The 72,089-nt window shown below is 25.3% G+C and overlaps 2 protein-coding genes across 2 annotated transcripts in view; both read left to right on the forward strand.

Moving 5' to 3' along the window:
* The window catches only part of LOC145837009 (ATP synthase F(0) complex subunit g, mitochondrial-like), a 2,101-nt gene extending 1,743 nt beyond the window's left edge, over positions 1-358 (forward strand). Inside the window, exon 2 of the mRNA XM_082944775.1 lies at positions 198-358. Within this exon, the coding sequence (XP_082800901.1) occupies positions 198-343 (146 nt within the window). The 3' untranslated portion in view covers positions 344-358. The remainder of the gene's footprint in view (positions 1-197) is intronic.
* A 28,741-nt stretch (positions 359-29,099) lies between these two features.
* On the forward strand, positions 29,100-30,530 carry LOC145836355 (ectoderm-neural cortex protein 1-like). The gene has a single exon (XM_082944165.1). It carries the CDS (start codon positions 29,100-29,102, stop codon positions 30,528-30,530), a length of 1,431 nt encoding a protein of 476 aa, XP_082800291.1.
* The last annotated feature ends 41,559 nt before the right edge of the window (positions 30,531-72,089 follow it).

Consider the following 72,089-nt stretch of genomic DNA (forward strand, 5'->3'; position numbering starts at 1 on the left):
TTATATCAGTTTCATATAAGAAAAAGTAAAATAATTAAAAAATAAATAATCTACTAATCGATAATTACCATGCACATTAAAATACAGTTTTTTGTAAACAACTAAATTTTAAACAGGAATAAGCAATGTAACTTCAAATCAACAAAAAAGAAAATAAATAAAATACACTTATTTATAAACAAATCATTTTAACACAGGAATTTCAAACGTGACTTCAATGCAGTTCACACAGCTTCCAGTGAAACAAGCGCTTTTGAACGCCATGGTCTTCACTGAAGTTTGCTGCTGGTTCTTTGTTGGTGAGGTCATTGGAAGGGGCAGCCTTGTCGGATATGACGTTTAATTGTTTAGATAATTCTTTCTTCTGTTTAATGTTATGTAGTAAAAAGTTTTTAAGTTTTTATATAAAGTTTTTAAGTCTTGTTAATATTCATGCATATTATCAATAACAAATAAGCTTCAAATTTATTATCAAGTTTCAAAACATCTCTAAAATAAGAGTTTCAACATTTTTAGTGTATAAAGTGTTATAAATAAAACATTATGTATTCAAACTTTTTATGGCGGTTGTTTTATGTATGGTGCTAATAAAAAAGTACAAGCTTTTTTGATAAGTAATAACGTAGTTAAAAAAAGTAAGTTTACTTACCGTTTTGTATCTGTTTATCAGTGAGAATGAGTTATAGTATTGCGTTTTGTCTCAACTTAAAAAAACTTCACTTACAAATGTTTTATAATATTGCTGTTTAATGGCAGACAAAAAAAGTTATTAAATCTAAAATGTGACATAAGATAGAAGTATTAGCTGTTTTAAAAGTATTTCTGCCAATTATTGACTTAATATTTGCTTTCCTTAAAGGTACATATTTTTTAGTTTTCTTTTAGCAAAAAAAAAAGTTTTTTATTTAAAGTTTGATGTACTTAATTAGTTTCTCTATTATATAAGTATGTCAACTAAAGTTTTTATAAAAAATGCATTCTTCGAGTCTGTAGCTTTTTTTTTTGGCAATTACAAAACAGCTTTTGAAAATTTTTAGCTGACTTAAAAAAAAATTAATGGTACAACTTTTCAATTTTTTGAAAAAAATCCCAATGCAAACTGTATGGGACTTAAAAAGTGTGACCTTAAAGTTTTTAGCTGGAAGTTATTTTACATGTGGAAATTATTACAAAAACACATTGTGAAAAATTTAAAACTATTTAAAGATTTTCTTGATTTTATAGTATTTTTGTTACTTATTGTAAACTATCTTTTTTTTTTTAATCAAGAAATGTGTTTATTAAACTTTTTTTCATAACTTAAGTTGTCCACAATGTGCTTCTGTGATATTTGCCAGTAATATGTAAATTTATTACCAGCTAAAAACTTTTGCTGTCGCATTTTGTGGTCCCATGCACTTTGCATAGGGATTGTTTTTATAAAATTGAAAATTTCTACCATGAAAAACTAAAAAGTCAGCTAAAATTTTTCTAAAGTTTTTTTGATATAATTTGTTGCTGTTATATTTGCCACATGTAAAAATGTTTTTAGCTGAAAACTCAAATATTGCTTTTTTGTAAGCACCCTAATATACATTAAGACTGTTGTATCTTTTTAATTATAGTATATTTTGAAATCAAGTTTATCAACTTAAGTTGACTTACATTTGTTTTCTTTGAGTATATCATTAAATTTTAAGGCTATAATATTTTTTTACTCAGCTAAGAACATTTTTTAACTTTTATTGAAGAAACTAACATTTTGACCTGAGGTTACCATAACTAAAATAACGATAACGTGTTTTTAAAGTTATTTATAACCTTGGTCATACGTTGCACCAACCATTATTATTTTTTGCCTAAAACCTCCTGAAGGTGTGAATAATACCAATCAAATTTAATTAAACAGTAAACTTACTAATATTAAAAACATTAAGTTGCTTCTTTTTATTAGCAAAATGTTAAGAAATTTTTTGCTTAAACCGTATTCATAAGACAAAATTTATTCAAGAACTTTTTTTTACATTCATGAGTTGTTAATCAAGTTTTCTTATGTCGCATTAATATTAAATCTTATGATTAAGCAAGACATTTGGATGCTATTTTATGTAGCATTTGAAAAGAGTTCACAAGCAGAATTATTACGAAGCTTTGGGTGAACTAATAAACTTAATCTAACCTAGACAGCATTGTTGTAAAGTAAAATAATTAAACTGCTACCATCTAAAAAATGGTGTTAAACTTATAATAATAAAACTTGAGATGTTTTATTAATATAATTTCGAATATTTCTAATTCAGTGGAAACTTTATTATTTACCTTGTAAAATATACATAAATGACTTTTGTAATTCATTGGCTAAAAATTTCCAAACTGCGGCTGGCAATGTACTTTCAGTCATAAGTTGCAATTTATCAAATACGAAAATTAGTATCTCATTTTGAAACAACGATCTAAATCCATAAAGGCATAAATAAAAGGCACTGTTCGGGTGGATCCAGTAGGCCATATACAGGGTTGCCAAATGGTTTTGGCAACCTTCCTCCAGGTTTTAAGTATTTCCTCTAGGTTATTAAAAGAACACATTTTTGGGGTCTAATTTTTTATAAAAGTTAATAAACTGTGTTATATAGTGTGAAAGTATTGTAAAGTTACTTTAAATTTGTATTTTTAATAAATTATTTTTTGATGATGACAACTTTATCTATACTGCAGATTTTTTATGTCAAATCTAAAATTTACTATTTAACATGTTGAAATTTCTGTTTTTTTTAGTGATTTTTGTTCAAAATTCCAGGTTTTTTGGGCAACCCTGCATACATTTTAAATCATTGAAAAACGTGTTTGTTGTAATAATTTTAGCTCTGTACTCAATGATTAGTGACTGATTGGCATTTTTATAACATTTTCGGTCATAAATGAGATTTTCAAATGATTAATGCAACTATTCATCAAGCCCGCGGAAATTTCTATTCGGGACTTGTAAGCTGCTGACCGCTATATTAAAAATAGGTCACTGATGTTTTTCGGAGTACAGTTGAGAACTTCGGGGCTAACCTTGAGTGCAAAAAATGTATACGGTGAGGTGAAGTATTTTGTACGAATTTCTATCAGGTCTTGAAAAGCTTAAATCCAGATCACTTAATATTATTGATACATGTTGAGCTAAAATTAAATGCATTTTTGTTATATTTTACTCCTTTTTGGAATGTATTTAACAAATTTACCCCAAATATACAAAATATTGTTTAAGTAAATAAATGTATTTTTAGCTTGTTCAATAAAAAAATGTTAAATATAATGGGTTTATTTACCTTTAAAATGTTACAGTTAAATACTAATTTATAAAGATTTTCAAACAATTTGTAATAAATAAATTTACCTCTAAAAGAAGCAAATTTACCATAGATTAAGTATCGCTCTAAATGAGGTTGAAATTTGTAACAACTTTTAGAAAAATTACAAAACTTCAATTAAATAAGCTCTTTACAGTCAAGTAAATTGAGCAATCTTTTTTGGTTAAGACAAATAACTATGGTGTAAATAAATTAAAATGTGATATTTTAAGTACAGCACATTAATAAATCTATCCAAATAAAGTATTTAAATCAATTATGCTGTAAAAACAGCTCAGAGTTATTATATCTGTGATATTTAAGCATCTTTTGCACATTTAGCTCATTAACAGCGTTTCTCAAGTATATTTTCTAGGTTTTAAAATTACAAGCTCCTAATCCTTTTGCGCATGTAAATAAATTTAATACTTAACTGTTTTAAATAGTATATGTACATCTCAAAAAGATATCTTAATGATGTAACAAATGTTTTATATATTTAACTTCAAATACTAAACTAACACTTTATAACTTCAAATATTACAAAAAATCTATATCATAGATTTCTTGTATCTCATCTAATTTCGTTATTTATATTTAAGAATTCTAGGTATACTTTTTGACTTTAATTATATTATAGGTTTCTTTGACACTCTGCACCAATTAAAATAGTTGCCTACCCCACCTTTCGGCTACTTTTAACACATCGGTTGTAGTAATATTGCTTGAAATCTGAGCAGCATTAAATATTTGCTTAATAAAACGTAATGTAGAGCGAAAATTGGACAAATTTAACAGCATTAACTGTAACATTTTAAGGTGAAAAATATTTAATCTTTGTAAGTAAAATAATTTTTACCTAAACAAATTCCTACTTGGACCAAATATGTATAACAGGCAGTATACAACCTTACAAAAAATTTAAGGTGAAGTATTAAAAAACTAGTTAAATGCTATTATTACCTTTTTAAACTTTTACTTGTGCTTTATATGATGCTGTTATTAACTCGCAAATATTCTTTACAATATATCGCTTGCATTAAAAATCCTTTAAAATTAACAAAAGAGCAATTAAATTGGTTGCAAAGTTAGATAAATGTTACAGGAGACTCAGAGAGAATATAACACTTATGCTACCATAAAGAGCCTACTTATACCTGTGAGGAGTATAAGCTCGTTCACAAATGAGGGGTTAGTAAGTGTCATTTCATATTTAAAATAAAAATAACACTGGGTTGATTTGTCATTCGTGCTTTAATGAATACCAATGCAGGGAAGTTTATTTGATGATAAAAACCAAACAATGACATTCTTTTGAGAGTACTTGGGTAAAAGATAAGAGGTAGGGGTTAAGAGAAATTTCGAAAGAAATATTAGCACATGAGTAAACGAAAATACTTTGTTGAAGCGAAATTCATTAAACAAAGGAATAATTTCTAACTTACTGCTTACAAATTTGGGTTAGATACTAACGATATACTGTAAAGAAAAGAGTTGCGATTTATTTCGTATAACTTTGATTTAATGGTGATTTTATGATTCGTAAAGGATTAAATATTAAAACTTATTTCGAATTAAGGATAGAAACTTAAATCACTTGGCAATTCCAACTTAAAATTGGCTGCTAAAAATTACCAGTACTGGAGCAGTACTGGTAATAAGCACTGTGTTAAGTGTTAAAAAATCTCTGGCAATAGGATTAACATAACTATTATAACAGATTTTAATTTTACTACCGAGATTTTTTTAACATTAAACACAGTGCTTTTTACCAAGTCTGCCTACAAGTTACTAACTCTTAACACTGACTATAGTTAATTAGATTAATTATATAAAACAAATTCAGGCGGATAAACAAAACAAGAAGAGCGAACACAAAACAAAAAATGAGTGATAAAAGTTTGTTATTTACAGCAAGAAGCTAGACACTTTTAATGAATTTTTTAATTTTTAAATATATTAAAAATTAACGTCAGAATATATCTATTAAAATAAAAACTTTTATAAGGTAGAATTAGACATTTAATATTTATAAAACTTAAAATTATATAAAAAAAAGTAATAAACTACAATTAACTGTATTATAAAAAGAGTAGAAAAAATAAGGAATTTTAAAATTTCAACTTTTTAATTGAATGAAATTTTATAAATTAGAAATTGGAGCAAATCCGTCTACAAATAAAGGTATTTTACTATATACTATATTCTAATTGTAAAAATAAATATTAGTTTCTTAAGTTCAGCAAAAAAAATACATGGAATTAAGTTTAAGTTTAATAAATTATATTTATTTATTTTGAATTACTTTATTCACGTCTCTTTCAAAGAAACTTATATTTATAATTTATTTCATTTAGACTTTTTTTTTAATCTTTTTGTGGATCATTATTTATAATAGAATAATAATATTAGAATTAATCTGGATAATATATTTATTATGGATAATATTACAATTAATAATTTTATATTAATTTTGTTTGTTATGATTATCAATACTACTCAGTTTTAGCTTAATTTTAGTAAGGTTAATTAATATAATCTATTTTGGATGGCAGATTGCAAATATTAATTTATTTTTATACACTTAATTTTAGAATATTTAAAAATGACAAGTTTAGATAACTTTCAAGTTTCAGTTATGTTGAAAACATCTAAAATATTGTACAAAGAAACGTTTAATATTTTAAGACGAATGTTGTCTACCTTGTTTTTACAAGTTTATCATAAAACATAAGAGGCATACCTTAAAAACTTTATCACTAATATACTGGAAGTGTTTCTAGATATTATGTATGAAAAGCAATCTAAATCATATATCTACACATTAAGACTTGTATAAAAAAGTATGAACCTCAGTATTTTAATTTTGTTCACTTGACATTCAAGGTACACCGTAATTAAACCATGAGATTCTTTATTATTAGTTACCCCAAAACTATGGTTATACGGCAGTTCAAATTCCAACAATTTAAATTCTTAAAATACATTTGAGAGGCTACAACTCAAAAGGTAATATGTTTTTAAAAAAAACGCTCATGCAGGACAAAATAATACAATTATGATAATAACTTTTTTATTTGATTTTTAAAGGAGATAATAAACAATATATCAAAATTAATAAAAATTGAATTGTTCTAATTTGAATAGTCGTGCAACCTAAAGTTATACCTAAGAACAAGTTGTGTTAAAACCAACACAATTTATATATGTTTGTGAATTTTTAAAGAAGAAAAATATTTAAAAAGATGAAAACAGTATTTAAATAAACATCGATTATTTTACAACATTATAAACTAAGCTTAATTAAATATCATTAGTAGAATTGATAAGATAGTAAACCATTATTACATAAAAATAATTTTTGTCAAAAAATTAACACCAAGCAGATAATTTTTCAACATTAAGTAAACAATATCATACTAGGCAATAAGATAACATTATAAACAAGCTTATAGCTTCTTGCTGTAAAATCAAAACAAACAACTTAAATACTAATTTGAAGTGATTTCACAACTCGCACACATCCTTGCTGAAGATTGTCACCCCTCCAATTAAATAGCTCCACACACCAATGAAAAAGCATGAAGATATTTGATGATTATCATTTGATGAGCTCAGATATTTGATGAGCTCAGATATCCACAAAGGTCTTCTGTACAAAATCTACCAGCCCATGAAGAAGTTTCTGTTAATCGGTTTGTGTATGATTTCTCATACATTGCGCTCGATTGTAATTAATATAAATAGTTAAGTAAGTGGGAGGTGAAATTTAAAAGTTTGTAGTTACTTTCAAATATATCAAGTTTTTGTTCAATAACTTTGTTACTGCTTCGATGTCAAAGTCAGTTATGCATGGCTATTTAAATATAAAAAAGTAAAACGTTTCTGCTTACAACAGTACTAACAATTAGTTTATAGTAAATTGCAGTTAAACCTACAAATCTAAAAATAAAAGCTATAAATTAAATCTTGTTTTACCTGAAGACCTTTGTTTTTTAAAAGAATTTCTTCAAGTTTATTTTTTTACATTTTTAACGAACTTGAAAACATAAATTGATAAATAATTGAAAAACTACTCTATAATTTTAAACACTACTCACACAAATTAGTATTTTTACAAGTTTTTAGAATAATTTTTGATGTATACAAGTTTAAAATTTATTCAATTTTTTTTCTAAACTACCCTTGGTCTTAAAAAAAAGTAGTACTATTGAAACAACTGTTATCCATAAATCTATACACAATTAACTGTATATGTATCCAGGTAATCATAAATCTAGCCATTGTATCCTGTTAATGCAATAAAACAAAATCCAATTAAAAATTAATTTAATTAAAAGAAAGAACGGTAATTGTTCATACTATCTAATTAAATTATAATATACAATCCAATGGTTGTGCAAATCTTACATTATAAAACTACAAAAATATTTTAGTAAGTTGTTTTAGATTTATCAAGTAATCAAATTTATTGTGTTTAAATATATTGTGTTATTATAAAAAAAAAGTTTTTCTGCTGTAAGCAATATTTTTATTCATAATTTTATAAGAGCTCTATTTTTTCATAGAGCAACATAATAAACAAACCTAGTAAAAAGGTGAAGTAATGGAACCAGATTCTTTTCCACACAAGTCAAGCTATGTATTTAGGCAACCAATGGTTTACATGGATCTGTAATATTACATTTATTTACTTTTTTAATATGTGTACCAAGCAAGTTTACTTACAAAGTAGAAGTTAAGACAGTTAGTTTATTTTAAAAGTAGTTTTATTATTTAAGATAACAGCTGGTTAAAACAAAAATTTACTGAAACTTTCTTTCATTTTAAACTATGAGGTTTTTTGGAATTATACATTTTTCTTTTAGATTTAGATGCTTTAAACATCAACTATTATGAGACTTAAAACATTAAATTTAAAGGACTAACCATTAAAGTAGTTACTTAAAGATGGTTTTGAACCATGAAATGTTTTAGATTAAATTTAATATGCATTATTCAAATTCATATCAAGATTGATTTATCCATATAAATTTTAAATTACTATACTATTTTACAATTACAAAAAACATACTATTTTTTTTACAAATTGTAGGCACCATCAAAAATTCCAAAAACAAGAACATAAATATAAAATGTAAGTTTTCTATTGATTTATTTAGTTATTGTTATAACATGCTGAAATATGAAAGTATTGAGCAATCTATTTGAAAAACTTTTAAACTATAGAGAAAATAAAAAGTAATTATATTACACTTATATAGAATTCAAGCTTATGCTACAAAAAAGCTAATTGGAGGCATGAAAAGATAACTGGCTCTTACAAGAATCTTCAACCATAAAAATAAGCTAGATTTGTGAGTTAAATAATATATCACAACTATATAAAGTTTAAATACCAACGTATAGACCACAATTTTTTTTTACAAAAGTAAAAATTTACTGTAAATATATTTTTTAACTTTTGAGATAGAGACCTCAAGTTTTTAGGAAATATTCTTTTCATAGTTTTAAAAGTTCTAGAAGAAGAAAATTTTGAATATTGTAAAGATTTTTAGATAAATAAATGAAAATTTGTTCCCTTGAAAAATTTAATTAAATGTTCGTAATGGATATAAATGAATTTTAAGAAGAAGTCATTGTAGTGTTTTCAAAAAGATTATTTCAAAAATTAAGATAATATTAAGTAAAATAGACTATTTTTGTCTCTTAATTATAAGGTTCCAGTAGGTAACTTTGATTTAATTTACTTTGATCCTTTATGTCTCATAAGCTACTTTAAATTTTGTTATGCAGCTAAATGTGTCTGATAAGACTGTACAAAATAAGATCAATTGTAAAAAACAAGGTAGACCCTATAATACTTTAAATCAGTATGTTAAATTTGTCTAAAAAATAGGATACATATTAAAAAAAAGCTTGTTACACTTTTAGTAATAAATTACACGGTAATAATATTACAATATTAAGTTTATTTAAGTGTCCTTCTGGTATGTCAACCATTCTGTGTTTTTTTTGTCTTATCACTAAATACATAAACAATAAACTTGATAAAAACAACCAAAGTTTTATTTTGAACTCATTAATGTTCATTTCAAAAACTAAATCTAATATTTTACTTGTTGCTAACAAAGTTTTTGAAAGTACTTTAAGCAATAACAATGAGTTTAATGATAAACCTTTACAACTTTTGAACTATAGTTCTTTATATGTTTAGTATTAAAATATAAATATATATCTTAAGTTTTAAATATAACTGCACACAACGTTTAATTTTTAAATAGAAAATATAAAACCAATTCAAAACCACTACAAAAACTGTGCAGTCTGTATTGCTTAATACAGCTGGGTTTGCCACTAGCCAAATAGTTATAAAACTTCTTTTCTACATAGACTTATATAATTCTAAAGACATAAGTTAAAAACAGAGATAGGAGAACTACAGATAGCAGAACAAATGTGGCCTGCTAAACAAAAAAGTATCTGTTTTTGATACCCACAGTAGCTAAAAATAAACTTAGCAGTAGACGGGAAGTCAAAGCTTTTTTAAGTGAAGATTAACAGCTAAGTTATGTTTTTAATTATCTGTTTTTGTTTATTTTATTAAAAATTATTTATGTATATATTCATACTTTTGTTAAGTAAAGTTAAAAAGACCTGACAAATACAGGGTTTCCAGCTGCTGGGTTTAGATCACAAATGCTGTACTTTATAGATTAAAGTAAGTTCTAAAACACTATCTTTGTGCAATCACCCCATGTAAATTATAAATTTTTGTGTTACTTTAACTATTACTTCTCCAATTAGTTAAGATAAAAATTATGCATATTTTCAATTTTAGTACTTTGTTAAGTTTGACAAAATATAAAATACTCTACATCTGGACAAAACTTTATAAATGCTTGTTTTAATTAAGACTTAACATAAAAAAAATTGCTTGCTAATTCTTTTTTGTAGCTTTTCAGTGGTTGCAGTAAGCTTAAACAGAATCTATAGTAGTTTTGTTTATTTCACTTACATGGTACAAGATTTTTATAACGTGTATTATATATAATATAGTATATTAGAATTAATTAGATATAGTATAATAGATTTTTAGAATGTTTTATGTATTTCAAATTAAAACCCAAGTAATCGAATTTGCTTTGTCTTTTTTTACTAGTTTTTATAGTAAGTGAGTTCTAATTTGTTATAAAAAAGATTTTAAAGTAAATTAGAACTCACTAACTATATAAAATATGAAAAACGACAAAACTCATTCAATTACTTGGGTTCTAAGTAGTAACACAATTTCAAAGATATAATATATAAATATTTAAGAATTTCAAAAACAAACTCTGATTTGCTACAAAATACAAATAATTTGAATTATATTTTATTTATGTAGCTTATGCTACATGTTAACATCACCAGATTACTAAGTTGATCATTTGCTTTTATATATGGGATAAAGAAAGTATTTTCTCTTAAAAAAGTAGATAATAGATTATATAGTACCATGGTTGCAAAAAGTTTTTTGAATTTTTTTTAAGGGTTTCTAAACTTCTTTCAGGTTTTTAAAAGTAAATGTTTTTTAGTCTATTTTTAGTATAAAATTAAATTTAAGGTCTTAAATGGTATTGAAGTATTGAAAAGATACTGTAAGGCTACTTTAAATGTCTATAAAATATAACTAATACAAAAACAAAATATTTTATGCGAGATATTTTCAGTATCTTTTCTAAGCTCTGTTAATTTACATGTAAAAATTACTTTCCAGGTTTTTTAGTGATACCTGTTCAAAATTCTAAGTTTCCCAGGGTTCCAGGTTTTTTAAGCAAACGTTATCACTAGATAACATCTGATTAATTTTATCTTATTCAAGTTTTTTTTAAATATTTTTAATTGCAAAGAATAAATTGCCTATTTTATGTAGAATTGTCTCTAAGGTAAATAGTGTGCTTGTAAAAAACAAAGTTAAAAACAAATTATTGTGTACTTCTAGCCTTTGATTGTGGGCTTACTTTGGTAACAGTGATTTTTAGTTTTACTGTATAATCACTTGCTTTCATACTCTAGAAACAAATTTGAGCTGTAAGCTTTTACCTATATTTGTTGTTTCAAACTAAAGAGTCAAATCATTTTAGTAGTTTTAAATCATGTTGTCAGTAAAATTTCTTTAAAAAATTATATTTTTCTTGAAAACTAATTTAAACCACTAAAGGAAAAATTAAGACTAATAATGATTAAATAATTTTTTTGGCTAGAAAATTTTTATTGGTGTAAATAGAAATAAGAATACTGACTTTTATATAATTTCTTAAAGTAGAAAATCAACAGTCTTATTCTTCCCTCTACAACAATAAATGTTTTTTGAAGGACATGATGTTATCATGTTTTAATCTACCTGCTACACAGCAAAATACTTAATATAAAAGTATTTTCATAAAAAAAAATTTTCAAAATTGAAAACCACAATGTGTGGGAAAATCATTCAGAAACTTATTTTTACTTTGATATTTCTTCTAAACTATAAAATAGTTTAATACATATTTACTTATAAGTAACTTAATTAAAAGATATTTCTAAAGCTTGTAAAGTAAAGCTTTTGAAATAAAAAAAATGAAAAGTTTAAATAAAACTCAAGGTTATAAAATTTATGAAATAGTTATTTACATATATTTACATATATTTACAGTTCAACTTACTTAATCCTTGTGGCCGTTCATTCCATCAAATTTGAATCACAAAAATTACTGCTTTACAAATTAAAAAAGCAAACTTAGTGTATAACTGACATCACAGATTGAAAAAGCAAGTTTTTGATTAATTTGAAAATTTAAAATGGCCAATCAAAACTGAGTATTCAAGCAAATGTTGCTACAAGAAATTTTAAAAGTTTTTGTATCAGGTCCTTCAAGTAGCGATTTCAATAAGATTTTTGATTCCTTTGAAGGTCATAAACTTTTGAAACTCAAACGAAAACGTGTTGTTTGTAAAATTTAAATTTTGTCAAAATTTAAACTTTGTTTAAATTTTGTATTTAAACTATTATTTCATTTTAATAACGTTTTTTTTAACAATAAAGCAAGATTTTTTATTACTCAAAAAAAAATTGAGATAATTAAAATTCAAATATCTAATAAACCTTATATAAAAAATCAGCGTGTAGAATTATTACTTTGTAAAAAATAAGCTTTATAGCAGTTAAAACGTATCAAAAGATATTCAGTTTAACTAATGCCTATACTTATTTAATAAAATTTTATTTTAAGTTAAAAAAATTTGAAATAAATAAATTAAAATTTTTTACTAATATAGACTTTATAACCTGCTTAAAGACTTTTTAAACCAACATATTTGGTATTTTCTAACAGAAAAACTTACCAAATTTTCTATTTGTACTATTAGTTATTAAGAAGTGTGTACAACAATCTGAATAATAAAGAAATTAAGTTATTTTGTAATACTTTTATAAACGATAAAAAACATCTCAAACTCTTCTTTTGTAATCATTAAGGTTTTTAGGGTCATGCAAGAACTAAATATCATGTTTAACCTTACCTAATTTTTAACATTTAGCTCTTAGTTAGCTAATGTTAACAAAATACAATCGCTTAAAAGAAGAAATATATAATTAGCTATAATAAAAATAATTAAATAATCAGCTCTTAGTTAGCCTATAATAAACAGAAAATAGTCTCTTTTGAAAAAAAAATGGTAGCACGTTATTTTGAGAACGCTCACAAAGTTAAAGCCTTAGTTTTAAAGACCACAAAGTGTGGGAAAATCTTTAAGCTAAAACCCCCGAGCATGTGTTATCCGGGGCAAAAACCGTAAAAATAGTTGATGTTATTATTTTTGCTTTTAAACTCTGCGTTCATTTCTGGCAATCTGGTGAAACCATTTAAACTTTTATCTCAAAATAACAGCTTACCGGTCAACGTACCAACTTGAAGTTATTTGCAAGTATAAAGTTATTTAGGTAAATTTTTTTTACAAAAGTTTCTTGCGCTTTCTAAGTTTTGACAAGTTTTTAGAATTGATCATAATTTAACTTTAAAACATGCTAATAAATGTGTAAACTAGATAATAATCTATTTAGATTTATTGATATTTTTTATTTAACATAGTAGGTATTTAATATAGACCTTCGAATATTAAGATTAAAACAAAAATTCACGTTTTTAAATTTTTGGTGAAATTCTAAAATGTTTTATGCTAAATTATACTGGCCCTAATTACAAAAAAGAAACAATATGAAAGTTTGTACATGAAATATGAAATTTCTAGAAAAAAATTTTAAACTCGTTTTTTTTGTTCAATAAACATACGAAAGCATTAACTAGATAAATTAAAGCTTTACTGTATAATACTTAGAGTCTAAGCTGTTTTAAAAGATTTAGATTCATTATAAAAAAAACTTTAAGTTCAAATTGAAAAAAACAAACCCTGGAGAAAATAACTTCTTTTAAAAGTTTTTCAAGCGCTAAAAATGTTTTTGTAAAGTTGTTTTTAACCTAAAGGCAAAATCAGTTGTGTTCGAATTTTTTGAAACGTTAAATTCAGAAAAAAAAAACTACCTTTGGAAGGCATAAGTCGCCCGTGAACTTTTATTTCTTTGTAATTATTTATTTGCTTTTCTAAAAATGGTACGCATTTAAGATTAAGTAAAAGTTAACCCAAATTGAACTTTTAACAAACAACTTTTTATAGTTTCAGGTAGCTGTATATCTCTTTAAAATGCCTAACAATATGCTATGAAAGCGTTAATAAAATATTTAAATATACTGTTTATAATATTTAATATGTAATATATATATTTATATATATTTATTTATACAAATACTTAACAAAATTTATACTAATGGTACTTAAAACCGAAAAGTACCTTATAATTATCTTGTAAAAAAATAAGTCGAACGTAATGAATGGAAACTTATATAAAATGGGAACGGGTCTAAATTGTGCGAAGACAAAATTGCACGAAGTTACTAAATTGCACGTGGGGACTAAATTACACGAGAACAAAACTGCACGACTGTACAAAATTGCACGAAGATACTTTTGCACGAAGACTAGTTTGCACGCGGGCACAATGCACGAGGGGACGAAATTGCACGAAGACTATTTTGCACGGAAGCTCAATTTTGCACGAGTTACAATTTTGCACGGAAGGTCAATTTTGCACAGAGGGTCAATTTTGCACAAAAATAATAACTTGAAATAACTAAAGAAAAAACATATTGAAACTTTAATATTTTATATAAAAGAATAATAAGCACGTATTAATGTAATTAACTTTGAGTTAATAAGGTTTTTAATGATTTTATTAATATATTTATTAATTTTTTATTAATTTAGTTTTTTTTTATAATTGAAAGTAAATTATTGTGTTTGAAAACTTATTTAAGTTTAAAAAATTTTAATAAAAATTAAACATATTCTAATATATTAAATATATTAAATTATACTTAACGAAAAACGTATATCTGTTTTCTCTTAAATTTGCTACAAGATGATTGAAACCCCTCAAGGTAATGAATTACTACGTAAAATGACAAGTAATTTAATCAAAAACCGATATTCTCATACATACTTTTAATAGTTTTATTAAAAAACTAAGCAGCTAAAACTAAAGGTAATCAAAATGTTTGAGTTAAAATATTATTGTTCTAATGTTCAAATTTTTTTCTCATTTTATTTTTACGTAAGTAAATAAGTTGTAAAATTTATTTTATAATTTATTTGGTTTTAAAGCTTTAATTCAATAAAAAAAGTAGTTACTACTACTAAACAAATTGTTAATGATATTTCAACAGTTTTTTCACTATTTTAAACAATTTTTGATTTTTTTTTTGATTGCATAAACAAACCCGGCTTTTGTTTGTACCTAAAAGTTTCAATTAAAACTTGAATGTATTTTAAATATCTAAAGTGTAAAATAATGTTGTTAGATACTTTTTTATAAAAAGCTAACGTTCATCTTTAGATTGCTTTAAAGTTTCGTAATTTTATGATTTTTTTTATTGGTTTTAGTAAAAGTGTGTAACAAGTCAATGTAATAAGACTATCTTTATTTTTTGCTAGACATTTTAGTTAAAGCAATAATAAAAGAAAGAGAACCAAAGTTAGTAACAAAAATAAAAACATAAAAACAATAAAGAGTTTGTCTAAAAGTTTTTGAAAAATATTAAGAGCTTGTTTTATTCTTTTACTACTATACCATTAAAGTTAACAAACGTTTATATTGTTTTTTATCTTTAAATTTTTTCTTTTTCCGTTATTATTTTTGTAATAATTGTAATAAAATACTTTAAAACTATTTTTTATAAATAAAAAAGCAAAAATCAGTATATAAATATATAAAATAATTAAAATTTAGAAAGTAAAGTAAAGTATTTTACATATTTTTTGTTTGTTTTCACTTTGGTTTTGATCACTATAAATAAACTTTACTAAAAATTTAGCCTTAACCTTGAAATGAAATTTAATTTTTTTTTCAGTAAAAATTTGTTTCTATCTAATTGTTTAAATACTGTTTTCCATAACTATTATATATATATTAAGACTTTTTTGTTAAGCACTGGCGAGGTCTTTAAAGTTTGCGTAATAAAGTTTTGAAAGAATAAACATTGTTTAAGTAATATTAAAACTAATAAGACTTCTACACTTTATGGCTTTATTTAACAAAAAAATACTTTTAAAAATATAATTTAAAAGCAATATTAGTCTGTCTTAACTTTAATTTAATAGCAAAACATACAGTTTTGTGTTTATAAAACAGTAAAATAAATAAAACAGTAGCTTCGACAACTTGATTTAATTGGCAATTTATAAAAAATAAAAAAACAGTTGACGTAGATAAGAATTAACTTAATTAAACAAATCACATGCTGCAATTAAAATAATCAGCTAAATATATAGTTTTAAAATTTATTTTATTAGTAAAGATTGCTGCTTACATTCTGCACCAACGAATATGAATGTTTTTTTTTAATTGAAATTTACTATAAATCTTAAACGGTATGAATCGATAACATATTATTAAATCAAACATATTAACTAAAATAATTTATGTTTTGTTTACAGTTATAACTAACTAGTGTACAATAAAGAAGTTCTATTTAAAAATTTCAGACTCAATCTTTACAAATTAAAATAATTTATTTTCAATTTTGTTGAATATAAAAAAAAAAACATTAAAAAAGAATAAATTTAAAAGTTACAATTTTTCGCAAGCTCTTGAATGTACATAGTTATGATCAAAGTGAAAAGAAAAATTATTTATATCAAATAAATAGATATTAAAAAGTTCTTAAATTAATTAATTTTAGTATTTAGTTGTTGTGTTTTATATGACATAGTTTTGTGTTAGAAAAACAATAAAAGATAGCACGTAAGTAATTTGTTTTTTTTATTTAAAGTAAAACAACTTTTAATACAACAGTTTGAGTGACAAACAAAAAGTTAACGCAAAAAAAAATGTTTTATAAAACAAAGTATTCATTTTATTATACAAAAACAAAACTTTCATTTTTGCTGGTTAATTCCTTTACTTTGGTGATTCAATAGAATCTCTATAATTTTATACTTAGTTTTTTTAATTTATTTAGCTGTTTAAAAACTGCACAATATATTAAATTTGTATACTAAAATCATAAATAAAAAAAAGTGATACAGTTATTTTCTTTTATTGTACAAACATATGTTTCTCTGTGTTAAAAATCAACAAACTTCAACTGGGTTCTGTAAAAAAATAAAAACTGTAATGAAAGCACAGAAGCTAAAGTGTTCATCAAAATTAAGATAAAATAATTCTACATATTTTTTGAGGATAATAGTTAATAATAGGTAAAATACTTTATGCTAAATCTGACTATTATAAAACTATATAATAATTCGTTAACACACAGAAACATATGTTGGTACAATAAAGGAAGATTACTGTATAATTTGTTTTTAATTGTAATCAGTGAACTTGTTTCCCTAGGATAATTTGTTAGCAAATACTCAAATCTATAATTAGAACAGTTTAACTAAAAGTATTTATAATTTTGAAAACTTGCAGTGTACATGTGCGCTAGAAAAAATCCAGTCATAAAATTAATTTTTCCAAAAAAAAAAAAGCGTACTAAAATATTAACTTATTAATAAATGCAGTACACTTTTATTAAACTAAAACAAAACTTACTTTGTTTTTTTAACTTCTCAATTTTAAAATGAATAATAATTGCATAGTAAAACCATTATTGAATTTAAAACAAAGAAAATTTTAAAAGTATATGTAATGTTTTAATAAGTAATATTAACTATCTGTTCGGTTCTAGTTCAAAATGCAGTAACATCTCGCATCTTTACGCACTCGTGACGTTACACACTCTCGTTTAGTTATGCATTTTAAAATTCTAAAAACTTCAAATTTTTTTTTTTTTATACTGCACAAATTAGGTTTATTGAATATGTTTAATTCAAATTGTATTTTTAAATGCTAACTCACCTCTCTATACCTTTAGAAGGAACTTTGTATACTTATGTTTCTTGACTAATTGATAAACATTTAGTGATACCTCAGTATATCAGAAATTTTGTTGACATAAGATATTAAATAATTAAAACTCTGAAAGAAATATGACTGTGTTAGATAACGAAAGTATATTGAGTAAAGAGAGTTTAAAACACAAATAAATAATACAGCACTCTTGCCTTATATATGAATAAACACCATTTTATAATTGTAAACAAATGCTTAATTATAAATTGAACTTGCTAAGTAGAATAGAATATAAATGTCAAATAAGTCACATATAACTAAAGATAAAGAAAAGATCTACTTATTAATAAATTAGTAAAATTTTTCGACTCGTATTACTATTGTGCATAAATTTAAATCCTTTTTTTTTACTATATGTATAGTTTTATCTTTTGTTTTAATATTTATAAATAAAACAAACAAATTGTTAAAAGTGGGAAAGTCCCCAGTCTGCTTTTAACAAGAAGCAATATTTAAAAACAGTCAATATAATAAGTATATTTGGTACCTCTCGTATCTTTGAGATTTCTCATATCTTTACGCGTTTTTTCTGTGGACACAATGTGCGTAAATAAGCAAGAGGTTACTGTACAGGGAACACAACTTAAAAAATCGTTTAGTGACGAGGTTATATTTAAGGAAACAATTAGGAAAAATAATTTGTACAAGTGGTTGGTGCAGCTTTATTTTCGTTTCTTAAGATTTCATTCAAGTGTGGTACTTTTTAAAAATAATTTAAGAATTAACAATCAGTGCATAAAAATATGCTTCAAATTTACGTAAAGGTTGTAATTTGCAAAGTAATTCTTAGGAACTAAATATAAAAGGTCAGTTTGAATTTATATGACCTATATCACATACTTTGTTTAAAAAATGCATGTTAATAGAATATTCTTCAGTTTTGTTTTTAGTTTAACTTTTAGGTTTTCCTTGTTTTAATTTTTAGTTTTTTTAATCTTAATTTTGATTTTACGATAAATGTCACTGTGCTACGATGAAAAGCATTTTAATTAAATTAATAATGCATTTTTTTTTTGTTTAATGTAATTATTCAACTTTTACTTAATATTTATACCCTTCCAGCTCATTTGAAAATTATCTAATATTTAATTTTGTTTAATGTAAGTGAACGGTGGTAAAATTTATAAAAATTATTTACAAACAAAAATTAATAATATCAATTAACCTACTTTTAAAGGTAGATAGTTTGCATTTAATTTTATAGTTGAAGTTTATATATTATACTTTTATGTACTTAAAACTATATTTATCCAGAAAATAACGTAAAATAAGTTATTGTTTTAGAATGTTTTTATATAGTTTACAACTTTCTATACTATAATTCTAAATAATTTGTTTTAAATGTATTACTTAAAAACTACTTAATAAATTTATGGAAAACAAATGAGTTTTTATTTAGTGTTTAGCTATGTTTAATTCCAAAACATAATACTTTTACGATATTTGTTTTGTTTTTATTTTGACACAACAAACACATATAGCCTTTTTAAGAAAACAACAAAAAATTTCTTAGTCATCGATGATTCAAGTTAAAATGCTAGTTTCAGTAAAACAACATATATGTTTTGTTCATCAGATGAATTTCTACATATTTTACACCACTTAAATTTTACTGGTTACATTACTTCTACTTTAAGTATTTAATTTGTATTATTTTTTTTAAAGAAACAATTATAATTAATTGATATGGCTAAAAAAAAAGTTTAATTAAAATTTAAAAGAACCTGCTAAATTGATTTAAAAATTCAAAAACAACATTGAGAAAGCGAAATTCCTACCAGATAAAAACAATTAAAACAATTTGGAACTTAAAAATTTATTAAATGTAGTTTTGTTTTCTTAAATGCACAAAAATTTTATTTCGTTTATTAATTTTGTTGTAATTTACAAAACAATGCTTTTGAAAATATTCTCAAATATAAGTTGAGACAACCAATTTGAATTTACTGTCTTATGACATTTTAGCTACCAAACCAAATAGCATGTTTTACCAAAGTACGATATAGTTTTTATATCATTTATAAAAGTGAAAATCCATTGTAAACTGATATCTTAATAGAAGTATTCTAAATAATAGGTTAGAGCTCTTAGTTTTAGTTTCGTTTATGTTACAAGAAAACTAAGTAAAATATAATTATCAAAACAGTTATAGATTGATTAAATTCTAAATTGATTATATCTGTAGCAATTTTTTAATTGCTTTTTATTTGTGCGTTTGTTGAAATTATATTTTATTAAGTATGACATAATTTATGTATGTTTTATAAAATTTAATTCGATTTTTCAAGTTTCCCCACATTTTCGAAACCATTTTTGTTTTTAGTTTTTTTGACTAGCTATCTTAAAAAGTAAACAGTTTTCAAATTTTATAGTTGCGTTCATATAAATGTTTATCTACTTCAAATGTTTTGTTCTTTGGTACACTAAGTTTTCATTTTGTACAAGTGCAAGAGTGGTTTTAATGAAATGAAGTGTGAACTGTGTTTTGTAAGTTTTCCAGTGTTTTTCAAGGTTATATTTTATTACCTGTACTTGTTAATGTATAAAACTGTTAATTTAAAAACTAAATCCCAACTGCTACCGGGTTGTTTTGCAAACTTTGATCTGATCACATATAAACATAAATTCAATAGAGATATTGCATAGAAAAAGAATAATATATAAAAACTGTTTTAGAAAGAAAAGGAAAAAAAAAAATTGAAACTAATAAATTTTACAACATTCTTTTAGTATTGCAGTATATAAAAAAAGCGCATATTAGGCCTAAATAAAAAAAAACATTAGGTTGTTATTGAACACTTATGCGACTCCTGCTACATAAACAAATATATTTCATTAAAGTTAAACCTTTAAAATAAAAGTCAATTACTACTCGTAAATGCATGTCTTATTAAAGGTTTGCAGAGCAGGGGAAATCTCAAGTAATGTGACCAGAAGCTAAATAATTTTTGAAATTTCTTTGAAAAAAATTTGTTATAGTGGTAGAAATAATGTACACTTATATAAACAAGTCACTATTGTTACAAAACTATATTTTAAAGCTTGTGTTATGGTTTTGTTATCCGATCTAAATTAAACATGTATGGTTGCTTACAGTCTCAAATAAACTTTTGTTTGATGTTTTTGTGTTAATGAACATTTTTTAACAAATGTTTTCTGTCATTAACATAAAATTTTTGTGATATTTAAATAACATTTTATGTTTTATTTTCAAAGTTTCAAATGCAATTTTAATCCTGTCAAAAAAATATATGTCGACTTTTATGTGAAATTACATGATTTTCATGTGCTAACTTCTAAGCATTTATAAAACTAACTTTATTTAAAAACTTCTAGCAAAGTAAATCATAACAAATAAAGTGTAATACTTTCTTGTTTGTAGAATAAGAAAATTAAAACGTACTAATAGATTAAATATGACAAAATTTCTCATTGAGGTACAACTTAAAAGTTGTAATAATATAATAATTAATGTAACGTAATAATATAACAATTATGTGTTATTTAAACAAGTCAGATACGTAATCAACTTATATCAAAAACTTTATATTTGAATTTAAGTTATAAAGTATTGGAAATGATTTCATTTTTCTTGTATGGTTATTTGACACTAAAACTATCGTTTTTAATAAACGAAAAGTTTAAAACATGCTTTTCTATTTAAATTTAAAAAAATACTCATTTAGGTAAAAATTACAAAGTTCAAATATTTTAGGAATTTGAAAACAAATTTTTTACGTAATCAAATTAGATTAAACTCTAATTAAATAAATACGCATTTTAAGTAAGTAAAATAGCATGAAAATAGAAATTGCTTTAAAAACTTTATTAATTTTTAAAATTTTTCATATGTTTCAATCTCGTATTTTACGAATAAGTTTTTTAAACTTTAATAATTTATTAGCTAAAACTTAAGTTTTACGATTGAATAGTAAACATTAGTTTTACTCAGTATTGTATACATTAAAAATAACTATATTGTAGTTTCAAAATCTGCTTTCTAGTAGCTTTGTTGAATAAAGATACTAATTGTTTTTTTATAAAATATGTATAAGAAAGTATAAAGTAGAACAAAAATATGTGTAAAGTAGGTTATAGTTAGTAGAACACGTTTTAAATATGTTTATTAAACTAGTGATATTAACAAAAAATCATTATAAATGCTATGACAAAATATACAATGTTCATGAATTTTTATATAGTAATAAAATCAACTGATGAAAAAAAAAACATTCATACAAATCAAAAAGTTAAAGACAAAAATAAATTCGTAAAAGTTTAACAAAAAAGTTTTAAACAGTTTTAAAAAATCAGCTTCAGTATTTTTTTTTAAACTTTGAAAATGACCAATTAGAATAAATGTTGTCAAAGTTAGCTTTATTCTTTTGATAAGTTTTAGTTACTACATTAAAGTGACTTCAATTAGAAAGTTATAGAATATTTTTACTTGAATTCAGTTTAAAAATTATTTTTAAGTTATTAAGATAGTTTATTTAGAAGTATTTCCTTACCAATAAATAAAGTTTTTTAATTTAAATTAAAGAATACAAAGCTTAAGCCATCTAGCTCTCTATTTTATTTTAGCTATTTAAGCATTGTATACTTTTGAAGTTTACTTTTTATAAAAATACATATCAAATACCTATAATTTTGCAAGGAAAAGTCTTATGCTTTTTAGTTTTTCAAATTAAAAAACATTATATTTAACTTTTAAAGTGCAAAAAGCTATAAGTTTTACTAACGTAGTGTTGAGTTTTTGAACTAGCTGTAAAATTTTTGTACCAATGTTTTGCATTGTATATTTTAACACAAAAAAAAATTGATACACATCATTAAAAAGCCACACTATTTTTTTTTTCATTTTACTAAAATTACTAAAGTTTACTAACAATTTCTTCATTTGTAACATTTGAAAACAAAATGTAATAGATAACATGTCACTTAAAGTTTTAAATAATCGAAAACTAAAATAACGTTTATCTTCTGTAAATTATTTTACTTAAATAGTGTAAAAATTCATCTAGAATTTTAAGAACATTATTGGTTTTTTTTCAACAATTTTGTAAAGAAAAGAATGTTGTTTAGCAGAAGAACAAGAATGTTAAAACATTTCAGAATACTTTATATAACTTTTGTTTGTTATAACTTAAAACTTCATGCTCAAGTAGCTTTGACTATACGCTACAGTGGCAACTGGGTTGTGTGAATCTTGATTAAGGTTAATAAAGGTTGAATAATGTCTGAAAAACACAACTGCATCAATAGCATAATTTTAAAACATACAAAACAGCAATGAAAAGTGCAGCTAAAAAAAATAAACTAAAAGTAAAGTTATCTATTATCTATGTGCTGTCCATTTTATATGAATAAAAGCAAGTTGCTTTCTCTGGTTACATCAACCAGTTTTTTTTTAATTTATATTTAAGAGTGATTTCTTAAAAGAGATATCTTAAAATCGTTTAGATAAATTATAATGAGAGTGAGACCGTTTTGCTTTGAAATAAACTACTGAAATTAAGTTAGGCTACAAAAGAGAACTCAAAAACTTACAACAATACCAATTTAATCTTTTTTTCAAATAAATTATTTTTCAACTAAGTTGTTTTTTTAATTGTAGTTTTTCTTAGGTTTTTTAACTGTTTAAAAATTATAATTTTGTTTGAAAGAAAATATACAAAATTCTGATAGCTCAAATAGTTTTATACAATGCTAATACCAAGATTTATGTAATCATTTTATTATAAAATTGCTAAATTATTAAGCAAAACGTGTTAATTTATTTTCTTATGGTTTATTAGTAGATTATTAGTATTAACTTAAAGTATATAGAAATTTGATGCTTTGTTTTCACAAAAATGTATGCTCTACATAAATCTTTTATATTTAGAAAGTTTATTACTTATTTTTAATCAAAGTATTGTTTTACTAAAAAATCTTCTTTTCCTATACATTTATTCATGTTTTAAAAACTATTTAACTTTTTTGTCTGCTATTAAACTAATTTTTTACTTGTACATAATATTCTTTATAAATTTGAAAATTATATTTTAGTAAACAGCCATTTTAGTAAAACTTGTCAATATCTAACTCTAACATCAATTTGGCTTCTTGGTTTTCAAACTCAAAGTAGAAACTTTGTTCATTTATTTTATAATATAAAAGAATTGTTTTAAATTTTACATGAACTGCTTTTTAGCAACCAGCTTGTAATTTGTTTGAAATAAGAGTAAAACCACATAGTTTTTCATTTCATAACTTAAAATGTTATTTAAAGTGATAATTTTACTGCATAGCTTTTTATCTTTAAAAGAGCTAATAACAGTACTACTATTTGAAACTGTATTTATTATAAAACAATTTTTTTTTGACATATATGATAGTTTTATAGTTTAGTGCAACATAGTTTTTTAGATTGTTATAAAAGAATTAAAAGGTTAAGTTTAAGTATTGATTAACTCATTTATGATTGAAGTTATTACAATTATGAAAAAAAAGTAAATTAATAGTTAGAGTTATTCATTTTGTTTACTTTGAGGATAAAAACTAAGTAATAAAATTGAAAAGAGTTGATATGTTTATTTCATTATTAATTAAGACAGTTAGTTACTTAAAGCAGCATTTCCTAAAGTTGACCTCCATGGCCACCTAAAGCTTGCCGTGACAGAAATTTAGGTGGCCATGAGTACTAAAAAGGCCATATGGGGACCTTATGAAAAAATATTTTTCAAAGTTTGAAACTTACACTAAATATTTTATAGTTGATTATGGAGATAAATACAAAAAAATTCTAGGGTTAATTGAATGGTAATTTTTCAAGTATCTAGTTGGAGGGAGCTATAGCTTTTTTAATTTCTAAAAATGGGTCTTTTGAAAAAAAAGTTTTGGAGTCCCTGACTTCAAGAGTATTAAAAGTTTAATTCTTTAAATTTTTTTTTTCAAATGTTTAGTTTTTTGCATTAACATTAAATTTTATTTTGTAATAACTATTTATTTTACTCCACTATGTACGTTCAAATATATATATATACAAAGTAATATACTATTTTTGGTAGCTGTCAAATCTGCACGAGCGTACAAAATTGGACGAGGGCACAAAGTTAAATGAAGATACTTTTACACTAAGACACTTTTCAGGGATGCCATTTACCTGGAAACCTGGAATTTGACAGTTCAGGCAAAAAGACCTGGAGTTTGAGAAATTAATGAGTAAAGTGAGTAATTAAAAAAAGGATTTTTAGAAATTTGTGAGTAAAGTGAGTAAATGTGAGTAGATTAAAAAAGTGCATTAAGTTGCGTGACTTGACAGTCAACCAGTAGTTTGACGACTTACTCATGCTGGTTGCTTGCATGTATTTCATTGCATTCGAATACATGGGAGGCTTTGCAAAATAGATGCGACAAAACAACCAAATTTAGTAAACCTGCATTTCTGATAAATTGCAATCAACTTAGAGTAATGTGATTGCTTTAGTAATGTTTTTCTATTTGATTAAATCAACAAAGTTGATATTCAAAATCAAAGAAACTAAAAGTAAACACAGCAAATGAATTTGCTTTTTATATTAGAAAAAAGTGCCATTTTACAGATAAAATTCGCACATTTTGTGTGACTATGACATTATAATATATAACAGGGTTGTCACTTTACATAGAAACCTGAAAAACCTGTAATTTGACAGTTTAGGCAAAAACAACTGAAAAAACCTAGATTTGAAAATTCTAGGATTTTTATTTTCAAGATATATCAATTTCCAGGTTTTTTCAGTTGTTTTTGCCTAAACTGTCAAATTACAGGTTTTTCAGGTTTCTATGTAAAGGACAACCCTGTTATATATTATAATGTCATAGTCACACAAAATGTGCGAATTTTATCTGTAAAATTGTACTTTTTTCTAATATAAAATATATAAAACTTAAATACTTATAGTTTTTATGGCTTATAAATCTGTAGTTTTAGCTTACTTTGTTGTTTTCGAAACAATAATATTTTATCATTACCTTTTTGCTGATATTGTTAGTGAATGGAAGTCATTAAAAAAGAAATAAAAACATTACTTTGTACTTATTACGAAAATGCTACAATTTTTCTACAGAAAAATATGAGGTGAACACAAAACTCTCCAATCTTTTTTTTAAATTTAGTAAAGTAAACAATGCACATTTTGTATGTTGTCATTTTTTTTATTTTAGCACCAGATGAATTTCGAATAATTCTGACAATTAAATATTTTTCTTAAAATTTTTCAAAAAGTAAAAAAACCTTGAAAGCTATTTAGATTAGTTACAATCTTAATCAGTTATAGGACTTACTTCTATGACTTAGTTCTTGTTATAAAAATGTAATATTTTAACTATTTATTACAAGTTTTAAAATATTAAACAATTATTTAATAAAATAGCTTATCAAGAATTAATAAAAGATAACACGTTCGAACTAAGAAAAGAATTAAGTAGACTTTTAGCTGTTTGTATTAAACCAACATAACGTCTTTTAAAGAACCATCATAAACGAATTTAGTACAGGTTCCAAGATAATAAAATAAATTGCAATACTTACAGTAACTCTTTTTTAACTAAACTATAACCTACTACTAAACATTGTCAAAAAAAGTAGTGCTTTCAAAAACCTTAAAGAAAATCTGAAAAACCTTGTAGAAATTTAGAAAACCTGGAAATTTTTTTTTTAAAAAGCGAGTGGCAACCTTGCACTTTTGCACGGGTTAAATTTATTTTGTTTTTTTTAACTTTTTATAAATTTTATTTTTTATTTTATTTAGTTTTTTTATATTTTCTACCTTTATTACCCCTAACCCTTACCCTCCGTCAGTAGCTTATTTATAATAGTTAATTTTTTTATTAATTTTCGTATTAATTTATTATTTAAATAATTTACCATCACTGTTACCCCTAACCCTTTCCCTTGGTAGCTTTTTTTAACTAGTTTTTATTTATTTACTAATTAATTTTTTATAAAATTTTTATTAATAATATTTTTGCTTTTATTTTTGTTATCACTGTTATTCCTAACCCTTACCCTCGTTCAGTAACTTTTTCTTTTAGTTTTTTTATTAATTTATCTTTTTTTTATTCTGTTTGTTTTATACTAAATGACCCTCCGTGCAAAATTGTAACTCGTGCAAATTTGACCTTTAGTGGTAAATTGTCTTGTGTAATTTTGTCCCCTCGTGCAGAGGTATCTTCGTGTAATTTTGTGCCCTCGTGCAATTTTTACCTGTTCCCATTATTTTAGGTTGCATTACTTTTATACAACAAAAGTTGTATTTTTTAAATGTATTATTAATTAATATTACATTTATAGTAAAAAAAAAATTACAGCAATAACTAACTATTACTTAATCTTCTTTTGTATCTTTTTATTATATGTTATACAGTAGAAAATTGTTCTTTTTTTGTTTTGTAAACTATCTATTTCTTTTTTAGATCATAAATTTTTGGTATACTATCAAAATCTATTGGATCTAAATCCACCTGGTTTTATTAAATATTTTCTTTATTTGTTAACTTATTTATAATTATTTTGGATTTTTTAAATGCATTTTTTAATTATTTTCCACTCTAACTCTAACCCCTAATCCTACCCTCGATCGGTAAGCGGTTCTCGAATTTGACTGAGTGGATTTTGATTATGGGTGGATTTTAAACGTTTCCCAAATTTTTATGCCTTTTATTTTTATTTGATGAAGGTTAAATGATATAAACTTGTGAATTAAATTTCATATATACATTGTTTTTAACTACAATCTTGACATACTCACTGGTTTCATTGTCTTTAGATGATTTTATTTACACAATACGTGTAAGTTAATTTGAAATAACACTTAATAATTTCTAACAGGTTTTTAATATTAGAAGACCGCAAACATAGATACATCTTACACATAGTGTTTTTCAGTAAAACAGCGGTGGTAGTACATATTCCATAACTAACTTTGTTAACTGTGATCCATAACTCTAATATTGGTTTTATATTTCAAAAAGTATCAGATGTAGCCTTACAATTAGTTTATAAGTCTTGATTATATAAGTAAAAATTAATGTGTTTAACCAATTTGGTTTATAAAATTCAGGTGATTAAAAAAGTAAACATGTGTAACTTTATTTTTCAGCCTAGTATAAACCTAAGCTTATGAAAAATCTTAACTTAACTTTAACTTCGAAGAACTCTTTTATTTTTTAAATTGTTTGTTTTAGAACATTTTTACATTTTACGAATGGGATGTGTTTTTGAGAACTTTTATAAACTTTATAAAACTAAATGTATTTTTAATTCCACCAAAAGAACTTATCGTACTTTTTAGATCAGCTAAACTCTTCTAAATTAATAATGTTTTTTTTCTGAGTTTTGAAGGTTTGTAATTTGTTCTTTAAAAACACTTGAAAGTTCATTCTAATTTACGGAAATGTTTCTTACAGTAAATGTATAAATATTTTTATTATACTTTGTTGAAGCAATCTGATTCTGTTTATTAATTTTCTTCCAGTTTTTTAATTAAAGATAATATTTTTTGTGGTATAGTCCATAGACCTTCACTGCATGTACCTGTGCACACTAGTGTCCATTAAAATTATTGTACTGTGCACATAAACTAAGGCAATTAAAAAAAAAGAGTTGTTTTGTTAACTAGAAAGTGTTTATTGTAAGATAAGTTACAACAGTTCAAACACATTAACTATGTATAATAGCTTTTAAAAATGATTAATTTTTTGTATATTCTAGTGGGCACATAGTTTATTTGAAGTAATTATGTGTACAAACAGTACACAGTTTTTTTTTTAATTTACTTTGCGCAGCTAATTAGTTATAAATCACAATTATTAAATTTTATTTACTGTTTAAAGACTAATTAAAACATGAAAAAAAACTCACTGGAAAATTGTGTAATTTTTGCCGATAAAAACAACCAGCAAAAAACCGGTCTTCAGAGGACAGAAAATTTTGGAGATGATCTTTTAATTGAATTCAACAAAACAGAAGATTACGTAGAAGTGAGCAAGCGTTCGGCTGTAAAAAAATTTCAAAGTTTACGGAGGTTTAATGGCTCGATTGAACGAGGTTAACACATGTTTAGTGTATTATATATTTTTTCTTATCTTAAGTCAATACATAGCTATGTAGAAACTTTTCAGATAAATTAATATACTGTTGCAGTTAAGTGTTTTCAAACACGACAGGAAATTTTATGTTTAATATTTATCCGAACGCTTGTTTCGTTTAGTTGTTACAGATTTTCATGACAAAGAACAAAAACACACAAGTGTACTTACTTAAAATCAATTTTCCAGGTTCACTTGCAGCAGCAGACGACAATGGCCTGGTTGCGGCGACAAAGTTAAGCAAAATTTCTTTGAACAAAAGTTTGGCGAGTAAAACTGACAGAAGTTATTCTACTAAGAAGCTTAAAATTTGCAACGCCTTGACCTTTCACCAGCTTGCATCGCTTTTCAATTTATCAGGCCTTTTGAAAGCGACACAGAGTTATGTAGAGCGCTGTTTCGCGATCATAGCCGAAACCGAAAGCCTTTTGGAGCTGGATTTCGCCCTTGTCCTGAAAATACTGGCCAGCTCGGAACTTTACGTCACAACCGAGCGCGAAGTGTTGGAAGCGGCAACAAAATGGCTGAATCACAACATTGCAGAACGCAGCAAGTTCGGTGCAAAGTTGCTGCAGAAAGTTCGACTTTGCTTGCTGTCCGACAAAGACAGCTTGCTGTCCGAATGCGGCTCTCTTTTTGAAAACAGCGAAATGTACGATTTGCTGAATGAAGCTTACAAAAGCTGCAAGCTCAATTGCGAAAGCCGGTATTGCAGCCAAACCTCGTTCGGCGTGCTCGTGTGCGGGGGGTGGTATTGGCACTACGGACGCAGCCCAATAGAAAATGTAAAACAGTACAGCGTGCCCGGCTTGAACCTGGTCCGAGCCCTGCCGCCTATGAACAACGAACAAATGCTCGAAGCGACGGGTATCTGCTTGAAAGGCGACTTGTACGTGTTTGCGGGAATCCTTGTCAGAAGAAAGGCGAAGGTCGTCGTCGAAAAGTACTCCTGGGCCACCCAGCGTTGGACTCGGGTGGCCGTCATGGGCAAGTATCGGCGACAGTTTTGCGTGTGCGCGTACGGTGACAAAATTATCCTCGTCGGAGGTAGCGACGGCAACTCGATCGCCTCCTGCCTGAAATTGGACACCAGGAGCGGCAGGTTCACGAAAGCAGGGGAGATGAGGGTTGAAAGATACGACGCGGCGTGCGCCGTCTTCCAAGAAAAAGTGGTGGCGTGCGGGGGGAGGTGCGACTACTTTGAGCTGTCCTCCGCCGAGAGTTATGACGTCACGACGGAAAAATGGAGAGATTTGCCCCACATGACTAGACAGCAAAGTAACCACGGTCTGGTGGCGGTGCGGAGCAGGCTTTTTGCCGTCGGCCTCGGCTGCGACGTTTACAACGGGGCCGAGGGAGGAGGGGCGTGGAGGGAAATGATCGCCGCGCCTCGTTTATTCTGCGGGGCGCTGTCGTTGGGGAGTAAAATTTTCCTCTTTGAAAAGAAAATCGGCAGACGGGTGTTCAGTTACGACGTTGACGCGGATAAATGGACCGAAGAAGATAAAAGCGAAGAGTTTAACTCAAAAATAAGATATTTTTCTTGCGCAAAGCTGCCATTTTATTGACGATGATCGGGAAATTTGGGTTACGACAATTCAAATTCGGACAGTTCAAACTCTGATGATTAAAATTCTAAAAAAATTGAAAGGGCTACAACTAATAAATTAATGAATATTTTTCAAACATATGTAGGTCCTATAAATATGTCCAAGTCAATATTTTTCTTTTTGCAAAACATCAATGTTTTAAGGTATGACTTGAATAAAGTCCAAACACAGTTATTTTTAGTAATTTCAAAATATATTAAAAATTTTTAACTATTTTTCCTAAAAGAAAAACTGGCTTTAGATTTTTATAAGATCTATATATTTCTTTTTTCTTTAAACTCATATTACATTTTAATATATAGTATTTTAAATGTTTTTATAACAATTTGAATTGTCCGAATTTAAATTTTCATGTACCCGGGAAATTTTGAACCGGTTACTTTAGAATTTTTTTGATACGATCAAGGCGTTTTGAAACTTGAAAAATATTTTTTACTAGCTAACGGAGTAAATTTAAATACGTGATTATTTTATATTTTGTAAAAATTTTAAAATATTTGAAGTGAACAATGTAAGTATACTAAAGAAAACAGCAAGTAAGCAAGTATATAAAAATAGTTAGAAAAAATAAACTTTTTTTATAAACTAACGTTATTGTATTTGTAAGTAAGTTTTAACTTTTTAAACAATCCTTTCATTGTTATTTACTTATTTCTTAAAATCTCTAGACCAGTTTTAGTCTAAAATACCAGTTTGCAAAATTTCGCGCATAAATGCAAATTACTGATTTTATTTTCTTAATTCTTAATGTCAAACCAAGGAATGATGTATTGTACATGTAACAATATATTGTCTAGTTTGTATAAATTTTCGCATGAAGTCGTTGTTGTTATTGTGTACATGTATCCTTATATGCTGTTAGAACAATCTTTAGTTCAGTCGGTTGCTTAAATTAAAACTGTTGTACCAAATTTCTTCTTGAAACTGAAAAATAACATGCTTAACTAATTGTATAGCCAATTAAAAAACTGTCTAATGTTAAAACTTAGTTGTTAAACTATTAGATTAAATTTACTAATTCATAAACAAAAACTTCTTTTTTTTTAAATTCCAATATGTCAAAGATTAGTCTTTCGAAATCTTACTGGTTTTTATGGTCTTGAAATTTCAAATGAATAGTTTTCTTTTCTTTGTACTACTATAAAGTATTCCGTATTATTTATGGAGCAATAGTTTTGGTTTAAGAATATAAAACAAATTTTAAAAATTTGTAAAGTAGATATATATACCTACCTTACCTAAATGTAAAGATTTTTGAACTCTGACTGAGCATTACTTAATTATTAACTAAAATTTAATTGCCATGAACCTGCTTACGAGAACGATTTTTTCAATTTACTTTGGTGTTTTCTTCTTAATATGTTTACAAAGTACATGAATAAAATTCAATTGTAGTTAGTTTGAGAATTTTTATTTTTAAACCTTTTATCGTCACGATGCTGTTCGCCCAATAAAAAGTATTTAACCAATACTTTTTGGTATTTGTAATTAACCAAATGTATTTTATTAAAAAGTATTTACAACAAGTATCAGTGACAGCAACTATTAAATGTTGTAGAGAAGACCGCTTTGCTAAATGATTTTTCAAAAAGATTAAATTTATTTATACCAGAGGTGTAGCATTTGGGTCGGTGACCCACCTGAAGTAATAAAGTATTCATTAAAGTATAACACGAATGTTAAAACCGTTATAATTTAAATAAACTTGTCTTTACAAAGAAGCAATTTATTATCTATATACGTTATATAAATATCAAGTTAAAGGTTTTCGTTTAACTTTAAAATTTCCCTTTTAAAAAGTTGGTAGGTGTCAGAAATGCACAAAGGTACATTTCTTCACGAAGGATCACTTTTGCACATAGTCACTTTTTCAGGTGTTGTCTCTTTTACACGAAGGGTCACTTTTTGCACTAATTGACACTTCTACATGTGTTTTAATTTTATTTTTTTCTTATATTTTACTATCACTGTTACCCCTCACCCTTACCCTTAGTTGGTATTTTTTCTATTATATAATTAAGTTTTCTCCTTTTTTACTATCACTTTTAAACCTTTTTTTTGGTGGGCGAGCAGTTCCTTATCCTTGCAAAAGTTATGCTTCGAGCAAAATTTATTTTCCGTGCAAAAAATTATTCGTGTAAAAGTGACCCTCATGAAAAATCGACCCGTTGCGCAAAAGTAACAGCGTGCATCAGCAGCAACTCGTCTAAAAGTCGCTCGTCAAAATGATCTTCGTGCAAAAATGACTTCTTGTGCAAATTTACCCGTCGTACAAAAATGGCATCTTCCAGCTGATAAAAAAAATTGTTCTAACCAGCCCGTCAAGCACAAATTTATGATCCGTAAGTTTCTTTTCATAACATCAATCAACTTATGATAAAAAGAAATTAAAACTGGAAAATTTGCTCAAACGATCTAGTATTGACCTTCCAGTCATAGAGATAGCCACTAACTTTTTAAAACACTATAAGTTATTGAAAAAATTATAAATAAACATATTTAAACTTTAAGAACATGTGCTTTTTAAGTAATTAGGATGCAAGAAAAAAACTTACGAAAACAAAAGAAAATATTAAGTTTAACTTAAAATACCTTCGCATAAAAAACTTTTGGTAAAACATTATTTTTCCTGAAATCTTAAGCTTATGCTTTTTTAATTGTTCTAAATTGCCAAAATACTTAAAGCTTTTAAGGTTAAGGTTAATGTCCAAAGAAAAAATAGTTTATACTAAAAGTGTTTTGTAACAAGGTCTGAATTTTTTAAGCCCTGACTTATTGGTTTCAGTCCTTTTTTTGGCCTGCTTATATCTGCCTCTCTCGTACTTTATAATCACAATATACAAAACCAAATCCATTGGATTCAGGTTTTTTGGGCGCTTTGGTGTCAGTAGTTACTGTTTCATTTCTACCTTTTATTTTTTGTATTACATTTTTTGTATTACATTTTTTGTATTGGTTTGCTATGTCTCTAGTCATTAATGATAATCGTTATGTGTTTTTTTTAAGTTAGAGTAAATTTTAAATCAATTTATAAGTAAATTTCCAAAGTATGAATATATATCAAGTCTAGTTAAAGTTTATTAATATTGAATAATATTTGATATATTAGTAGTTTTAGGTTCAACTGTTACAAGAAACAGTATGAAAAGGTAAAAAAATGTTATACATCTTCTTTGATAATTATCTTATAAGAAAGAAACAAATAAAAATGTATGCTACAAGTTTATTATATTTTGTATTTTATCAGTAAATCTTGTTTATAATTTGGCTAGTCATTTTAATTATGAAGCACTAATATCAATACTTAGTAGGTATTACTACACAAAAGAAATATTAAACTGTTATATTAAAAAGTTTACACTAAATACTTATAGCCTAAATTTTAAAGATATATAATTATAATTTCTGAATTTTAGACTACGTCAATGTCATTAGAGCCCAATTACTATATAACTAGGAACTTTCCTTAAATAAAAGATAGTTTTCAATAACCTCCTAAAACACACAAAAAAATATCCCCATTGAAACTTATTGATAATTTTTTATATAGTTTATTTTAAATAAAAAATCCCATAGTTCTATTAGATAAATTTTAAAATAGCCTTGGTCTTTAAGTAATTTAGTACATTTAAAAAGTTACATTAAACTGACTGTTTATTTTTGAAAAAAAAAACATACTTAAACATTTAGTTAATCCACTAAATTTATTTTTTAGTATTTTTTCAGATGATTTTCAAAAGTAAACATTTAAATTTTATTTTTGTTGAAATTTAATTTTATATTGAATTTCTATTAATTTTTTTTTGCACATTTGTTAAGTGCTTTTCAATATCAGACGACCATTTTTGCGCTACTATTTTTTGTAGACAAGGACTTTTGATCAAACTCTCTTTGTTAAAGATAAAACATTCCATTTATAATGTTGTTTTTTATTTGCGAACCGTCAGGCAATCACTCTCTTTTGGGTTCAACTTGTTGTTGGCGAGTAAGGCACGATGCTCTTAATTCTTCTGAATTCTCATCAGAGTCAGCAGTTTTTATCGTATCTTGTGAGCATATGAAAACAATCTCAAGAGATAGCAACTGTCTTGACTATTGCAGTTTGTACAACTGCGTTACAAAACTCGCGCAGAAAAGGCTTGAAGTTCAGAAAATTAGTTAGAAAATTGTTAGTCTTCATTCACACTTATTTTAGTGTGTTATAAAAACATCTTTAGTACCTAAAACTTAACCATTTTGAATTTCGGATTGCAACAGTTTCAGGTTATTTTGTTAACGTATATTTACTCTAAAACTATTATTTTGTTAGAAATGTTTTAACTTAAAAAACAAAAAGGCTTTTTTTTATTTAATTGTATTGAAGGTAAGTATTCATTTTGTATAAAGCTATCAAAAGTATTTTACACATTATAAAGTCAGTACCTAAACTTAGTAAAATATAATTTTATTAATTAAAAAAACCAATTTAAAAAGTTACATATAGCTGAATTTTTTTACTGAATGTAATATTTTAACAATTTCAGTTAACATTTTTTAAGGTTATTATACTATCGTAGTTTTGTATTGGTTTGTTCAACAAATTCATTTGATAAAGTCAAGCAAAAATTAATATGCAGCATTAGTTAGTCTACCAAAAGCTTATGATAGTTTAGATCAGGTACACGGCCATGTATTAAGTTGTCACTTGAAACTTCAACGATCAATAAATGAACCAATGACAACAAAAAGAAAAGTTCTAATTTTGTGTTTTCAAGTGCAACTGCGTAAGGACCTATATTTGACAAGCATCTAAAAACAAAAATAAAATTTAAAATAAAAAGAACATGTGCAAAAATATATTTTTTCAAAGTTCAGTGATAAAAAACTAAAAAAAGCGTAGCAGTAAGAGATGTGATGTTAAACTTTTAGTAAACACTTCCAAATATGGTTATAACTTTGAAATCTCTAATTATAGTGTTATGAGACAATGATCAAAAATTTTAGAATTGAATAGATTTAAAGCAAGTTTAATACCTTTAAATAAATATAAATTTTGTAAAAAAAAAAACATTTACCTTATAGACATAACTAGTTATAACCTTTCTGTTTTAATTTGAAATTTACTTTTGTTGATTATACCTGTAATCAATTGATTAAATTTTGTAATTTTTAAAAATATACATTTTGTTTTGTATTTAATCAAATCAAATGTATTTTTTCTCATATAAACTGATGCAGAAAAGTTAGAAAGTTATATATTTAGTGAGAGAAAAATCGTTTGAATTTCTAAAATAAATTTTAAACAAACAAAGATAGCAGGCAGTTCTATAAGAAAAACTTTTTACATTGTAAGTTAATTGTTTAACTGAGTATAAAGGAGAAGACAAAAGTATTTTAAACACTTTTGTTTTTGGTATATAACAAAAAGAATTGGTGTTTATTAAGTTTGTGTTATCTAAACGACTGCGACTAAAAATAACAAGCATTAATAAAAAAATAAATATTAAATTTATTAAACAATAGTTGTAATTTATTTACTTTTTTGACAATGCTTTACGGTGAATAAACTGTCTACGGCATTTCAAATGCTTTTAAAAGTCTTAAACTTTCTTAAACTTCAAAAAAATTCAAAATTTTTTTACTTAAGCCAGTGTTCAGTACCCTTTTTAAGAAACCATCGAAAAGTTTGTGCAAATAAGAATTAAAACAATCATTTATTAACTATATAACTATAAATGCTCTGTATTTAGTTTATATTCAAATAAAGTTATGTTAAAGCTTAAACTTAAGGTTTAAAATTTTATAACCTTAAACTAAGTAATGAAAAGTAGATTTTCTAGGTGTGATTTAAGTTTTGATTGAAAAAAAATTTAAGTATTTTCACTGTTTCAATATTTCACGTTCCTGAAATATTTAAATAAAAAGGTACAACCATTTTTTTTTAAATCATGGTGGTTTTTAAGTTTAAAAAAATTTTCATGTTTTACTAATAGAAAAAAAAATAAAAATATTTTTATAAAATTTTTAGGCCAAAATCACTTTAAATCTTATAGACTATTTTGTAGATTTAGAACAGGTTTTTAAATCCGCATTTGATGTTATAGTTAAAAATAATATAAGTTCAAAATAAAATTTTAACAAACTTACATAACTGCAATGGTTAAAAGCAAATAGTAAAACGTCTTTAAAAAAGAAGATTATACAAGTAAAGTTCAGTATTATAAACTTTTTAAGTGAAGTCATGTTGGAAAGAAGTCATGTTGGAATCACTATAACAACACTGATATACAGTCTGTAGTTTTGTAATAAGTAAATTAAAGTAGTTATTAAACACTTTTATTTTATAAACAATACATTATATGACAATTTTATGTAACTAAATTATTGATTAGGTTGAACACTAAAATCTTTCAAAAGTTAAATTCATGTTTAAGTATAATTGTATTTATAAAGTACTTTTTTATTTTTCTAATTAATAACCTATAAATATTTCATTGAAATTATTTCTAAAATTATTATTCATTAGACACTGCATATTTATTTTCTATTTATTTAGTTTTTAGTTCACATTTAGATTTTATTATCTTATAACATTGTATATTAGTTTCATATTTTTGATCACTAATTTAAACTTGTGTTGTTAAATGTTTTTTCAACTGAAATTATTAAACTGAATGTAATTTCATATTAAAAATAAGTTTGAATAAAAAAAATTAAAACTCTATTAGATTAATTTTTTTGTAGAAGGTAGTTTTTCTACCTATATTATTGATGCTGTAGTTATAGTTTTTATATCAAAACAGCTCTGTATTATTAAAGTACTAAGTTATTTGGAGATATAATATCACTTTGATCATGCAAAGAAGGTTAGTTGTTTAGAATAACGTATGCCATATTTTACAATAGTTTTTAAAATACTCTGTAGATTTAAAAAGCTTTATAACGAGAAGTATCCATCAGATTTTTTTTTGTTTTGCTAGCAATAGTCATATATTTTAATTAATTTACAATTGAAGTTTTTAATTTTCAACATAAAGATTAACCATTTTTAAGAAAGCTTCAAAGAAAGTATTTTAAAAACTCATCAATTTTAATAGATTGATATTTTTGAGTTTTTAGCTTGAGGCTTTCTTAAGGAACCTATTGAAGTCTAGGCTTTGCTATTTATTGTTAAGTTGTAACTTTATACTTTTTAATCAAACAATGTACAGTTTTTGATTTCTCTAAATATGTACAATTTCAAATTTAATTGGAGTCCAATAAATCAATCCAATAAACAATCCTAGTTTTAACTAATTTGTTTTTGGCAACCCCATATTAAACTTTTCTGTGTAAAATAAATATAAAAAACGTTTATTTAATACCATCTAGGACAAAATTTATACCGGATGACGTCATTAAAACTACGAATATAGTTGGTGAGGAGGAGGTTGTCCAAGGTGTTCAAATGACGCATGCGGAACTCCAGCGGGATCGAGCACCACAACAAGAAGCGGGTGGAACGTCCTTTTTCGTAACAGATCAGGTTAACAACGTATCTAGATCTTTCAAAAATAAACACGATAATGAACTTAAACAAAAACTTATAGATTTTATTAATAAAAAATTTTCAAAAGATGATTGGCATGACTTTTTGAATGTTTATAACATTATCGAAAAACAAGTATACAGTCTAGTTGATGAAAAATACAAAAGTTTCGACCGTTACGCTAAGCAAATTTTTATTGATCAATTAAACGACGATGCAAAACACCATTTAGCTAATAACTTATTTAAGGTTAAATTTAAACACAAGCGGGGAGATTCTTTTTTAATTAACTGGGAATTCAATGTAAAAAGGTTAGACTGCGCGGGGGTAATCTTACATCGCGTCAAGAAGGGTAAGGGCGAATTGTTATTTGTTTATTATAGAGATAAAAATAATAAAATTAGAATCAATTTCCCTATGGGAAAAATAGATTATAACGATAATAACAATCTAAAAAGAACTGCGGTAAGGGAACTTTTCGAGGAAACTAATTACGCTTGGCCTGAAGGAGTTAGATTAGAATTGTACCAAGATACTAGTTATTGCTTTACGGTAGATCAAAAAAACTTTAAAAAAAATCACAAATTCTATTTTTTCAAAAACTTCGAGCACGAAATTGACCATGAATTTAAGAAAGACAATGAAATTGAGGGTAGTTTATGGTTACAAGTTGATAAACTTAAAAAGTATTTTGCAAAGTCTGATGAAAAATATGATAACACATCAGGTCGTATCAATTTTATCAATGGAAGTGTTACAGTTAGGTCCTCTAGTTTAAAAAACATTAAAAATTTAAAAACTACTTTTTCTCAAGTATATTTTTCATACTCTGTTGAGAATTTTTTTTTGAGAGGTTCAGCGCTTAGAGATTGTATTTTTGATCCAAATTGCGATACAGGGCATGTTTCGCGTGACAACAGTGAATAAATTTAAGTTTCCTTCAGTTTCGCTTCTTCAGCTTAAGTTTTAGATTCAGATTCAGTTTATTTTATAAATTAATTGTGTTACTCATTTTGCAATTTTAGTTTAATCTTTTAGTTTTTGTAATCTTGTTACGTTTTCTTTTATATTTTTCGTTATATATTTGTGGTTTCATAAATTTAAATTCTAAAATTCTAATTCATTTATAATTTCAAAACTTAAATACAAAGAAGTTAAATTATTTTTTTCTTGATATGATTAGATTTAAGTTGGTTAAGACGTTTCGTAGCATAATGAGTTGTAAAACCACTTAAAATGACAAAATTGCATAAATGATATATAGAAAAATATAAAAAGTTACTGTTATATTAACGATCTAATTTAATAAAAAAAATTACTTCTTACAATTTAAATTCTTTAGGTTACATATTTTTAATCTAAGATTAAAGGGCATAAAAATACTACATAACTAAATTTAAGATAATAAATGAACTAATTACGTATACTATACTGCCGGGTAATGTTGTTACTACCTGTAATCTAGCTATAGGAGGCTTAGTATGGTGGATGATATTGGTGCTTTAGTAGATGATCGACTAAGACATATCAAACCCATTATAATAAAACAACATTAAAAAACTAAAAAAGCAAATGATATTAATAAAAAGAAAAAAAAGCAATATAAAAGAAAATAACAAACAAAAAGCAATAAAAACAAAGCAAAAATAAAAAAGAAAAAAAAAACGCAAACAAAAAAAAAATAAAAAAAGCAAAAAATAAAAGCAAAAAAAAAAAAACTGAAAACAAACGTAAACAAAAAAAAAAAAAAGAGAATAGAAAAATACAAAAGTAATAGAAAAAAATGTTGTTTTAACGTTAATATAAAAAGTACGTTATTTGTTTATTTATTGTAATATTTAACCATAATTTTTATGCCCTAAATACCGTATAGCTTGAAGCCTTTTGAATGCTCAAGCTAATTAACTGCAAATGCAACCTAAAGAATTTAATTTGTATGTAAATAATTTATAAAGTCTAACTGTACGTTTAAAAATATATTGCAAGTTATTCACCTTTTCTGAATTTGTCATTTTCTTGTGATTTGAATTTTCACTAAGCGCCGAAACGTAGTGACCTCCTATGAGACAATTAAAAAAAAATTTGATGTAATTTTCCATACGATTTGCCAAATCGTTATTTTTTTCAGATTTTTAAAAAAATAATTCTTTAAAAGACAATGTGGCCTATATGACCGGGGAAACCCGGTGAACCCCCGCCACACGAAACAAAAAGGGGGTAACCCGCACCACGGCGCTGGCTTCACCGTAGCGGTGCGGTCCAGTAGCTGTTTTGTGGTGCGATTGCCTGACGGATGAGAAAAATTGAAACAATTTGATTTGCCTGTTGCAATCAAAGTTCAACGTCAGGAAATTGCACCTCAAAACAGTGAAGCTAACAGCGCCATCTTTTTTAATTTTAGACAAAGTTAATTGTTGATGTTTGTGTCATATAATGTTCATCTAAGATATTGATAGAAACGCTTTTATAAACGATTTATGATAATTTTGTGAACTATTGAAAAATACTTTTTTTTTTTGTCTAGTAGGTAACATTGATTCTAAAGTTTTTGAATTGCTTATATTTATGTTAATATAGTTTTTATGCAACAACTAGCAATATATATGTACCACTTTTAGTTTGTTAAACTTCATTTCATGTTTAATAAAAACTTAATAAAAAAGTTTAATCTTTAAAAGCTGAAGTTTAATCATTTTTTACACATTGATCAGGGTTTCAAGTTTTTTCAGGCTGCTTTTAAGGTTTAAAAAAAGATTTGAATTTTTTTAACAAGGAGAAAATGTAATTTGTATATACATGTCAAAACAAACTTCTTGTTAGTATAATTACATTTATTGGTTAAAAAAATATTTTAAACACATCTATGTATTTGCTATTTAGAATTCCCATCAATTTTTTGAACAGCTAACTTTATTCACAGCAAAACTTCAAAGTAGATATAAAAAGAGTTTTGAAAAAGAACAATAAGAAAATAGTGGGCAAACTCTAAAAATTTAAAAAGAAAATAGAAACACTAACAGGTGAGAAATTTTGTGTTTTATTAATTTTAGATAATATAAGTCGGTGTAATTTGTGTCGATAATCTATGTTATTCTTACAGATGCCTTTATTAATGATGTGTAATATTTGTCTAAAATATTTCAACAAGTTATCGTTTTTTTCTATTAGATAATAATAGATCAAAAGTTTTTTAATTGATAATAATTATGTAAAAGCATAGTTTTTTCAATTTTTATACAACTTTATACAAATTATATATATATGCTACTTTTAGTTTTTTAACTCATTTTAGTGTTAAAAAACAACCAAAATAAGAAGTTTGATAATATTTAAAAGCTGAAGCTAAAGTAAAATATAAATTATATAGCACTTTTAAATGTTCTATTTATAATAAATTAGGTATACTATCAAAATCCACCCGCGTTCAAAATCCACCCAATTTTTAATTTTATTTCCTGTATTTATTATTTTATTTTATATACTTTTTGCTTTTTTTCATCAATTTTTTTATTAGTTTTTGACTATCACTGTTACCCCTAACCCTTACTTTCGATTGCTAAGCGGTTCCCGAATTTGACTGGGTGGATTTTGATCGCGGGTGGATTTTGCATGTGTTCCATAAATTTGTACTATTATTACGTCATAAGAGCCGGAGATAGCTTTTTAAACACAATTAAGTATACCCCATCGTGAGCATGAGTAGCTCAGTCGGTAGAGCGTTGGACTTTTAATTTAACGATCAGGGGTTCAAGTCCCGTGCTAGACTTTATATACTTTAAAACAGCCTAATAATTTAAAAAAGAAGATAAAATATAGTTAAAATACATCATAAAATAAGTTTCTTGATTTATAAACACCTTTATGGGTTTAAAAAACACTTGTTTTAAAAAATGATGTGCATATAAAATACATTAAAAATACTGTATGTTTACTTACCCTTTTGTTATCATTCACATCACTAGTTTTTATTTATATGACAAACAATTTTTTCCGAAATTGCTTATAACTGTTTCAGTTCTTATTTCATCAATTGTCAAAGCTAAAACATATTTAAGTTTATTGAGTGAACAAATTTTTCATGATATATGTTATGACATTTAAAACAAAAGTTATCAAGTTAGTCAATTTTTTAAAAAATGTGAATGAACAAGTGTTTTAAGTTATAAATTTTTAATTATTTTCTCTATAATTGCAACAATATGAAAAATCGACAAAAAAAAATCACATTTTTGATATGTTTACGGATTAAGTACATACCTTTTAACAAATAGCTTTGTACCGCGTGAGCGGTAATTGTCTCTTTTTTTGAAAAAAACTTTTGGTAAAACATTATTTTTCCTGAAATCTTAAGCTTATGCTTTTTTAATTGTTCTAAATTGCCAAAATACTTAAAGCTTTTAAGGTTAAGGTTAATGTCCAAAGAAAAAATAGTTTATACTAAAAGTGTTTTGTAACAAGGTCTGAATTTTTAAGCCCTGACTTATTGGTTTCAGTCCTTTTTTTGGCCTGCTTATATCTGCCTCTCTCGTACTTTATAATCACAATATACAAAACCAAATCCATTGGATTCAGATTTTTTGGGCGCTTTGATGTCAGTACTTAAGTTTTCAAGTTTGAATATATATCAAAAAAGACAATTCAATTTAAAAGTCTAGTTAAGGATTATTAATATCAAATAGCAGCCTCAGATTTGGTTTGATATATTTGTAGTTTTAGAATCAACTGTTAAAAGAAAACCGAAAAAAAAACACCATAACAACTCAAAATGGTTTTATTCACTTTGAGTTAAAAAAAAGTTTAAACAAGAATTATACTTTTATTATTACAAATAAAAGTTGTGCACAATTTAAAGAAAGTTTTATGGTGGCATTATTTGTTTTTAAAATAAAACACTGTAAATTTAAAAACAATGCTTAGACTAGTAAAATAAAATTTACATAAAAGATCAAAAAAAATTCAGCTATCAAAAGGTATAAGTTTTGAAGTTTCTAACAAAGGGAAAATTTGCATAAACATTAGGCGGGCTTATATGACCGCGCATAAACTAAGTTATGTTTTTATTTGTGACGTAAACAATCAAATAAGATTTTAGAAGAATATTAATTTTTCATTTGAATCATTTCTCTAGAAAACCTTGTGTTGTAAGTACATCTAGTTAACAGTATATTTTTTTTTGTTGACAATTTTTTCTTGTTCTTTTTTTACAATGCATGAATTATTATGAATTAATATGAAAACATCAATGAGCTAGTACATGTTGCAAGCTTTAGATGATATACGATCAACTTCTTTAAACAAATAATTTTGTCTGTTGAACATATGTGTTTTATCAACATCTTTTGATAAACAACTCTTTACTTTTTTCTGTTGAAATTTCAATCAGTTACATGTTTTTTTCTTCTTGTTGTAACTGTAACTACTTAGGTAGAAACTTATTTTTAAGTTCGGAGTTATGACTTCTTAGTATCAATATTTCTATTGAAACTTATGAAGCAATAATGTTATAAAACAGTTAAATTATTTTCACAGTTTCAAGCAATTTAACAGTAGTAAAGTTTGAATTCTTTGTTTCAATCTTACAAAATGCTTTCTAATTGTAATAAATTAACATCTTTGGACAAATAACTGTTTACTTTTGTGTGATGAAAATTTAAACAGTTACAAGTTGTGTTCTTCTATTGTAACTGTAACTATAGAGGTACAAACTTATTTTAAGCTTTTAGTTATTATTTATTACTATCAATATTTCTATTTAAACATGTAAAACAATAGCGTTAAAAAATACTTGAAATAATTTCAAAGTTTCAAGCAATCACAAGCATTAAAGTTTCAAGCAACTACAAGTTGAACTATTTGATTTCTTTGTTTCCACCTTAGATAACTGTTATATATAGATATTTTCCAACTGTTACAAATTAACTCTTTTGAACTTACAATTGTTTCTAATTTTGAGATTGTATTTGCATATTTTTAGATGATTGCTTTATGCCTAGGTAGCTATTTTGAAATCCACTGTCTTTTTGCTTTAATTCTATATGATTTCTCTCATGAATACTTTATATTCAAGTATAGCTAGTTCAGGCTGTTTTAAGCATTTAAGAGTATAAATTAAACATAAGTATGACTTGATCAATTGTACTTTTGTTCAGTTTATATTGTTACTTGCTATTCATGTTAGATAAGAGATCGGTTTTAGTCAGTTAAAGTGAATTTTTAAAAATTGTTTACTATAATAATATTTTCACAATTTACGTGTGGTGGTAGGCATATGTATAAAAAAACAATTTAAAAACAATCTGTTTAATCAAATTAAGTCAACGAGTTTGCTATTCTTTTGCAATTTATTTATTACTACACTTTTAGGAACTGACCAAAAACCGGTGTTCTATCTGATTTGACTATTTATAACATGATGGCTAATAAAAAAGACTCGATTAAAAACTGTTGAAAATGTTCATTTTTCTTTTTTTGTTAACTTTGAAAATTATTTTTGGAGTGTAGAATTATCAAAATTTTTGGGAAATTCCTTAATGTGAAAGTATAAAATATAATAAAGGGTAGCGAACCAATTTCAAAATATCGACAAAGTCCTACGCTGGCGGACACCTTCGGTGTCCTGGCTCCGGACTTTGTCGATATTTTGAAATTGGTTCTTAGGGCGTCGTCGTAATGCTTACGCCGGTTGAATAAGTTTTCTCTTTGATACAGGAACTCTAAATAACCACATTTATAATAAAGTCGAAATTTTTGTTTTAGATCAGTAAAATTGGCTTATATTTATTATAAGGAAAACAGGGTTTAGCTTGGTATAGTTTTTAAGTGCAACTAGATCAGAAGATTATTATATATGTTACAAGAAGTGTATTTTACACGATAACCACACACCCGGCTATAGAGAAAAATAGTATTTGTGCAACATATAAATTTATATATAGATCTAAAAATAAGTTGCCAAATATTATACTAGTAACAAGGCAACTAGTATGAAAATATATTCATTTTTTTACAAATGAAAAATTTTGAAACTTTCAATTAACAACTTTACTAAGCGATAAGCAGCCTAGGATTATGACGGTGATAATACATTTAGTTTCTTTTAATATTCAGGTAGGGATTTAAAACAATTTATTAAAGACATACTCATAGTCGTTAAGTTGAATTATACTATCCTTATATAAACTTGTACTAAACTTAACTGTATCTAACTGGTGTACGAATTGAACGGCTCTTTAAACCAATTATTTTATGCGCTTTATGTTTTCATTAAAAAAACTGTTATTGGGCTTAAACTCAAGACTTTATAACAACTAAATAAAGGAAAGTTACTAAATAATAGATCTATCAAATATTAAAACTTTTTTCACTACACCCAAGCATTAATTTTCTGTCTTAATCTATTTAATTATGACAAAGTAAACACAATTTAAATGCAAAAAGTTTATTCAAATGTTTATATAAATAAGTTATCTGATCCGCACTGATTCTGTTTCTGATTCTTTTCATCGTTCCGTCTCCGGCTGTGATCTCATTCTGTTTGAAAAAAATATTTAGCTTTTACTAACAAACTTATCTACTAACGCTACACTTCATTCACATTTTAATCATGCAGTTTATCATTAACTATTTAAACATTGCCTTTAATCTATTAATCATTTGAGCATATCTCAGGGTTGTCAAAAATTTTTTCATGTTTTGAAAATACAATTTTTTTTTTCCACCTTGAGTATGACATAAATTTCAAGGTAAGGAATTCGTTAAATTTAATAACGTTAATGAGGAGATACTGTAATGCTACTTTGAATGTGGTTTATAAAAATTTAAGTGATGATGTCAAATAAAAACTATTGTATAACAAAGACTTCAGAAATTCATTGTTTTTTCGTAAGAATTGATGATAAAAATTCCAGTAATTTTTGTTCAATTTCTAGATGGTTTTTAGCTAACCCTGATAGATGTGTTTCGCAATAGTTATGTGATCAAAATGGATATTTGTTTAATTTAAAATAATAAAACCGAGCTTTTTAAAATTAGCATAAAATTGAGCATCAAACAATTATGGACTTTATTTTGTTCTGTTTATGGTTTGGCAATAAAATACCTAAGAAACTGGTACAAAATGGTTACTTTACAGTAATAAAATACAATAAAAATGTTCAAAGTTTGTTAAATTAGTTACTAAGAAGTAGGTCAATAGTGATATATATTTAAGGTAAACTTTGAAAACGCTTCCTAAAATACATATGTTCAAAAAATAATCAAGGAAGTTGTTACAAAATGTATTATTACACGACTTTATAACAACATTTCAGAAAACAATTCACAAGCAAGATGACCACTTTATTTAGATAATATATCATCATGTTTGTATTACTTTTTTTTAAAATCGATCAACTTTATTATTGACTAGCATTAGTTAACTAAATAGGACTATTTATTATCCTCAGAACTTGTAAAACTAAGAGATTTATGTTTTTAAATTTGTGTTAAGGTGTTTTATAAACTACTTGTTATTACAACATGGCTTCTTGTTTGGTAAACTTATTCACTATAAGTTTAAAAACAATTACAAGTTCAAACGAATGATTTTCAAACATACTATGTAGAAATTACCTTGCGGATGATGCATTCAAAGTGGGAAGAGGAATTGACTCGTAAAGGCCAATCACTCTGGGGATCTGTCTACTGACCTTCACTCAAAGAGAGAGCTTCATGGAAATCCTGTTTAAAAGATTCAATTTAAAAATATTCTTACTATCAGATGTAAGCCCTAATACATAAACCTATCATTTACTTTTATCTGATGACTAATATTTTTATTACTTTCAGCGCTTTAATTCATATATTAAAAAAATAGGAAAAAATGTTTTATAAATTCGTAGTAATGAGTCTAATTTGGGGTAATAGGTATGATTTTTAACTGCAACAAACTGGTTTGTTTTGGTTTGAATAATTAAATATTTACTTTAAAAACTTAAGTTACTCTACAAAAAATACAAATAATGTGTAAACTTAATCTTGGCATATACCTCTCTTAAAACTTATTTCATAAATTTAAACAACTTTAAAAAATTATAAAGAGATAAAGTATACACATCAACTTGATCCATAAAATACTAAACTAACTGCATAACTATAAAGAACTTAACTATTTACTTAAACAAAAAACACTTAGATTTTAAAATTATGCTAGATAAACTTTTGTGTATATATCAGTTTCACTATGGAAGTGTCCTTGCTACAGATTATCAATACTAAAAAGCTTACAAAATCTGCTTGTTAAAGTAGGGTACTTGTTCAATATGTTAATAGAAATTTTTTGCAGTTTTATAAAGGATATTTTATTTCGAAAGCAAAGTTATTGGATTCTATTAGCAAATTTCTATCGTGACGTAACTATAGTGGTAGGATGGAGCTGATTTTCATTTCTACTGATACTGACGTCGTTCAAAGGACGCATACAAATTTTCATCAACAATAATCGAGTTACTTTGCTGAAATCGTGTTCCAATTTTATTTTTACAATTTCCACCTTGAGGAGTTTTTTATCTTAACTTATACCAGGTGAAGGCATTGGAAATAAAGTTAAATATTTTTGTAAATTTCTAGGAAAATTTTGGAATTTTTTTCTGACTTCAAAGGACTTTTAATTAATTTTTACCGTTTGAAGGCTTTGGAAAACAAGGAATTTTGTAAAATTAAAATGACATAATCTGACTTTTTTTTTAATTTTATCAAATTTCCTGCCTTTTCCTGACTTTTTTAAAACCCCCCATTTTTTCCTGATTTTTTTCTTTTTTTTTAATTTCTCCTGACTTTTCCTGATTTCCTGACTTTTCCTGACCGAGTGGCAACCCTGATGCTAGATTAAAAAAAAAATTCATTTTGCTTTTTAATTTTAGTGGCAAACTTGCTAATATTTTAGGAAACAATAATTTTTTAGTGGTAAGTTGTCATCAAGCTTATTTATAATATTTTGTATAAAATTGTGGATGGGTAAAAATAATCAAGTATGGTCTTCTATTTAATTTAATCATAGCCTTTTGTTGATTTCTATTATTTTAAAATTAAAAAACGTTGAGTTTAAGAAAAACATTGGAATACAAATAAGTTTTCTTTTGGCCAAACTTTAACATTTAAAACCATCACAATACTCAAAGTGATGTACTAACAAAGTGAGCAAATCTAACTTTGTTGTAACAATATTTTAAATATTTAATTAATTATTTAATAAATTAGTTCGCATCCTAAAAAACATTCTTAGCTTATGTTCATTAGTCTTTAAAACAAGTTTAAAGTTTTTTTGTTAAATTTTACTTTTTACTTGTAATGACCACACTAATTTTTATGTTAAATGAAAAATGATAATGATAAATATACTTAATATTAACAATAATGATAATTTTTACTTGCAATTATTTGAACATTCTGTTGAGTTAAAAGCAATACTAGATTCTATTCCAGTTATTAGGTCAAAAATGAACATTAATTATAAACTACATCACTTATAAACATCACTGAATGAGTTTAATTCAATTTAGATAACATTGTCACCTTTACTTTCTCTAAATTTAACTTTTTATGATTTATTGTAGCTATTAGTACAAAAGCAAGAACTATAACATATTTACCTTGTTACTGCCCTAAGTGAGCAGTTAGAGACCTTCCTGGGTTGAGGTCCAGTTGTTGTGTGCTTACAGATGATTCATGTGCATCATTGCTCAAAATTTCCTCAAGACCCTTGCACATTCTAAAGTTGTAAAAACCTGTCAACACATATAAAATGTAGAAAAAATAACAAGTTATAATCAACACTTGTAACCTTAAAACTTTAATTTGTAAATTACTTATATAAACATAAAAGGTGTTAAAGCAATAAAAGAGACAAACAATTTTGTTTTTTTTTTAATACTACGGCTTATCTATGACAGGCTTTTGAAGCATTGAAGCCAATCTAATCTGAGTGACTTAAAACTTATCAATTAGCCTTATGTTAAATTAAAAACAATAAATAGTGAAAAAATTATGTTAGTCAAGTAGTAATATTTAATTACTCAAGAAAAATAAAGACTTGTTATACTGAAGTACACAAAAAAATACCAAATGTATTAACATGGTATTAATACCAGTCTGGATATTTCTTAAAATATTTCCAATGCACCACATAATTTAAATTTCCAAAACATAATGATTATTTATACAAATTATATTATACTTGTGAAAAAAAAACTTTAGTTTTTGGATGTCATATACTTGAAAATTTAAATACATAATATAGTTTACATAAACCAATAATAATGGGGACTTTATTATTTTACACTATCTTATTAAAACAAAAAGTTTTTTCACTCTTTAAAAGACTTTTTATTAGAACTTTTAACAAATAAAAACTAGCTCTGAGAACTAAAAAAAAGCCAACTCATGCAATAATTAGTAGAATACTTACCAAGTCAGAGCTAGTCTCAAAAGGAAACAATTAAAATATAATATGATGAGAAAAAATAAAAAACAAAGTACATTCCAACCATTATTAATGGATGATTGTTTAAATATGGTGACAAATATTTGGAAGGATATTTACAGAAAAACATATGATGTACTTTTCTATTATAAAACTGATATGAACTAGCAAACTATATTAAATTTACTGCATTTCATTAGGCTTGTCACTTTTTTCAATTCTATTTTTGCACTTTAAAATTTGCCGCAATGGAACTCTATTTCAAAATAAATTTTTATTTACCATCTGACTTTTAAGTCAAAAAGTTATTTATTATACCCAATCAAACTTTGCACACAAATAGTTTAGTTATATGATAGTAAATAATACTTAATTTTTCTTTAAAACTTTGTAGGAATTATTTATATTGTCATGATATTTAGAACAGCACAACCAAACTAAAAACAAGATTATATTAAGGAACATATGTGTTGTATAGGAGCTTTTGATATATTAAATTGCAATAAAAACAAAATTTACCTTTATTATAGCTGCTAGGATTGAACCACTTCACACTTTTTAGGTGGGCAAACATCTGCAATACAATATAGTACAACTTGATGAATAGCATAAATTATAATTCAATTACATTTAGCTAAACTTTACATTATGTTTTGCTACCAATTTAAATAAAATAGTCATGTAGACCAACAATTTAGTTTGGAAACTAGGGTCAAATATTGGTTGTTTAATCAGGCTATTTAGTATTAGGTTGAAGGTTAATTCACCAGTACAAGGATTTATTTATCTTTTACTGATTTAGATATGTTCTTGGGGTTGTTTAAACAGTGTTGTTTATTCAACCCTGTACACTTCAAATACCTATATATAGAATTGTTCCCAATCATAGTTAGAAATGAGTGTCTTTAAATATTACTTTAAATCTAAAAATAACAAAATATACAACTTTTAGAAACTTTGGTTAGTAGTAGAAGTGTCCATCTTCTCCAAACTAATGCTGACTTGGAAACTTTTACTTTAAAATTATAGAGTGTGATATAATAACAACATTTATTAGATCATGTTGTTTGTCAAAGGAGAAACTATACAACTATGATATGTATAATTTAAGTTTCTACAATTTGGCTGTTTACCAACCTTAGTGGTTTACCATAATTTTTTTTACTATCAGTGTTTATTATGACCAGGGCCTAAGTCATTATTGGTAAACTATAAAACTATTATTTAAAATTAAAAGAAAAAACTAAAACGCTTAATCAATGTAATAAACAATTTAAAATTTAACGAGAAAAACTAATACGTTTAATCAATGTAAACAAAGTTTTTAACTTAAAGAAAAAACTAACACGTTTAATTAATGTAAACAACAATTTAAAATTTGAAGAAAAATCCTAAGATGTTTAATCAAAGTTAACAACAATTTAAACTTACGTTATTTTTAGAAAAAAATAGTTTATCGGTTAATTGCTTAAAGTTTATTTTAATTTGCATATTTTAGCTTATTTCGTATTTTTATAGTTTATATGTTGTTTTCTAAAATAAGGCTTTAAAGAACTTTATACTTCTTTCTACTTCATTTTAAAAGAAGTCTATAATTTACCACGTTTTTTTAAAGACAAATAAGTCCTTATTTATTGGAATTTATTAAAGTTCAACGCAACAGTTGTGTTGTTTTCTTAAATTGTTTTATAAGTTGTTACGTATGTTTTATTTTTTTAATTGCATTGTAATAATAGTTACAATTATAATTATACAATAATTTATGTGTGTTGTTTAATTACAAAATAGATCATGAGAGTAAAATGGCCAAAAAATAAAAGCCAATCAAACACCAGGGCTAGATTTAACTTTAATACTTAACTGAACTATGTCGCTAAAACTAATAATGCGAAGACTAAAATATTTTTTTGTGTAATCTGAAAATTTCGTTCACCCCTAAATGAGGTTCATGTACCCTAAACGTTTCGTGCACGCGAAAAAAAATTGTGTACACTATCGTGCACCAGTTTATTTTGAAGTAATTTTGTGTGCAAACTGTAATGATTTTTTTTATAATTTACTTTGATTAGCTAATTAGTTATAAAATACATTTAGTAAACTTTATTTAGATAAATAAATTTATTAAATTTTATTTATTGTTTTAAGACTAATTAAAACATAAAAAAAAAACTCACTGGAAAATTGTGTAATTTTTGCCGATAAAAACAACCAGCAAAAAACCGGTCTTCAGAGGACAGAAAATTTTGGAGATGTTTTGGAAATGTATTTCTCCTCATATAAACTGATGCAGAAAAGTTAGAAAGTTATATATTTAGTGAGAGAAAAATCGTTTGAATTTCTAAAATAAATTTTAAACAAACAAAGATAGCAGGCAGTTCTATAAGAAAAACTTTTTACATTGTAAGTTAATTGTTTAACTGAGTATAAAGGAGAAGACAAAAGTATTTTAAACACTTTTGTTTTTGGTATATAACAAAAAGAATTGGTGTTTATTAAGTTTGTGTTATCTAAACGACTGCGACTAAAAATAACAAGCATTAATAAAAAAATAAATATAAAATTTATTAAACAATAGTTGTAATTTATTTACTTTTTTGACAATGCTTTACGGTGAATAAACTGTCTACGGCATTTCAAATGCTTTTAAAAGTCTTAAACTTTCTTAAACTTCAAAAAAATTCAAAATTTTTTTACTTAAGCCAGTGTTCAGTACCCTTTTTAAGAAACCATCGAAAAGTTTGTGCAAATAAAAATTAAAACAATCATTTATTAACTAAATAACTATAAATGCTCTGTATTTAGTTTATATTCAAATAAAGTTATGTTAAAGCTTAAACTTAAGGTTTAAAATTTTATAACCTTAAACTAAGTAATGAAAAGTAGATTTTCTAGGTGTGATTTAAGTTTTGATTGAAAAAAACTTTAAGTATTTTCACTGTTTCAATATTTCACGTTCCTGAAATATTTAAATAAAAAGGTACAACCATTTTTTTTTAAATCATGGTGGTTTTTAAGTTTAAAAAAAATTTCATGTTTTACTAATAGAAAAAAAAAAAATATTTTAATAAAATTTTTAGGCCAAAATCACTTTAAATCTTATAGACTATTTTGTAGATTTAGAACAGGTTTTTAAATCCGCATTTGATGTTATAGTTAAAAATAATATAAGTTCAAAATAAAATTTTAACAAACTTACATAACTGCAATGGTTAAAAGCAAATAGTAAAACGTCTTTAAAAAAGAAGATTATACAAGTAAAGTTCAGTATTATAAACTTTTTAAGTGAAGTCATGTTGGAAAGAAGTCATGTTGGAATCACTATAACAACACTGATATACAGTCTGTAGTTTTGTAATAAGTAAATTAAAGTAGTTATTAAACACTTTTATTTTATAAACAATACATTATATGACAATTTTATGTAACTAAATTATTGATTAGGTTGAACACTAAAATCTTTCAAAAGTTAAATTCATGTTTAAGTATAATTGTATTTATAAAGTACTTTTTTATTTTTCTAAACAATAACCTATAAATATTTCATTGAAATTATTTCTAAAATTATTATTAATTAGACACTGCATATTTATTTTCTATTTATTTAGTTTTTAGTTCACATTTAGATTTTATTATCTTATAACATTGTATATTAGTTTCATATTTTTGATCATTAATTTAAACTTGTGTTGTTAAATGTTTTTTCAACTGAAATTATTAAACTGAATGTAATTTCATATTAAAAATAAGTTTGAATAAAAAAAATTAAAACTCTATTAGATTAATTTTTTTGTAGAAGGTAGTTTTTCTACCTATATTATTGATGCTGTAGTTATAGTTTTTATATTAAAACAGCTCTGTATTATTAAAGTACTAAGTTATTTGGAGATATAATATCACTTTGATCATGCAAAGAAGGTTAGTTGTTTAGAATAACGTATGCCATATTTTACAATAGTTTTTAAAATACTCTGTAGATTTAAAAAGCTTTATAACGAGAAGTATCCATCAGATTTTTTTTTGTTTTGCTAGCAATAGTCATATATTTTAATTAATTTACAATTGAAGTTTTTAATTTTCAACATAAAGATTAACCATTTTTAAGAAAGCTTCAAAGAAAATATTTTAAAAACTCATCAATTTTAATAGATTGATATTTTTGAGTTTTTAGCTCGAGGCTTTCTTAAGGAACCTATTGAAGTCTAGGCTTTGCTATTTATTGTTAAGTTGTAACTTTATACTTTTTAATCAAACAATGTACAGTTTTTGATTTCTCTAAATATGTACAATTTCAAATTTAATTGGAGTCCAATAAATCAATCCAATAAACAATCCTAGTTTTAACTAATTTGTTTTTGGCAACCCCATATTAAACTTTTCTGTGTAAAATAAATATAAAAAACGTTTATTTAATACCATCTAGGACAAAATTTATACCGGATGACGTCATTAAAACTACGAATATAGTTGGTGAGGAGGAGGTTGTCCAAGGTGTTCAAATGACGCATGCGGAACTCCAGCGGGATCGAGCACCACAACAAGAAGCGGGTGGAACGTCCTTTTTCGTAACAGATCAGGTTAACAACGTATCTAGATCTTTCAAAAATAAACACGATAATGAACTTAAACAAAAACTTATAGATTTTATTAATAAAAAATTTTCAAAAGATGATTGGCATGACTTTTTGAATGTTTATAACATTATCGAAAAACAAGTATACAGTCTAGTTGATGAAAAATACAAAAGTTTCGACCGTTACGCTAAGCAAATTTTTATTGATCAATTAAACGACGATGCAAAACACCATTTAGCTAATAACTTATTTAAGGTTAAATTTAAACACAAGCGGGGAGATTCTTTTTTAATTAACTGGGAATTCAATGTAAAAAGGTTAGACTGCGCGGGGGTAATCTTACATCGCGTCAAGAAGGGTAAGGGCGAATTGTTATTTGTTTATTATAGAGATAAAAATAATAAAATTAGAATCAATTTCCCTATGGGAAAAATAGATTATAACGATAATAACAATCTAAAAAGAACTGCGGTAAGGGAACTTTTCGAGGAAACTAATTACGCTTGGCCTGAAGGAGTTAGATTAGAATTGTACCAAGATACTAGTTATTGCTTTACGGTAGATCAAAAAAACTTTAAAAAAAATCACAAATTCTATTTTTTCAAAAACTTCGAGCACGAAATTGACCATGAATTTAAGAAAGACAATGAAATTGAGGGTAGTTTATGGTTACAAGTTGATAAACTTAAAAAGTATTTTGCAAAGTCTGATGAAAAATATGATAACACATCAGGTCGTATCAATTTTATCAATGGAAGTGTTACAGTTAGGTCCTCTAGTTTAAAAAACATTAAAAATTTAAAAACTACTTTTTCTCAAGTATATTTTTCATACTCTGTTGAGAATTTTTTTTTGAGAGGTTCAGCGCTTAGAGATTGTATTTTTGATCCAAATTGCGATACAGGGCATGTTTCGCGTGACAACAGTGAATAAATTTAAGTTTCCTTCAGTTTCGCTTCTTCAGCTTAAGTTTTAGATTCAGATTCAGTTTATTTTATAAATTAATTGTGTTACTCATTTTGCAATTTTAGTTTAATCTTTTAGTTTTTGTAATCTTGTTACGTTTTCTTTTATATTTTTCGTTATATATTTGTGGTTTCATAAATTTAAATTCTAAAATTCTAATTCATTTATAATTTCAAAACTTAAATACAAAGAAGTTAAATTATTTTTTTCTTGATATGATTAGATTTAAGTTGGTTAAGACGTTTCGTAGCATAATGAGTTGTAAAACCACTTAAAATGACAAAATTGCATAAATGATATATAGAAAAATATAAAAAGTTACTGTTATATTAACGATCTAATTTAATAAAAAAAATTACTTCTTACAATTTAAATTCTTTAGGTTACATATTTTTAATCTAAGATTAAAGGGCATAAAAATACTACATAACTAAATTTAAGATAATAAATGAACTAATTACGTATACTATACTGCCGGGTAATGTTGTTACTACCTGTAATCTAGCTATAGGAGGCTTAGTATGGTGGATGATATTGGTGCTTTAGTAGATGATCGACTAAGACATATCAAACCCATTATAATAAAACAACATTAAAAAACTAAAAAAGCAAATGATATTAATAAAAAGAAAAAAAAGCAATATAAAAGAAAATAACAAACAAAAAGCAATAAAAACAAAGCAAAAATAAAAAAGAAAAAAAAAACGCAAACAAAAAAAAAATAAAAAAAGCAAAAAATAAAAGCAAAAAAAAAAAAACTGAAAACAAACGTAAACAAAAAAAAAAAAAAGAGAATAGAAAAATACAAAAGTAATAGAAAAAAATGTTGTTTTAACGTTAATATAAAAAGTACGTTATTTGTTTATTTATTGTAATATTTAACCATAATTTTTATGCCCTAAATACCGTATAGCTTGAAGCCTTTTGAATGCTCAAGCTAATTAACTGCAAATGCAACCTAAAGAATTTAATTTGTATGTAAATAATTTATAAAGTCTAACTGTGCGTTTAAAAATATATTGCAAGTTATTCACCTTTTCTGAATTTGTCATTTTCTTGTGATTTGAATTTTCACTAAGCGCCGAAACGTAGTGACCTCCTATGAGACAATTAAAAAAAAATTTGATGTAATTTTCCATACGATTTGCCAAATCGTTATTTTTTTCAGATTTTTAAAAAAATAATTCTTTAAAAGACAATGTGGCCTATATGACCGGGGAAACCCGGTGAACCCCCGCCACACGAAACAAAAAGGGGGTAACCCGCACCACGGCGCTGGCTTCACCGTAGCGGTGCGGTCCAGTAGCTGTTTTGTGGTGCGATTGCCTGACGGATGAGAAAAATTGAAACAATTTGATTTGCCTGTTGCAATCAAAGTTCAACGTCAGGAAATTGCACCTCAAAAAAGTGAAGCTAACAGCGCCATCTTTTTTAATTTTAGACAAAGTTAATTGTTGATGTTTGTGTCATATAATGTTCATCTAAGATATTGATAGAAACGCTTTTATAAACGATTTATGATAATTTTGTGAACTATTGAAAAATACTTTTTTTTTTGTCTAGTAGGTAACATTGATTCTAAAGTTTTTGAATTGCTTATATTTATGTTAATATAGTTTTTATGCAACAACTAGCAATATATATGTACCACTTTTAATTTGTTAAACTTCATTTCATGTTTAATAAAAACTTAATAAAAAAGTTTAATCTTTAAAAGCTGAAGTTTAATCATTTTTTACACATTGATCAGGGTTTCAAGTTTTTTCAGGCTGCTTTTAAGGTTTAAAAAAAGATTTGAATTTTTTTAACAAGGAGAAAATGTAATTTGTATATACATGTCAAAACAAACTTCTTGTTAGTATAATTACATTTATTGGTTAAAAAAATATTTTAAACACATCTATGTATTTGCTATTTAGAATTCCCATCAATTTTTTGAACAGCTAACTTTATTCACAGCAAAACTTCAAAGTAGATATAAAAAGAGTTTTGAAAAAGAACAATAAGAAAATAGTGGGCAAACTCTAAAAATTTAAAAAGAAAATAGAAACACTAACAGGTGAGAAATTTTGTGTTTTATTAATTTTAGATAATATAAGTCGGTGTAATTTGTGTCGATAATCTATGTTATTCTTACAGATGCCTTTATTAATGATGTGTAATATTTGTCTAAAATATTTCAACAAGTTATCGTTTTTTTCTATTAGATAATAATAGATCAAAAGTTTTTTAATTGATAATAATTATGTAAAAGCATAGTTTTTTCAATTTTTATACAACTTTATACAAATTATATATATATGCTACTTTTAGTTTTTTAACTCATTTTAGTGTTAAAAAACAACCAAAATAAGAAGTTTGATAATATTTAAAAGCTGAAGCTAAAGTAAAATATAAATTATATAGCACTTTTAAATGTTCTATTTATAATAAATTAGGTATACTATCAAAATCCACCCGCGTTCAAAATCCACCCAATTTTTAATTTTATTTCCTGTATTTATTATTTTATTTTATATACTTTTTGCTTTTTTTCATCAATTTTTTTATTTGTTTTTGACTATCACTGTTACCCCTAACCCTTACTTTCGATTGCTAAGCGGTTCCCGAATTTGACTGGGTGGATTTTGATCACGGGTGGATTTTGCATGTGTTCCATAAATTTGTACTATTATTACGTCATAAGAGCCGGAGATAGCTTTTTAAACACAATTAAGTATACCCCATCGTGAGCATGAGTAGCTCAGTCGGTAGAGCGTTGGACTTTTAATTTAACGATCAGGGGTTCAAGTCCCGTGCTAGACTTTATATACTTTAAAACAGCCTAATAATTTAAAAAAGAAGATAAAATATAGTTAAAATACATCATAAAATAAGTTTCTTGATTTATAAACACCTTTATGGGTTTAAAAAACACTTGTTTTAAAAAATGATGTGCATATAAAATACATTAAAAATACTGTATGTTTACTTACCCTTTTGTTATCATTCACATCACTAGTTTTTATTTATATGACAAACAATTTTTTCCGAAATTGCTTATAACTGTTTCAGTTCTTATTTCATCAATTGTCAAAGCTAAAACATATTTAAGTTTATTGAGTGAACAAATTTTTCATGATATATGTTATGACATTTAAAACAAAAGTTATCAAGTTAGTCAATTTTTAAAAAATGTGAATGAACAAGTGTTTTAAGTTACAAATTTTTAATTATTTTCTCTATAATTGCAACAATATGAAAAATCGACAAAAAAAAATCACATTTTTGATATGTTTACGGATTAAGTACATACCTTTTAACAAATAGCTTTGTACCGCGTGAGCGGTAATTGTCTCTTTTTTTGAAAAAAACTTTTTGTAAAACATTATTTTTCCTGAAATCTTAAGCTTATGCTTTTTTAATTGTTCTAAATTGCCAAAATACTTAAAGCTTTTAAGGTTAAGGTTAATGTCCAAAGAAAAAATAGTTTATACTAAAAGTGTTTTGTAACAAGGTCTGAATTTTTAAGCCCTGACTTATTGGTTTCAGTCCTTTTTTTGGCCTGCTTATATCTGCCTCTCTCGTACTTTATAATCACAATATACAAAACCAAATCCATTGGATTCAGATTTTTTGGGCGCTTTGATGTCAGTACTTAAGTTTTCAAGTTTGAATATATATCAAAAAAGACAATTCAATTTAAAAGTCTAGTTAAGGATTATTAATATCAAATAGCAGCCTCAGATTTGGTTTGATATATTTGTAGTTTTAGAATCAACTGTTAAAAGAAAACCGAAAAAAAAACACCATAACAACTCAAAATGGTTTTATTCACTTTGAGTTACCAAAAAGTTTAAACAAGAATTATACTTTTATTATTACAAATAAAAGTTGTGCACAATTTAAAGAAAGTTTTATGGTGGCATTATTTGTTTTTAAAATAAAACACTGTAAATTTAAAAACAATGCTTAGACTAGTAAAATAAAATTTACATAAAAGATCAAAAAAAATTCAGCTATCGAAAGGTATAAGTTTTGAAGTTTCTAACAAAGGGAAAATTTGCATAAACATTAGGCGGGCTTATATGACCGCGCATAAACTAAATTATGTTTTTATTTGTGACGTAAACAATCAAATAAGATTTTAGAAGAATATTAATTTTTCATTTGAATCATTTCTCTAGAAAACCTTGTGTTGTAAGTACATCTAGTTAACAGTATATTTTTTTTTGTTGACAATTTTTTCTTGTTCTTTTTTTACAATGCATGAATTATTATGAATTAATATGAAAACATCAATGAGCTAGTACATGTTGCAAGCTTTAGATGATATACGATCAACTTCTTTAAACAAATAATTTTGTCTGTTGAACATATGTGTTTTATCAACATCTTTTGATAAACAACTCTTTACTTTTTTCTGTTGAAATTTCAATCAGTTACATGTTTTTTTCTTCTTGTTGTAACTGTAACTACTTAGGTAGAAACTTATTTTTAAGTTCGGAGTTATGACTTCTTAGTATCAATATTTCTATTGAAACTTATGAAGCAATAATGTTATAAAACAGTTAAATTATTTTCACAGTTTCAAGCAATTTAACAGTAGTAAAGTTTGAATTCTTTGTTTCAATCTTACAAAATACTTTCTAATTGTAATAAATTAACATCTTTGGACAAATAACTGTTTACTTTTGTGTGATGAAAATTTAAACAGTTACAAGTTGTGTTCTTCTATTGTAACTGTAACTATAGAGGTACAAACTTATTTTAAGCTTTTAGTTATTATTTATTACTATCAATATTTCTATTTAAACATGTAAAACAATAGCGTTAAAAAATACTTGAAATAATTTCAAAGTTTCAAGCAATCACAAGCATTAAAGTTTCAAGCAACTACAAGTTGAACTATTTGATTTCTTTGTTTCCACCTTAGATAACTGTTATATATAGATATTTTCCAACTGTTACAAATTAACTCTTTTGAACTTACAATTGTTTCTAATTTTGAGATTGTATTTGCATATTTTTAGATGATTGCTTTATGCCTAGGTAGCTATTTTGAAATCCACTGTCTTTTTGCTTTAATTCTATATGATTTCTCTCATGAATACTTTATATTCAAGTATAGCTAGTTCAGGCTGTTTTAAGCATTTAAGAGTATAAATTAAACATAAGTATGACTTGATCAATTGTACTTTTGTTCAGTTTATATTGTTACTTGCTATTCATGTTAGATAAGAGATCGGTTTTAGTCAGTTAAAGTGAATTTTTAAAAATTGTTTACTATAATAATATTTTCACAATTTACGTGTGGTGGTAGGCATATGTATAAAAAAACAATTTAAAAACAATCTGTTTAATCAAATTAAGTCAACGAGTTTGCTATTCTTTTGCAATTTATTTATTACTACACTTTTAGGAACTGACCAAAAACCGGTGTTCTATCTGATTTGACTATTTATAACATGATGGCTAATAAAAAAGACTCGATTAAAAACTGTTGAAAATGTTCATTTTTCTTTTTTTGTTAACTTTGAAAATTATTTTTGGAGTGTAGAATTATCAAAATTTTTGGGAAATTCCTTAATGTGAAAGTATAAAATATAATAAAGGGTAGCGAACCAATTTCAAAATATCGACGAAGTCCTACGCTGGCGGACACCTTCGGTGTCCTGGCTCCGGACTTTGTCGATATTTTGAAATTGGTTCTTAGGGCGTCGTCGTAATGCTTACGCCGGTTGAATAAGTTTTCTCTTTGATACAGGAACTCTAAATAACCACATTTATAATAAAGTCGAAATTTTTGTTTTAGATCAGTAAAATTGGCTTATATTTATTATAAGGAAAACAGGGTTTAGCTTGGTATAGTTTTTAAGTGCAACTAGATCAGAAGATTATTATATATGTTACAAGAAGTGTATTTTACACGATAACCACACACCCGGCTATAGAGAAAAATAGTATTTGTGCAACATATAAATTTATATATAGATCTAAAAATAAGTTGCCAAATATTATACTAGTAACAAGGCAACTAGTATGAAAATATATTCATTTTTTTACAAATGAAAAATTTTGAAACTTTCAATTAACAACTTTACTAAGCGATAAGCAGCCTAGGATTATGACGGTGATAATACATTTAGTTTCTTTTAATATTCAGGTAGGGATTTAAAACAATTTATTAAAGACATACTCATAGTCGTTAAGTTGAATTATACTATCCTTATATAAACTTGTACTAAACTTAACTGTATCTAACTGGTGTACGAATTGAACGGCTCTTTAAACCAATTATTTTATGCGCTTTATGTTTTCATTAAAAAAACTGTTATTGGGCTTAAACTCAAGACTTTATAACAACTAAATAAAGGAAAGTTACTAAATAATAGATCTATCAAATATTAAAACTTTTTTCACTACACCCAAGCATTAATTTTCTGTCTTAATCTATTTAATTATGACAAAGTAAACACAATTTAAATGCAAAAAGTTTATTCAAATGTTTATATAAATAAGTTATCTGATCCGCACTGATTCTGTTTCTGATTCTTTTCATCGTTCCGTCTCCGGCTGTGATCTCATTCTGTTTGAAAAAAATATTTAGCTTTTACTAACAAACTTATCTACTAACGCTACACTTCATTCACATTTTAATCATGCAGTTTATCATTAACTATTTAAACATTGCCTTTAATCTATTAATCATTTGAGCATATCTCAGGGTTGTCAAAAATTTTTTCATGTTTTGAAAATACAATTTTTTTTTTCCACCTTGAGTATGACATAAATTTCAAGGTAAGGAATTCGTTAAATTTAATAACGTTAATGAGGAGATACTGTAATGCTACTTTGAATGTGGTTTATAAAAATTTAAGTGATGATGTCAAATAAAAACTATTGTATAACAAAGACTTCAGAAATTCATTGTTTTTTCGTAAGAATTGATGATAAAAATTCCAGTAATTTTTGTTCAATTTCTAGATGGTTTTTAGCTAACCCTGATAGATGTGTTTCGCAATAGTTATGTGATCAAAATGGATATTTGTTTAATTTAAAATAATAAAACCGAGCTTTTTAAAATTAGCATAAAATTGAGCATCAAACAATTATGGACTTTATTTTGTTCTGTTTATGGTTTGGCAATAAAATACCTAAGAAACTGGTACAAAATGGTTACTTTACAGTAATAAAATACAATAAAAATGTTCAAAGTTTGTTAAATTAGTTACTAAGAAGTAGGTCAATAGTGATATATATTTAAGGTAAACTTTGAAAACGCTTCCTAAAATACATATGTTCAAAAAATAATCAAGGAAGTTGTTACAAAATGTATTATTACACGACTTTATAACAACATTTCAGAAAACAATTCACAAGCAAGATGACCACTTTATTTAGATAATATATCATCATGTTTGTATTACTTTTTTTTAAAATCGATCAACTTTATTATTGACTAGCATTAGTTAACTAAATAGGACTATTTATTATCCTCAGAACTTGTAAAACTAAGAGATTTATGTTTTTAAATTTGTGTTAAGGTGTTTTATAAACTACTTGTTATTACAACATGGCTTCTTGTTTGGTAAACTTATTCACTATAAGTTTAAAAACAATTACAAGTTCAAACGAATGATTTTCAAACATACTATGTAGAAATTACCTTGCGGATGATGCATTCAAAGTGGGAAGAGGAATTGACTCGTAAAGGCCAATCACTCTGGGGATCTGTCTACTGACCTTCACTCAAAGAGAGAGCTTCATGGAAATCCTGTTTAAAAGATTCAATTTAAAAATATTCTTACTATCAGATGTAAGCCCTAATACATAAACCTATCATTTACTTTTATCTGATGACTAATATTTTTATTACTTTCAGCGCTTTAATTCATATATTAAAAAAATAGGAAAAAATGTTTTATAAATTCGTAGTAATGAGTCTAATTTGGGGTAATAGGTATGATTTTTAACTGCAACAAACTGGTTTGTTTTGGTTTGAATAATTAAATATTTACTTTAAAAACTTAAGTTACTCTACAAAAAATACAAATAATGTGTAAACTTAATCTTGGCATATACCTCTCTTAAAACTTATTTCATAAATTTAAACAACTTTAAAAAATTATAAAGAGATAAAGTATACACATCAACTTGATCCATAAAATACTAAACTAACTGCATAACTATAAAGAACTTAACTATTTACTTAAACAAAAAACACTTAGATTTTAAAATTATGCTAGATAAACTTTTGTGTATATATCAGTTTCACTATGGAAGTGTCCTTGCTACAGATTATCAATACTAAAAAGCTTACAAAATCTGCTTGTTAAAGTAGGGTACTTGTTCAATATGTTAATAGAAATTTTTTGCAGTTTTATAAAGGATATTTTATTTCGAAAGCAAAGTTATTGGATTCTATTAGCAAATTTCTATCGTGACGTAACTATAGTGGTAGGATGGAGCTGATTTTCATTTCTACTGATACTGACGTCGTTCAAAGGACGCATACAAATTTTCATCAACAATAATCGAGTTACTTTGCTGAAATCGTGTTCCAATTTTATTTTTACAATTTCCACTGTGAGGAGTTTTTTATCTTAACTTATACCAGGTGAAGGCATTGGAAATAAAGTTAAATATTTTTGTAAATTTCTAGGAAAATTTTGGAATTTTTTTCTGACTTCAAAGGACTTTTAATTAATTTTTACCGTTTGAAGGCTTTGGAAAACAAGGAATTTTGTAAAATTAAAATGACATAATCTGACTTTTTTTTTAATTTTATCAAATTTCCTGCCTTTTCCTGACTTTTTTAAAACCCCCCATTTTTTCCTGATTTTTTTCTTTTTTTTTAATTTCTCCTGACTTTTCCTGATTTCCTGACTTTTCCTGACCGAGTGGCAACCCTGATGCTAGATTAAAAAAAAAATTCATTTTGCTTTTTAATTTTAGTGGCAAACTTGCTAATATTTTAGGAAACAATAATTTTTTAGTGGTAAGTTGTCATCAAGCTTATTTATAATATTTTGTATAAAATTGTGGATGGGTAAAAATAATCAAGTATGGTCTTCTATTTAATTTAATCATAGCCTTTTGTTGATTTCTATTATTTTAAAATTAAAAAACGTTGAGTTTAAGAAAAACATTGGAATACAAATAAGTTTTCTTTTGGCCAAACTTTAACATTTAAAACCATCACAATACTCAAAGTGATGTACTAACAAAGTGAGCAAATCTAACTTTGTTGTAACAATATTTTAAATATTTAATTAATTATTTAATAAATTAGTTCGCATCCTAAAAAACATTCTTAGCTTATGTTCATTAGTCTTTAAAACAAGTTTAAAGTTTTTTTGTTAAATTTTACTTTTTACTTGTAATGACCACACTAATTTTTATGTTAAATGAAAAATGATAATGATAAATATACTTAATATTAACAATAATGATAATTTTTACTTGCAATTATTTGAACATTCTGTTGAGTTAAAAGCAATACTAGATTCTATTCCAGTTATTAGGTCAAAAATGAACATTAATTATAAACTACATCACTTATAAACATCACTGAATGAGTTTAATTCAATTTAGATAACATTGTCACCTTTACTTTCTCTAAATTTAACTTTTTATGATTTATTGTAGCTATTAGTACAAAAGCAAGAACTATAACATATTTACCTTGTTACTGCCCTAAGTGAGCAGTTAGAGACCTTCCTGGGTTGAGGTCCAGTTGTTGTGTGCTTACAGATGATTCATGTGCATCATTGCTCAAAATTTCCTCAAGACCCTTGCACATTCTAAAGTTGTAAAAACCTGTCAACACATATAAAATGTAGAAAAAATAACAAGTTATAATCAACACTTGTAACCTTAAAACTTTAATTTGTAAATTACTTATATAAACATAAAAGGTGTTAAAGCAATAAAAGAGACAAACAATTTTGTTTTTTTTTAATACTACGGCTTATCTATGACAGGCTTTTGAAGCATTGAAGCCAATCTAATCTGAGTGACTTAAAACTTATCAATTAGCCTTATGTTAAATTAAAAACAATAAATAGTGAAAAAATTATGTTAGTCAAGTAGTAATATTTAATTACTCAAGAAAAATAAAGACTTGTTATACTGAAGTACACAAAAAAATACCAAATGTATTAACATGGTATTAATACCAGTCTGGATATTTCTTAAAATATTTCCAATGCACCACATAATTTAAATTTCCAAAACATAATGATTATTTATACAAATTATATTATACTTGTGAAAAAAAAACTTTAGTTTTTGGATGTCATATACTTGAAAATTTAAATACATAATATAGTTTACATAAACCAATAATAATAGGGACTTTATTATTTTACACTATCTTATTAAAACAAAAAGTTTTTTCACTCTTTAAAAGACTTTTTATTAGAACTTTTAACAAATAAAAACTAGCTCTTAGAACTAAAAAAAAGCCAACTCATGCAATAATTAGTAGAATACTTACCAAGTCAGAGCTAGTCTCAAAAGGAAACAATTAAAATATAATATGATGAGAAAAAATAAAAAACAAAGTACATTCCAACCATTATTAATGGATGATTGTTTAAATATGGTGACAAATATTTGGAAGGATATTTACAGAAAAACATATGATGTACTTTTCTATTATAAAACTGATATGAACTAGCAAACTATATTAAATTTACTGCATTTCATTAGGCTTGTCACTTTTTTCAATTCTATTTTTGCACTTTAAAATTTGCCGCAATGGAACTCTATTTCAAAATAAATTTTTATTTACCATCTGACTTTTAAGTCAAAAAGTTATTTATTATACCCAATCAAACTTTGCACACAAATAGTTTAGTTATATGATAGTAAATAATACTTAATTTTTCTTTAAAACTTTGTAGGAATTATTTACATTGTCATGATATTTAGAACAGCACAACCAAACTAAAAACAAGATTATATTAAGGAACATATGTGTTGTATAGGAGCTTTTGATATATTAAATTGCAATAAAAACAAAATTTACCTTTATTATAGCTGCTAGGATTGAACCACTTCACACTTTTTAGGTGGGCAAACATCTGCAATACAATATAGTACAACTTGATGAATAGCATAAATTATAATTCAATTACATTTAGCTAAACTTTACATTATGTTTTGCTACCAATTTAAATAAAATAGTCATGTAGACCAACAATTTAGTTTGGAAACTAGGGTCAAATATTGGTTGTTTAATCAGGCTATTTAGTATTAGGTTGAAGGTTAATTCACCAGTACAAGGATTTATTTATCTTTTACTGATTTAGATATGTTCTTGGGGTTGTTTAAACAGTGTTGTTTATTCAACCCTGTACACTTCAAATACCTATATATAGAATTGTTCCCAATCATAGTTAGAAATGAGTGTCTTTAAATATTACTTTAAATCTAAAAATAACAAAATATACAACTTTTACAAACTTTGGTTAGTAGTAGAAGTGTCCATCTTCTCCAAACTAATGCTGACTTGGAAACTTTTACTTTAAAATTATAGAGTGTGATATAATAACAACATTTATTAGATCATGTTGTTTGTCAAAGGAGAAACTATACAACTATGATATGTATAATTTAAGTTTCTACAATTTGGCTGTTTACCAACCTTAGTGGTTTACCATAATTTTTTTTACTATCAGTGTTTATTATGACCAGGGCCTAAGTCATTATTGGTAAACTATAAAACTATTATTTAAAATTAAAAGAAAAAACTAAAACGCTTAATCAATGTAATAAACAATTTAAAATTTAACGAGAAAAACTAATACGTTTAATCAATGTAAACAAAGTTTTTAACTTAAAGAAAAAACTAACACGTTTAATTAATGTAAACAACAATTTAAAATTTGAAGAAAAATCCTAAAATGTTTAATCAAAGTTAACAACAATTTAAACTTACGTTATTTTTAGAAAAAAATAGTTTATCGGTTAATTGCTTAAAGTTTATTTTAATTTGCATATTTTAGCTTATTTCGTATTTTTATAGTTTATATGTTGTTTTCTAAAATAAGGCTTTAAAGAACTTTATACTTCTTTCTACTTCATTTTAAAAGAAGTCTATAATTTACCACGTTTTTTTAAAGACAAATAAGTCCTTATTTATTGGAATTTATTAAAGTTCAACGCAACAGTTGTGTTGTTTTCTTAAATTGTTTTATAAGTTGTTACGTATGTTTTATTTTTTTAATTGCATTGTAATAATAGTTACAATTATAATTATACAATAATTTATGTGTGTTGTTTAATTACAAAATAGATCATGAGAGTAAAATGGCCAAAAAATAAAAGCCAATCAAACACCAGGGCTAGATTTAACTTTAATACTTAACTGAACTATGTCGCTAAAACTAATAATGCGAAGACTAAAATATTTTTTTGTGTAATCTGAAAATTTCGTTCACCCCTAAATGAGGTTCATGTACCCTAAACGTTTCGTGCACGCGAAAAAAAATTGTGTACACTATCGTGCACCAGTTTATTTTGAAGTAATTTTGTGTGCAAACTGTAATGATTTTTTTTATAATTTACTTTGATTAGCTAATTAGTTATAAAATACATTTAGTAAACTTTATTTAGATAAATAAATTTATTAAATTTTATTTATTGTTTTAAGACTAATTAAAACATAAAAAAAAAACTCACTGGAAAATTGTGTAATTTTTGCCGATAAAAACAACCAGCAAAAAACCGGTCTTCAGAGGACAGAAAATTTTGGAGATGTTTTGGAAATGTATTTCTCCTCATATAAACTGATGCAGAAAAGTTAGAAAGTTATATATTTAGTGAGAGAAAAATCGTTTGAATTTCTAAAATAAATTTTAAACAAACAAAGATAGCAGGCAGTTCTATAAGAAAAACTTTTTACATTGTAAGTTAATTGTTTAACTGAGTATAAAGGAGAAGACAAAAGTATTTTAAACACTTTTGTTTTTGGTATATAACAAAAAGAATTGGTGTTTATTAAGTTTGTGTTATCTAAACGACTGCGACTAAAAATAACAAGCATTAATAAAAAAATAAATATAAAATTTATTAAACAATAGTTGTAATTTATTTACTTTTTTGACAATACTTTACGGTGAATAAACTGTCTACGGCATTTCAAATGCTTTTAAAAGTCTTAAACTTTCTTAAACTTCAAAAAAATTCAAAATTTTTTTACTTAAGCCAGTGTTCAGTACCCTTTTTAAGAAACCATCGAAAAGTTTGTGCAAATAAAAATTAAAACAATCATTTATTAACTAAATAACTATAAATGCTCTGTATTTAGTTTATATTCAAATAAAGTTATGTTAAAGCTTAAACTTAAGGTTTAAAATTTTATAACCTTAAACTAAGTAATGAAAAGTAGATTTTCTAGGTGTGATTTAAGTTTTGATTGAAAAAAACTTTAAGTATTTTCACTGTTTCAATATTTCACGTTCCTGAAATATTTAAATAAAAAGGTACAACCATTTTTTTTTAAATCATGGTGGTTTTTAAGTTTAAAAAAAATTTCATGTTTTACTAATAGAAAAAAAAAAAATATTTTAATAAAATTTTTAGGCCAAAATCACTTTAAATCTTATAGACTATTTTGTAGATTTAGAACAGGTTTTTAAATCCGCATTTGATGTTATAGTTAAAAATAATATAAGTTCAAAATAAAATTTTAACAAACTTACATAACTGCAATGGTTAAAAGCAAATAGTAAAACGTCTTTAAAAAAGAAGATTATACAAGTAAAGTTCAGTATTATAAACTTTTTAAGTGAAGTCATGTTGGAAAGAAGTCATGTTGGAATCACTATAACAACACTGATATACAGTCTGTAGTTTTGTAATAAGTAAATTAAAGTAGTTATTAAACACTTTTATTTTATAAACAATACATTATATGACAATTTTATGTAACTAAATTATTGATTAGGTTGAACACTAAAATCTTTCAAAAGTTAAATTCATGTTTAAGTATAATTGTATTTATAAAGTACTTTTTTATTTTTCTAAACAATAACCTATAAATATTTCATTGAAATTATTTCTAAAATTATTATTAATTAGACACTGCATATTTATTTTCTATTTATTTAGTTTTTAGTTCACATTTAGATTTTATTATCTTATAACATTGTATATTAGTTTCATATTTTTGATCATTAATTTAAACTTGTGTTGTTAAATGTTTTTTCAACTGAAATTATTAAACTGAATGTAATTTCATATTAAAAATAAGTTTGAATAAAAAAAATTAAAACTCTATTAGATTAATTTTTTGTAGAAGGTAGTTTTTCTACCTATATTATTGATGCTGTAGTTATAGTTTTTATATCAAAACAGCTCTGTATTATTAAAGTACTAAGTTATTTGGAGATATAATATCACTTTGATCATGCAAAGAAGGTTAGTTGTTTAGAATAACGTATGCCATATTTTACAATAGTTTTTAAAATACTCTGTAGATTTAAAAAGCTTTATAACGAGAAGTATCCATCAGATTTTTTTTTGTTTTGCTAGCAATAGTCATATATTTTAATCAATTTACAATTGAAGTTTTTAATTTTCAACATAAAGATTAACCATTTTTAAGAAAGCTTCAAAGAAAATATTTTAAAAACTCATCAATTTTAATAGATTGATATTTTTGAGTTTTTAGCTTGAGGCTTTCTTAAGGAACCTATTGAAGTCTAGGCTTTGCTATTTATTGTTAAGTTGTAACTTTATACTTTTTAATCAAACAATGTACAGTTTTTGATTTCTCTAAATATGTACAATTTCAAATTTAATTGGAGTCCAATAAATCAATCCAATAAACAATCCTAGTTTTAACTAATTTGTTTTTGGCAACCCCATATTAAACTTTTCTGTGTAAAATAAATATAAAAAACGTTTATTTAATACCATCTAGGACAAAATTTATACCGGATGACGTCATTAAAACTACGAATATAGTTGGTGAGGAGGAGGTTGTCCAAGGTGTTCAAATGACGCATGCGGAACTCCAGCGGGATCGAGCACCACAACAAGAAGCGGGTGGAACGTCCTTTTTCGTAACAGATCAGGTTAACAACGTATCTAGATCTTTCAAAAATAAACACGATAATGAACTTAAACAAAAACTTATAGATTTTATTAATAAAAAATTTTCAAAAGATGATTGGCATGACTTTTTGAATGTTTATAACATTATCGAAAAACAAGTATACAGTCTAGTTGATGAAAAATACAAAAGTTTCGACCGTTACGCTAAGCAAATTTTTATTGATCAATTAAACGACGATGCAAAACACCATTTAGCTAATAACTTATTTAAGGTTAAATTTAAACACAAGCGGGGAGATTCTTTTTTAATTAACTGGGAATTCAATGTAAAAAGGTTAGACTGCGCGGGGGTAATCTTACATCGCGTCAAGAAGGGTAAGGGCGAATTGTTATTTGTTTATTATAGAGATAAAAATAATAAAATTAGAATCAATTTCCCTATGGGAAAAATAGATTATAACGATAATAACAATCTAAAAAGAACTGCGGTAAGGGAACTTTTCGAGGAAACTAATTACGCTTGGCCTGAAGGAGTTAGATTAGAATTGTACCAAGATACTAGTTATTGCTTTACGGTAGATCAAAAAAACTTTAAAAAAAATCACAAATTCTATTTTTTCAAAAACTTCGAGCACGAAATTGACCATGAATTTAAGAAAGACAATGAAATTGAGGGTAGTTTATGGTTACAAGTTGATAAACTTAAAAAGTATTTTGCAAAGTCTGATGAAAAATATGATAACACATCAGGTCGTATCAATTTTATCAATGGAAGTGTTACAGTTAGGTCCTCTAGTTTAAAAAACATTAAAAATTTAAAAACTACTTTTTCTCAAGTATATTTTTCATACTCTGTTGAGAATTTTTTTTTGAGAGGTTCAGCGCTTAGAGATTGTATTTTTGATCCAAATTGCGATACAGGGCATGTTTCGCGTGACAACAGTGAATAAATTTAAGTTTCCTTCAGTTTCGCTTCTTCAGCTTAAGTTTTAGATTCAGATTCAGTTTATTTTATAAATTAATTGTGTTACTCATTTTGCAATTTTAGTTTAATCTTTTAGTTTTTGTAATCTTGTTACGTTTTCTTTTATATTTTTCGTTATATATTTGTGGTTTCATAAATTTAAATTCTAAAATTCTAATTCATTTATAATTTCAAAACTTAAATACAAAGAAGTTAAATTATTTTTTTCTTGATATGATTAGATTTAAGTTGGTTAAGACGTTTCGTAGCATAATGAGTTGTAAAACCACTTAAAATGACAAAATTGCATAAATGATATATAGAAAAATATAAAAAGTTACTGTTATATTAACGATCTAATTTAATAAAAAAAATTACTTCTTACAATTTAAATTCTTTAGGTTACATATTTTTAATCTAAGATTAAAGGGCATAAAAATACTACATAACTAAATTTAAGATAATAAATGAACTAATTACGTATACTATACTGCCGGGTAATGTTGTTACTACCTGTAATCTAGATATAGGAGGCTTAGTATGGTGGATGATATTGGTGCTTTAGTAGATGATCGACTAAGACATATCAAACCCATTATAATAAAACAACATTAAAAAACTAAAAAAGCAAATGATATTAATAAAAAGAAAAAAAAGCAATATAAAAGAAAATAACAAACAAAAAGCAATAAAAACAAAGCAAAAAAAAAAAAGAAAAAAAAAACGCAAACAAAAAAAAAATAAAAAAAGCAAAAAATAAAAGCAAAAAAAAAAAAACTGAAAACAAACGTAAACAAAAAAAAAAAAAAGAGAATAGAAAAATACAAAAGTAATAGAAAAAAATGTTGTTTTAACGTTAATATAAAAAGTACGTTATTTGTTTATTTATTGTAATATTTAACCATAATTTTTATGCCCTAAATACCGTATAGCTTGAAGCCTTTTGAATGCTCAAGCTAATTAACTGCAAATGCAACCTAAAGAATTTAATTTGTATGTAAAT

The sequence above is a fragment of the Thalia democratica genome, chromosome 5, assembly GCF_965202585.1.
Source record: "Thalia democratica chromosome 5, ktThaDemo2.hap1.1, whole genome shotgun sequence".
Lineage (NCBI taxonomy): Eukaryota > Metazoa > Chordata > Thaliacea > Salpida > Salpidae > Thalia > Thalia democratica.

What these genes read in the sequence shown, in the direction of transcription:
- LOC145836355 (XM_082944165.1), top strand. Translation starts at nt 29,100, where the DNA reads ATGACAAAGAACAAAAACACACAAGTGTACTTACTTAAAATCAATTTT.